The 72089-nt window shown below is 44.5% G+C and overlaps 1 long non-coding RNA gene across 1 annotated transcript; it reads left to right on the top strand.

Annotated features, from left to right (window-relative positions):
- Positions 1-22784: 22784 nt before the first annotated feature.
- On the top strand, positions 22785-46094 carry LOC309524427. Its single transcript, XR_014215913.1, has 4 exons — positions 22785-22963; positions 24449-24620; positions 43496-43698; positions 45749-46094. It is a non-coding gene; the product is annotated as an uncharacterized lncRNA (long non-coding RNA).
- The last annotated feature ends 25995 nt before the right edge of the window (positions 46095-72089 follow it).

The raw sequence follows: 72089 nt of genomic DNA, 5'->3' as shown, positions 1-72089 counted from the left end.
ACAAGAGCTGTTTGAAGAATCGCTGTGTCGTCTGATATGTTCACCCACAACTTAACAACACCCACCTTCCCTGTTCCATCTGCTCCCAAGTGCTTTTGCCTGGCTGGAATGTGCCCTTGAACTGGGATAATGCCTCTTACTTGCCCAGATGGAAAGAGGTATGTATAGAAACCTCTATTTTTTTTTATAATATTTTTTATTGCATTTTTTCCAGATAAAGATATGCAGTCAGATATACAAAAAAACAAAAACAACAAGAAAAGAAAAAAAGAAAATGGATCATTTCAAGACTTATTTCAATCTTCTATCGGACCTCCCCACATCTCCCACACAATGCATTCTTGACAATAAAATTATCAGCAAATTATAACCTTGTTTCATGTATTTCTTTTGACTTTCTTTTGCATTTTAAGTTTAAATTACTTGTTATCCATTTACTCTAAAAGCAAATATAATATCATTTTAAACATTTAAACATTAGTCCTTTCATTGGTTTGCTTGGTTTCATATATCATTCACTCTCGTTGCTGGAGCTAGCCTTTCCAAATCATGCGAATTCTTATGATTCATATAACTTATAAAGTTTTTGCAAATAGTCCTTAAATTTTTTCCAATCCTCCTCCATTGCTTCTTCTCCCAAATCTCGGTGTATAGAAACCTCTAGAGTGTACCATTTGTGTACAGCCCCAGAAGGTTTTCCATATAGGAATGTGGCCCCTGGGCTAAATAAGGTTTCTCACTCTTGGTTTAAGTAAAATCAGAAGAACATAAGAACAGCCCTTCTGGAAAGGAACAAAGGTCCATTTAGTTCAGCATCCTGCTTTCAACAGCCATTAGTGAAATCTTTCAAAGAAGCCCTGAGGCTTAAGCACAGCAATCAGACTGGCCCCACCATTAGGCAGAGTGAAGCAATTGCCTCAGGTAGCAGATGCTGAGGGCACATTGGCAGCTCCTTCCCAGCCATTATTCTTGAGTCTCCTATGACCAATCTCTTCTGTTGAAGAGTAGGGTTACAGTCCTTCAGGCCCCTCTACTCAGCCCTCAGACCCTCTAAGTGTTCCTGTTTTCCAGGGATGCCCCTGATTTAGAGCAGCTATCCCGGTTTCTGATTTGATCCCAGAATGTCTCGCTTTTCCTTGGGTTGTCCCTATTTTCATCGGAGAAATGTTGGAGGGTATGGAGTTATCAGACTCCTGAGCCGTCTGAAGGCAATCTTATATAAGGAAGTTATTTTTAATGTTTAATGTTTTACGTTTTTATATATGTTGGAAGCTGCCCAGAGTGGCTGAGGCAATGCTGCCAGATGGGTGGGGTATAAATAGTAAACTTCTCATAATGGAATGGGATGTCTCTATTTTCATCGGAGAAATGTTGGAGGGCATGGGCCCTTGGGATCACTATCCCCACCTCACTCCCCAAGTGCTTTTGCGTGGCTGGAATGTTTTATCTCTGGGGCTGAAAGGTCTTCCCTCCCTCTCCTAGGCCTTTTTGTTATAGGAACAGTGTTCTAATCCCCTGAGCCTTTTGTCTGCCATATTATTTATTTATTTATTTATACATACATACATACATACATACATACATACATACCACACATTTTTTCTCTTATGAGACTCAAGTTTTCAATGCTGCTAAGCAACACCAAGCACAGGTCAATAGCAGTGCAAGGATGTGTTGCTTTTTCCCAACCAGAAGCAAAGCTTCTCTCCTTTTTTTTTTTTTTTGGCAGATCCAGCTGCTGACTCTGCCCCATCCCTGCTCTGCCAGCGCCATTACATGACCTAATAATGTCATCCCCAACTTCAGAGATTCATTCACCTGCTCACCTTCCAATTTGATACCTATATGTGTGTGTGTGTGCCATCACCAAATGTCAAAAAGGTGCTCCTGCAGGGCAAACTGGCCAGTCTTTATAATAATAATAATAATAAAAAATTTTATTTATATCCCGCCCTCCCCAGCCGAAGCCGGGCTCAGGGCGGTTAATAACAATAAAACAGTACAAAAGTACAACATAAACAACATTCTAAAATCATTCATTATAAAAATTAATTAATTCAAGCCACTAGCAACCATTGGGCCAGAGCTCTGCGAAAATTGCCGAGGGAGGGAGTCAGGCTGTGCCCTGGCCAAAGGCCTGGTGGAACAGCTCTGTCTTGCAGGCCCTGCGGAAGGATGTCAAGTCCCGCAGGGCCCTGGTCTCTTGTGACAGAGTGTTCCACCAGATCGGAGCCACAGCCGAAAAAGCCCTGGCTCTAGTTGAGGCCAGCCTAACTTCTCTGTGGCCTGGGACCTTCAAGAGGTTTTTATTTGAAGACCGTAGGTTTTTCTGTGGGACATACCAGGAGAGGCGGTCCCGTAGGTACGAGGGTCCTAGGCCGTATAGGGCTTTAAAGGTTAAAACCAGCACCTTAAACCTGATCCTGTACTCCACCGGGAGCCAGTGCAGCTGGTATAGCACCGGGTGAATGTGATCTCGCAGCGAAGACCTCGTAAGGAGTCTCGCTGCAGCATTCTGCACCCGCTGGGTGCAAAATAATAAATTGACATAAATCTGATATCTGAAATGGCAATAGAGAAAAAGCCAGAGGCCTCCCAGGACACTCAGCAACTGACTTTAAAGTGGTCGTACTGGACCAAAGGAACTTCAGGTGGGGACTGCAATGGGAAACCATTTAATTGCAATACATCCATGCCATCACTTGGGGACTAAATCGGCACAGCAGGTATTTATCACACTATATGTGATTGTTTCATTGTAAATATTCATTCTTATTAAGGTAATTGCCACCATCAGTAGCTTTCTGCATTTCATTTCATTTTGACCTCACTGTTTACAGGCCCTGCCTCCATTTTTAGATAACAACAACAACAACAACAATAAACTTTTATTTATATCCCACCCTCCCTGGCTGAAGTCGGGCTCAGGGCTGCTAACATCAGATATATAACATTAGTATAAAATCAAGCAATAATTAAATTACCTCCTAAAACAGGTCAAAATCAAATTAAAGTCTAAGTAGATGGCTTTCCGCAGGGTTAGGGTTGGGAACACTAAGTGCACCTGTGAACCTTCAGGTTTCTAGGCCGTAATAGATTTGTTACTCCTTAAACAGCCACGTGGGTGGTGCTGTGTGTTAAACCACTGTGCCGCTTGGGCTTGCAGATTGAAAGGTCGGCAGTTCAAATCTCCGCGGCAGGGTGAGCTCCCATTGCTCGGTCCCTGCTCCTCCCAATCTAGCAGTTTTGAAAGCATGTCAAAGTGCAAGTAGATAAATAGGTACCGCTCTGGCGGGAAGATAAACGGTGTTTCCGTGTGCGGCTCTGGTTCGCCAGAAGTGGCTTAGTCATGCTGGCCACATGACCTGGAAAGCTGTCTGTGGACAAACGCCGGCTCCCTTAGCCACTAAAGCTAGATGAGTGCCGCAACCCCAGAGTCGTTCGTGCCTGGACCTAATTGTCAGATGTCCCTTTACCTTTAAACAGCCACAAGACGCTGTTGTTTTTGCTGCAATAGACTAAGATGGCTACCCATCTTGGGGGTTGGGATTTTTTCTTTTGTTGATTACAAAGCTTCTTTTATTTGTCTGTTTGCATGGGACTTCCTGGTGGCTTCTGCGTTTTCATTTCATAAATATAATTTGTTTGTGACCTTGCCTATCAGGGCAGATCCCTGCCCACAGCACTGGCTCCTGCCGCGTTCTTTCATTTGGTGTTTAAAAATTGCACGGCGTTGTTGTTGATTCTTCTTCCTCTTTGTGATGTTGACGTGTCAGTGCAGAGTTTATTATCACCTGCAGATCCAGCATCTGGAACAGCAGCCATGTGTATGTGGATAAATAGACAGACAGATAGGTAATGTGACACAGGTAGGAAGAATTTCAGGCAAAGTATTGAAAGGCGGTTGTTTCTGTTAATCAGAAACATTTTACCCTTAGCACACAATTCACAACAAGCCCCAGTTCAGATCAGTGTATTCCCCCCTTTTTGACTGGGGGGTGGGGAGAAAAGGGAGTAGAAACAGTGTGGAATGCTGAATACAATTGCAAAAGTATTGGGGAAGGTCATTTGCCCAACATAACAGGCAGAAGAAACAGGAGGCTTTTGAGCCCCACTGGGTAGACAGTCATGCTTGCTTTCACAAGATGTCAGGACTGCCCTAAATGCAGGTGAAAGCCCAGCTAGGCGAATGCTTTCTTAGTATTGTTAGAAGAGGCGATGCTATGTTCAAAAACAGGTGCGATTTTATTATAATAGTGCATCAGGACACTGTTTATAATCTAAGATGCATTTACGGTATGCCCTTGTTGGCAAGGAAGTAGCTAAGGGAATACCATGTTGGACAGATGCAAAAATCACCAGCAATTTCCACAATATGTCATTTTCTGCAAAGCTTAAGATTCACAAAAGGCTTGCGGGATTGACTCCTTGAATTCACCACACAGCCCTTCTGTATTTGATGAAGGTGATACTAAAAGCAGTATATAAACTATTTACATAAGAACATAAGAAACTGTCTTATGTCAAGCCATCTATCAAGCTCAGCAATGCCTACACTGACTGGCAGCAGTTCTCCAGAGTTCCAGAGAGATCTTTCTCAGCCCTGTCTGGAGATGTCAGTGATTGAACCTGGGACCTTCTGCAAGCAATGCAAATCCTCTACCGCTGAGCTATAGCCTGCTCCTAAGTAGTTAAGAAAGAAGAAGCAGTATTCTCGACAAGCTGCACTGCAGTCAATAAGATCAAAAGCAAGTTCAATTCTGAGTCAATCTAACACTACCTTCTTTGAAAGTATCAGTTCATTATTATTTTTTCAATTAAAGACTCTGGGTTGTATCCAACTTACTCAGAGTAGACCCACTGAAATGAATGGCCCTAGGTTATCCATGTTCGTTCATTTCAGTGGGCCCTAACATTTGTTGAAAACTCACAAAAATTAAGAAAAAATGAATGCATTTCAAAACAAGAAGAACAATATTGTCCACCTAACCCTTCGATTGGAAAATCACTGTTCAGTAATTTCCAGGTAAGAGTTTAAGAATGTAAAACAGCCCAGTTGTACCACCAAATCCAACATTGTCTTCAGTAGGAAAGACAGTAGCTCAGTGGTAGAGCACTTGCTTTGCATTCAGAAGGTCGCAAGTTCAATCCCTGACATCCCAGGCAGGGTTGGAAGAGAACCCTGCCTAAAATCCTGGAGAGCTCCTGCCAGTTAGATGGACCAATGGTCTCATTAAGTATGAGGCAGTTTGCTACCTTCCTAAACTCACAGTAGCCACCTAGACACCTATGGGAAATAGACAAGCAGGACATGAGTGCAATAGCACTGTTCTGCATGCATGTCCCCAAAAGCAGTGCCTGTCCAAGTCACTTTGCTGCATGAGGCAAAGCGCAAGGTGGTGTCTACCTATACAATGTATGATCAGAATTACACGCATGTCATTAGGGATTGTAGGAAAAGACCTGCCAAGGAAATTGAAGAACATATTCATGTATGCGACAACGGTGGCAAGAGTCTTAATAGCACAAGGATGGAAGAATGAAGAAATCCCGACAAGAGAACTGTGGCAAGGGAAATTGATGGACTATGTGGAACTGGCTAAAGTGACACACAAACTCCGTGATAAGGACAACTGTGACTTTAAAGAAGAATGGGAACCTTTTACAAAGTACTTAAAGAAACAACAAAATGAACTGGACTCCTTGGCAGGTTTTGAATAAACAAACACAAATTTATTATTGGTAACATATAGACAGATAATTTAAGGATCTTTACAATTTTATAATATGCAGAGAATGACGTGTGTTGAAAAACCAGAGAGAGGAGCCGAGGTAAGTCCGGGCGGGGGTGGGAGGGTGGGTTTTTTGGGGGGAGGGAAAAATTGGGGGGGGTAAATGAGGATGATACGTCTTTGATAAATTGTTATGCTGAAATTCTTAATTATTTCAAAATTATTCAAAAAAGAAGGCCCTCCAAGGCTCACCAAAGGATCCCACCTAAGGTCTGTGCTGGTGCTTTGGCAGCACCCTGCTATGCTTTTGACTGCCTTCTCCCATACAGGAGGGGCCTGGGCTAGGGGCACTGAAGTGCCATGGACGCCTGACTCCTCCATCTTGAAATGGGGGCAGAGGGGAGCCAAGGGGGCCGCCTGGTGCAGCAGCGACCTGGCGTGCACAGCAGCAGCACCAGCTGCGGCATGAGAAGTGTGTGGCGAACAAAGGACATAGACTTGAGGCACCAAAGGGGATGGAGAGCTCCATTCCAACTCACGCTCTGTGTGTTGCTGGGCCAGGGAAGGGAGCCATCTCCCTCCCAGTCTTGTGGCACCTTTGGGACTGCTGTGGCCCAGTGGCGTAGCGTGGGTTGTGCCTCTAGGAATTTTTGTGCTTGGGGCAACAGCCTCTGTGGCTTCCCCATGCTACACCACTGCTTGGAATGGATTTTACGTGGAAGAATTGTAAGCTGACATCTAGGACTGAAAATAGTCAGGCTGGTTGGGGGCACTTAGGTTGGACTGAAAGTACAGTCATTCCTAGGTGATATAGCCCAAAATATAAATTCAGTTTCAGAGGCCCTCCTGAAGCCACCTACATAATGTGACAGTAGACTGCTGGCAACCATGGAGAAGAACTTTTCCATGGTGCAATCTCATTTACAGAATGCCATCCCCTGATGGATGAGAGGGGCAGGAATGCTTTTAGCATTCCTGTATCAGGTTCCGCCTCTCTATGGCTTTTAGTAGGTCTTAGCAGTTGTTGATGTTGCTGCTCATATTGGTTTTTATTTATTCTCAGTTTTTAAGCTCTTAAAAATGATTTTTATTCATCTTAGGCCGTGTTTGATGGCTATCTGCCTGCTATTTCATATATTGCCATGTCTTTTATTCTTAAGAGCTGCCTTGGAACATATTTGAATAGAAAAGAGGCACAGGACATTTTTTAAACCCCCCCTCCCCCCGGAAATCAATCAGATAAATAAGAAGGAAAAAATATATCTGTCCTCAAAAAGCATGATAGAAAATGTATTATATAAGGCTGGAGGAAATTTTTTTCTTCCACCCACATTTTAAAACATATCAATTAAACCTTCCAGAATTTTACATATATCTGCATACAACTTTATCAACATTAATAAAACCCACATATGTAACTGTGTATTTTAGGGGAAGTGTGCATGTTTTGTGTACTTTTTTTAAAACCTTAGAAAACAGGACTGAATGTACTCATAACTGAATGCATGTGAAACTGACATAGACAGTGGCGTAGCGTGGGTTCTCAGCACCTGGGGCAAGGCAAGTAATTTGCGCCCCCTAACCCGTGGATTTTAGCACTCGAGTCTCTTCCACGCCCCCCCCCCAAGATGTTGCGCCAGGTGCAGCAGGCCACCCTGCACCCCCCACACTACACCACTGCTCCCACCACAAGTCTTCAGAACAGCCATCCGAAGGCTGGTGCGGGGAGAAGGTCTCTCCGCCCCACCGCCAGCCTTCGGAGGAGGTCCGAGGACAGTGGGGTTCCTGCTTCCTCGAGGAGGGCCGGCCAAACGCGCCCCCCCAAATGTTGCGCCCGGTGCGGCCGGCACCCCTGGCACCCCCCACGCTACACCACTGGACATAGAACACAAACACCAGCTCATTTGCCCTTCCCTAGGGATGAGTGAATCTGTCAATTTTGGTTTCTCTCAGTTTTTAATTTTTCAAATCTCTAGTTCCACTCTCCACATGTCCACATATATATTTAGAACTCATGAAAATTCATCACTGTTTTCATGCAAATTTCTCCTTATACTGTATAGACATGGAACTCCCTTAAAAGGCTTCTGGCAATTGCTGAAGACACACCTCTTTGCCCCAGCTCTTGACACTTGAGGTATATATTTTTAGGACCCACCTAATTTCTGTCGTAGTAAGTTATTTTAAACTGCTTTTAATATTGAGTTGTAATGTTGTGTTTTAATGTTGTATTCTACCCTGAAACATTAGTGTGAAGGGCAGGAAATAAATAATAATAAGATTAATTTTGTAATATGTATACATTTTTGCTTATTATACACATTTTTACAAAGCATTTCCCCATATATAACACATTTCTGTATACTATTATCACCAATATATGCATTCATTTATTTTGGCACATAGTGCAAAATTCAAAGAAGAATTTTGAATGCCAGTATCCTAGATCGTTTTAGGAAGTGTGAATTAGCTACATTCACCTATGAATGCGAAAAGAATCATTTTTTTTTATTTCATCCCTATCTGTAACCTAGCAATGTGAGTGAATCTGAGCACTTTCTTAAAATTTAGACCCTCTTCTATAATTCAGGCACCTAAACCCAGTGTGACCCAGCAAAAACATGTTTGTTTTACAGAAAGTATATTTATTTCTTTGAAAATCTGTGGCTTCCAAGAGACAATGCATGGATCTTGCTGGGAAGAAGTGGGTGGACAATATAAACCAGCCTCACAGCAGAAGTGAACTTCATTTATAAAAGCGTTTTAAAGTCCAGGATTCCTGAAGAATGCAAAAGAAAGCTCTTTTTATTAACCTTGTAGGCACATAATGAAAAGCCCCCTCAGCACAGTTGAAGTGGGATGTAAAGAAGCGGTGCTGAACTAAAAATGTAGCCCACGGGGTGTCCTTCCTAGACAAAAAGGGAACAGCGGGGATAAGTAGAGGAAGTGGGTGTAGCTCTCCTAATTGCCTCACAAGAGACATATGCTCCAACCACCATACGGTTGTTCAGCCAGGAAGTGCAACACAGAGATGAGTTCAGCATAATACCTTTGAGCTGAAACAGGGAGGAGAGACACATTTTGCACACATCTTCACCCCATGAAAAAAACACCCCTCCGCCATTTCAGAAATGTTTTTCACTCACCGGCACTCACAAGGAGCTCAGCATCAGTACCATTTTACAAATCCATGGAGCAACCACGCTAGAAAGGTGGGTTGCATCCTTTGTTAGTCTGACTCAGAGTAGACACATTAAAATGGATGGACATGACTGATTTATGTCCAGTATTTTCCACAGGTCTTAGTTGGGTATAGTCCACTGTGTACAGATTTGGTAGATAGTGAGGAGTTGCAAAGGGCAACCAAAATGTTTGAGAGGCTGGAAAAATTCCCCTTTGATCAAAATTTACAACAATCAGGACTTTTTTAGCTTAGGAAGAAAGGGCAACATGATAGAAGTCTATAAAGTCATGCATGGCATGGAGAAAGTGGGTAGAAAAAAAGTTTTTCTCCTTCACTCACAATGCTAGAACCTAAGACCATCCAGTAAAGCTGTAATCTCCTGGTATGCCCCATGGAGGACCTTAAGGTCCATAAATAGCAACACCCTAGTGGTCCCGGGCCCTAAGGAAGTCAGATTAGCCTCAACCAGAGCTAGGGCCTTCTCAACACTGGCTCCGGCCTGGTGGAACGTTCTATCTCATGAGACCAGGGCTCTGCAGGATCTGATTTCTTCCCACAGGGCCTGTAAGACAGAGTTGTTCTGCCTGGCCTTTGGCTTGGAATCAAATTGATCCCCTCCCCCTATTCCTTTTCCCTTTCTCCTTCTGTGGTGGAACTCCTATTTGGGGACTTCCTTGGCCTTTTTCTGGCCCACGTAGGACCAGTCTGGATAGCTGGCCTTGGTGAAGATTTGACGTATTCATCCTCAAAAAAGTTTTTGATTTGAGCTCCTACTGTAATGTGGCTGCATTTTAATGTTGTATTTTAATCTTGTTTTTAAATTGTATTTCAGTCAATTGTTTTTAGTGTTAGCTGCCCTGAGCCTGGTCTTGGCTGGGGAGGGCAGGGTTTAAATAAAATATCATCATCATCATCATCATCATCATGGAAGGTTCAGGATTTCCTTATACAGTGCATAGTCAAACTGTGAAACTCATTCCCACAAGATGTAGTGATGAGTACCAACTTGGGTAGCTTTCAAGTAGCCTTTGACAATATTCATGGAGGATAAAGCAGTCAGTGGCTACTAGACACAACGGCTGTGTTCTATCTCTGCTTTCAAAGACAGTGACATCCTGGGAATCACAAGTGGGGAGAGGGCCACTAAGCTCATGCCCTTTGTTAATAGAGACATCTGGTTGGCCACTGCGAGAACAGAGTACCACACTAGATAGGCCTTTGTCATGATCCCGCAGGGATGTTCTTACATTCTTAAGAAAAGGAGATGCATCTGTGTTGCCAAGGAAACAAAGCAGATACTGGGCCTTTCGGGGCTGGGCTATGGGCATCAGTCGAAAGTGAGCCATAAATCCAGAGCCTTGAAGTAAGTCAGGATTCTCCAGTGTTCGAAATTATCCAGGTTCAGGCACATTTTGCACCTGACAATGAGCCACTTGCGACCAAATGAAGGTGTCTGGGTGCCAGGATGGCGCCTGACATCACCAGAAGATGCATGCCCGGGGATCACTGGATCTTGACTGTTTTCACACACTAATACCACATCCTGTTGAATTCTATCAGTCATATTTTATCTGCAAAATCAGAATGAATTTCAGGAACCAGAATGCTTTGTCTGTGCAGCCTGAGCAGGAACAGTGAACGACGTTATAGTTAATTGTTGTCGCTTGTCTTCACTTACCCCATTTTGGCAACTGTAACCTTGGTTTAAGGAGCCATTTAGCCCCAGTTTATGTATCTGAGTTTTTAACACGGCTCTGGACTGTAGGTAAAAACCAAGAAACTGGTTCAAGAAACAGGCAAGTGGTCTGGGAGACAGAAGAGGAAGTCAGCACTGGAGAACAAGCCATGAGGCCTGATGGGGAGCAAGCCAGGTCAGAAGAATAACCAAGTGTACAGGAACATACCAGAGGCCAGGAAAACCCTTTTGCTTAAGCAATGCTTACCTGGAAGAAGAAGTCCTCTTCTACTTTTTCATGTCTATGTCTATGAGAATCCAGTTGCCAGCCTGTGGGGTGGAGTTAATTCAGGGCACTGAAGGTATTTCACCACACAGCTTATACACCCAGCAGCCCCTGACACCTCTTCATGTATGGTCATTATATAGTTCAGTCACTAGGTGATACAGGATTAAAGTATAGAGTCGCACCTTGTTGTTGAACACCTTGGTACTTGGACGTTTTGGCTCCCGAACGCCACAAACCCATAAGTGAGAGTTCTGGTATGCAAACATTTTTCAGAAGCCAAACGTCCGACACAGCTTCCAATTGAGTGCAGGAAGCTCCTGCAGCCAATCGGAAGCCGCGCCTTGGTTTTCGAACCGTTTTGGGAGTCAAACAAACTCCTGGAACGGATTAAGTTCAACAACCAAGGTACAACTGTATCTGGATGGAGTCAGGAGTTCCCAGCCATTGTGATGTCCTTGTTTAAGTGAGCTAATAATGGTCTTGTCTAGCTTCCTGGTAGCATACCCCTCAATTGTCCTGATTAATTGGGACATCCCGTTTTGGGGGTCTGTGATCCTACGTGAGATCGTGGCCCCGAAAGATGCATGTTTTGGGGTGCCATGCTCTTGTGCAGGTCAGTGTGACCCTGACAGTCTCACATCCTGGTTTTCCTCTGGGACATGTTAGGGGGTATGTGATGGGTGTATCCTCTAAACTTTCCATGACAACTTTCAAATGTGCATCTCCTTCAAAGCAACAGCTATTTCTGGAGGGGTCAAGTGAATTTCAGGGGTGGGAAGCACACACAATCTCGCCAATCCTCCTCAAGGCAAAAAGGGTTGGTGGTCACCATCAGCCGCACCTAAATAAGCCCCAGAACTGGGATGGGTAACCCTTTTCAGCCTGTGGGCTATGTGTCCTTCTGAAAGGAAAGCCACATACCAATACCAGATTGGGGCAGAGGCAAAAGTGGGCACATTAAAGGGGGAAAAGAGTGACTTCTACCTTTGTGTAGAAAGATAGTTTCTTTGCACATCCCTCTCTCCATCCTCCATCCAGGCAAGCCAGAGGCATTATCAGAGCTAAAGGATATAACTCAGCCGTGCAAATCCTTTGTGGGGCAAAGCAGGGCTAGTGAGACGTGTGTTCTAGGGGAGAGTTACAAGGCCCAGGCAGAGAGATGTGGAGCCACATTCATCCCCTAGGACTAAGGTTCCCCAGACCTGTCCTAGAATGATGTAGCGTCATTCCAAGAGGCTTTATTTTTGGAACGGGTGGTGGGAATGGTGATGTTTCTTAGCAGCTTGGAATAACACTGCATTGCAAGGTGGTATTATTGGAAAATAAAAATGGCAGCCACCAGCTGAAGGAAGGCAGCAGGATTGCCAGACTCTGAACAAAAATCTGGGAAATGGTTATGAGAACATTCAAAAACTGGGGATAATGTCCACCTAATTTGGAAAATTACAGTTTTTAGTGGCTTCTCATTAGTATTCCTGAGTGTTTCATGCCAATCTGTATACGAATCTGCAAGGGTGTTTTCTGTTTTCCAAATGTCAGGGATACTTTGTCGTAAAACCATCCAAAGCAAACATCCAAAAGACTGAAACAAAACCCTACATCTACTCCAAAACCCTCTTCCTGAAAGAAGAAAGCAGCCTTATATCTAAGAGCATCTAAAATAATAAACAGATAAGCTTAGTACATTCTCATTTGACCTTGTCTGGTTTTGACTTCCATTTATTTAGGTTTTTTAAAAAAAAGATCTGCCTTTCTCTGCTAGATTAAAGAACCCTCCACTCTGCCATTCCCTCTCTTTCTCTATAGGTACTTATGCACTGCAATCAGGCTACCTCTTAACCTCCCTTTTGATAACCCAGCTTTCATGCTGCGGCAGTTCATATTATCTCCAAAATGGAATATGACGAGCTTGCAAATATAGTTAAATACAAATTTGCTTTTCTGAATGTAAACAAATATTTGCCAACAGGGCTTCCCTTTCCCCCCAAAGGCATTCATGTCGCTCTTGTTACAAGACAGTGATGTAGTATTAGAGCACTGAGCTCGAGGGCATGTGTGTTGCTTTGTAGGCAAAGAATAACAACACATCTTCCCACCCTGCCCCTCTAGGAATTCACTATCTGGATCACACCGCAATGCAACAGATGACAGTAATTCCAGGGAAGATACAAATAGAAAAAGGAAAAGGGGGAAAAACAAACCCACCACATACTAGGAATGAAGGAGAAAATCTTTCTTTATTTGCATTTTAATGAGAAACTACGTACTTAATTCATACAGCTCGAACCAATATGCAAACCAGAACACAGCAATGCATACAAAAACAATGTCATTTCAATGGGTGGGGCAATATAACCCCCTAGGGGCAATTATTACTGTAAAGTATTCTAATGCCATGGTCTGAGGTCTGACTTCAAATATTTCCCTTCTCAGCACGTGTTGCGGTGAGACTTGAAGACTGACCTTCTGGTTGTGGGTGGGTCTATTGGATAACGAAAACACCCAATTGGTAGGTCCCTCATTGCTAGGTTTAATCTGGCCAATGGGGTGCAGTCTAAATGGATCGAGGGACCTAGAGCTTCCCAGAGCTCTGTCCCAGAGCTTCCTCTTTCAGCTCGTGCATTGGAACACCTGCCCACCTCTCCCTAATTTTAGGGCATTTGGCACTTGACCTTGCTATGCCATCATGTGTTGTCTGTCGTTGGGACAGGGGCATGGCAGGAATTTCCCCCACTTGGCTGATGGGCTGTAGCCATTTGGGTTTTGCCTGCTGTGTAGCAATTCGTCACAACTTGTAAGGTTGCGGATAGGCACTGGTTCATGTGATAGGGATGGGAGAATGGTCTCGCCATCCCTATGTGAAGGGTATTCCATTAAAGGAATCCAGGGACTCAACTTGGTTTGGTTAACCCCCGAAAGTAGGTGTTGCCCATGCCTGAGTCCAGGGGAGCATCTGGGCAGTGAACAGAGTCTGTTCCCAGGCTTTTCACCTGCCTCAGGTGTTCAAAATGTCACAACCAAGCACAAAACTTTGGCATCAGTTTGGAGGGGATTCAGAATTACGGGGTTACAAATTAATGAACAGAACATAATGAACTGTCACTGTGAGAACAGAATCTGGACAAGAAATGCAAGCATGGATCTAGAAAATGAAAGAGAATATCTTGTTTAGTTATTATCCTTCCATGCTCACATTTGTGAGATCAGCAGAGGACCATCCTTTGCAGCTAAAACTTCGAAGCTAAGACGAAGGGGCTACCTTTGAAGGTGACCCGGAAACTACAGCTAATCCAGAATGCAGCAGCTAGACTGGTGACTGGGGGCGGCCGCCGAGACCACATAACACCGGTCTTGAAAGACCTACATTGGCTCCCAGTACATTTCCGAGCACAATTAAAAGTGTTGGTGATGACCTTTAAAGCCCTAAACAGCCTTGGTCCAGTATATCTGAAGGAGCGTCTCCATCCCCATCATTCAGCCCAAACACTGAGGTCCAGCACTGAGGGCCTTCTGGCGGTTCCCTCACTGTGAGAAGCCAAGTTACAGGGAACCAGGCAGAGGGCCTTCTCGGTAGTGGCGCCTTCCCTGTGGAACACCCTCCCACCAGATGTCAAAGAGAACAACAACTACCAGGCTTTTAGAAGACACCTGAAGGCAGCCCTGTTTCGGGAAGCTTTTAATGTTTGATGTATTATAGTATTTTAATATTCTTTTGGAAACCGCCCAGAATGGCTGGGGAGGCCCAGCCAGATGGGCGGGGTATAAATAATAAATTATTATTATTATTATTATTATTATTATTATTATTATTATTATTATTGAAACAATAATGCAGGATGCTTTAAGGCTAACTGGATTCCCCCGCCCGTTGATATTAACCCTTTTCTCCCCCTTAAAAACAATAATCACAATAATCATAAAACATTGTTTTATGAGGAAATAAGTATTTATTTACATAGTCTAGTTCTAGATACAGAAGCTTACAGGAACAAAATGAAGGCAGGTTTAAAAGTACCACGCTACAAAAGTACAAAATTTAAATTCTAAAATGGTGTTCTAAGCTGACCATGTATGCATGTCTGAGAATGCATTGTCAGCTTAGAAGCATGATGAAGAAAGTTGAGGCTGTCCAAGCAGGAAGGAAGTATGCAGTGTTACAACTTCCTGCCAAGACATACAAAGTAAGTGACCTCACAGAGTTTTCTCTAGCAAATTTACAGGAAAGCTCTTGTGAGCCTCAGCCCCTTCATGGGCCTGTCTGGCAAAGCACGGGTTGTTGGTTTGGCCACAATAATATCCCACAAATATGGCCTTCAGTATGACCTGGCAAGGCTTATCTTCTTTTCCTAAATGCAAAGCTGAACTGGACAGATTCCTCAGTCTCGAGGCAGAACCAGTCTGCTCATTCCAACCTCCCCCCACCATCTGAGGGATCAGGTTGACTGACAGGGCCGTCTTACCCATAGGTGCTAGGGGTGCAGGGCATCCGGGCACCAGGCTCTCAGGGAGCCGGGACGGGCTCTTCTGCTGTGGGCAGCTCTGCGCCGGGAGTTCAGGGGCGACCGAGCCAGCGAGACGCTGAGGTGGCTAGCCGGCTCCGCCCTCCTGTGCACCTGGGACTGGGCAACCTGGGGGGGGGGGCACACCGGGCCGATATTTGCACCCGGACGCAGCATATGCTTAAGATAGCCCTGTTGACTGAACAGGGTTACTGTTCTACTGCAGGGGAAGGGAACCTCAGGCCTTGGGGCCAATGTAGCCATCAAGGTCTATCTGCCCCTTGGAAATCTTACCCTTACGCACACTACCTCCCTCACTGACCCTCTTTTGCACCCTGGAGTGTTTTTGCCTGGCTGAGATGTGCCCTTAGACTCTGATTATGCTTCCGGCGCATCTGGAAGGATATTTGTGTGAAGGGTTCCAGTTACAGATAGGTAGCCGTGTTGGTCTGCCATAGTCAAAATAAAAAAATTCCTTCCAATAGCACCTTAAAGACCAACTAAGTTAGTTCTTGGTATGAGCTTTCGTGTGTATCTGAAGAAGTGTGCATGCACACGAAAGCTCATACCAAGAACTAACTTAGTTGGTCTTTAAGGTGCTACTGGAAGGAATTTTTTTATTTTGTGTGAAGGGTGTGAGCCTGCCCTGCAAAGGTAAGATTTACATTCCCCACCCCTGCCCTGTCCCCATTCAGTCCCCCTATCAGAACAGTTGTGCACCCAAGAAAAAACACTCATTAAAAGCTGCTCAGATTGTTGCAGCCTTTCAATGGGAAATGCTAAATATTTTACAGAATCCTGCCTGGTCAACTGACAGAGTTCATATGTCAAATTAACTTCTGGGGTGGGATGGGAAACAGAAAACAACATCAACAATATGACCTATATTTAGATCACCTCAAAGTGATTTGCAGTGAGCAATCCCTCTTCTTAAAATAGCGTGAGGCTCATAGCAAGCCGTTCCCAAACATCTTCTGAAGAGGAAAGGCTAGTAACTTCATTAGTTCCATTATTTATTATGAATCCCATCCCTCATCCGCCCCAATTCCATTGTAATATCCTACCTGGTGGGAAGTCGCAAGCAAATAAAGAGACAATGCCATCAGGAGGTTTCTCTGCCCACCCACCCCTTCCTCAATTTCTGCCTGCAATCATCCAAACACACAAAATATCTTATTGCATTTGATATTAATAGCAGCATGGTGTTTGGCTATTGAAAATCCATATGGCTGTAATATTTACAGTTATGACAGTGTAATAAGTCACAAAGGCAACCTGCTGTTGGGGACTCTGCAGCCAGTGCTTTGCTTGCAAGCAAAGCTACTGCGGGCTGGGAAAGCAGAGCATGGAAAAGGGGAGTTGGAAACAGCTCTGATTTGTGAATTCTTTGTCAATTGACCTGTTTAAAAATGCATGGCCTGCCCCATTCTGAAGACACAGAGCAAGGAGCGTCTTTCAGTTCTCTTGTGCCTGTCCAATCACTAAACAATACCCAAGTGTATAGTTAGAATACCCCTCAAAAGTGATCACTGTGGGAACGATAGCTGTCAACTTTCCCTTTTTTTGTGGGAAATTCCCTTATTCCAGCACCATTTTCCGCAGCTTCCCGCTGCTTTCCCGGATTGTTAGATATCCCGTAGACTGTCCCCGGGACAGGTGAGGCTGCTGGTCCCCTATTTTCAAATCTGAAAGTTGACAGCTATGGTGGGAACCAGTGGAGGTTGACCTATTAAGGCAAACCGAGTACTGTCCTACCAGCATCGCTCTGCGCTCACCTGTCTGCCTTTCTTCCTTACAACCAGCCCAGAGCCCGACTGTCCATGAGGCAGGGTGAGGCAGTCACTTCAGGTGTCAGAAGCCCAAGAGGCAGCACCTCTGCAGCTACGCTGTCTGCCCCACTGCCTCCGCTGCTAGTGGAAAAGCAGCACCATTGGCAGCAGTAGCGTCTGGTGAGATCTCATGAGATTTCGGGGAGATATTGAGAGATCTCATTGGAACCCAATGCTGCTGTTGCTTTGCATGCACCACTACACAACCCATGTAAGGTACACAGTGGCAGTGCAGCAGTGTGGCACGTTCCTGTGTTGCCCCAGGCAGTGGAATGGAATGTGCCACCCTGCAGCTTCCTCCTCAGTTTCAGGGTTGCCTCAGCAGCGAGGAAGAGGATAGTTGCAAAATTTGAATGAGTTGGTTCTGCCTGTTCTTGGGTCTGGTGCCACCTACTGTTGGCCTCCCTGCCTTTTGCTCCACCAGTCCCAATGGACACCATCCTCCACTAGATGCAACTGTGTTGTTATCAAAATACCTTTGGTGTGGTGTGTTACCAATTGCAGCAGCACATATGCACCAATGGACTTTGGAGGAGGAAGTTCTTATTCTAAATAGAGCCCCAACTCTTCAGTTCTATGATTCTATTACAGTGGTATCTCGGTTTAAGAACTTAATAAATTCTGGAGGTCTTTTCTTAACCTGAAACTGTTCTTAACCTGAAGCACCACTTTAGCTAATGGGGTCTCCCGCTGCTGCCACACCGCCAAAGCACGATTTCTGTTCTCATCCTGAAGCAAAGTTCTTAACCCGAGGTACTATTTCTGGGTTAGTGGAGTCTGTAACCTGAATCATATGTAACCTGAAGCGTATGTAACCCGAGGTACCACTGTACATTTATTCAGCCTATAATCTGTGTAGTAGTGTATGCAGATAGCTGAGTAGTGTACATGTACAGTTATTGACATGTAAGATTCAATGAGTGTACAGTTGGTGTATACAATAGCTGAGTACATATCATCAAGTGTACACTCTCTCACACAAATGCTTGTACATGTTCAGAGACAGCTTGTACCTGTCTTCAGTGTAACGGTGGTGTATCCAGTGTTAGTCAAAACTCAAAACCCCAAATGTTCCTATGGACCAAAGAAATTTGATGAGCCTTATCAGCATGGCTCTTAACAGTTGTTACTTCCCAGCATTTTGGAGCTTGAGTGACATATAGCATGTGGATCAAGGGAGGTAATAATAGTGGTCTATTCTGCACTGGTCTGACCCACCTAGGGTACTGTATCCAGTTCTGGGAATCACAGTATGAAAAGGATATTGACAAGTTGAAACCTGTGCAGAGAGTGACAACCAAGAAGATTAAGAGTCTGGAACCCAAGTTTTATGAGAAACCATTGTTGGCAATATTTAGCCTAGAGAAGAGAAGTCTGAGAGGTGCATACCCCCCAACATTTCTCAGATGAAAATAGGTACATTTTTCACTCCTCGGACCAACTGACACTCTTCGACCCCCCCCCCATTTTTTGGTCCCAGCTCCTGCCAACCTAGTAGTTTGAAAGCACATCAAAGTGCAAGTAGATAAGTAGGTACCGCTCCAGCGGAAAGGTAAACGGTGTTTCCGTGCGCTGCTCTGGTTTGCCAGAAGCGGCTTAGTCATGCTGGCCACATGACCTGGAAGTTGTCTGCAGACAAATGCCGGCTCCCTCGGCCTATAGAGCGAGATGAGCGTGCAACCCCAGAGTCGTCTGCGACTTGACCTAACGGTCAGGGGTACCTTAACCTTTACCTATCACACGGTAAACCTTGCAGCCCTCCTGCCTGTGCCCACAGAGACCTGAACAGAACATCTCCAGTGTTTATCACTCACATCCTCCTGCGCTCTGCAAGCAGAACTACTGGGGCTTATCAACCTGCAAAAGTTTCCCCAGAACACACGTGGGTCTTTTCTTGGAGTGGGGAGGAAAGGAGAAGAGAAAGCAAGTTGAAACAGGATTGGTTCCTCCTCTAGGGCGCGGTGGCCTTTTCCGGAGGACAGTTTAATCTTTTTAGAAACAGATGAGTATAAGACTCAATAATCCGGTAATGCCAACGGTGGATGAGAAGAGAGGGAGAGAATTTCAATAAGGAAGGAATACAGGAGAAGAGCCCCAATTGCTGCAGTTTCTTCTGCATGTCTCCAGAATTTCATGCTGACAGATTTAGGCCTATGTTCCTTGACCTATATTTCTCAGTGAATGCCCATACTGGGCAACATCTGAAAATTCTCGAAACAAGGACCCTTCACACCTGCAATGGGCGGTGGGATTGTTCCCATAAGCTCTGCCTGCATGTTCAAAAGTTCCCAGCACATCCTGGAAGAAGACTCAAGCATACCTGATAATAATAATAATAATAATAATAATAATAATAATAATAATAATAATTTATTTATACCCCGCCCATCTGGCTGAGTTTCCCCAGCCACTCTGGGCGGCTCCCAATCAGTGTTAAAAACAGTACAGCGTTACATATTAAAAACCTCCCTTAAGATGTCTTCTGAATGTCAGGTAATTATTTATCTCTTTGACATCTGATGGGAGGGCGTTCCACAGGGCGGGGGCCACTACCGAGAAGGCCCTCTGTTTGGCTCCCTGTAGCCTCACTTCTCGCAATGAGGGAACCGCCAGAAGGCCCTCGGCGCTGGATCTCAGTGTCCAGGCTGAACGATGGGGGTGGAGACGCTCCTATTATTATTATAATAATATTAGACGCTCCAATAATAATAATAATAATAATAATAATAATAATTTTTATTATTTAAATTTTACCCATCTGACTGGGTTGCCCCAGCCACTCTGGGTGGCTTCCAACATATATAAAAACACAATAAAACATTGTTATATAGAGGTTGTATAGTTACTTATCTTAACTCCATACTGTCCAACATTTATCCAATAAAAAAGGGACAGCGAAATGAGCGTCGCAACCCCAGAGTTGGCCATGACTGGACCTAATGGTCAGGGGTCCCTTTACCTTTACCATACCCTCCAACATTTCTCTGGTGAAAATAGGGATATCCTAAGGGAAAGTGGGACATTCTGGGATCAAATCAGAAACTAGGACGGCTTCTTTAAATCCAGGACTGCCCCTGGAAAATAGGGGCACTTGCAGGGTCTGCTTAAGGGTCAAGTAATGGGAGTAAGTTCATTTTTATTGATCTACGCATAGAAGATCTGACAATTAATAACCAAATTGTATAAGTATAAGCAGGTGGGATTGAATTAACATCTATGCGGGAAGTATCATTCAAATTACCCAGGTGTGTAAACCGCCTCATTCTGTTACTCCCCAGCCAAGAACTGGGAGGAAATGTTCCCTCCTTGCTGAGTGAACCCAACCTGTCCAGCATTCGCCAAGGTCTGCCCACTAGGCCTAAAGGACACCCTTTCAATCCCCTGCAGGCTGAAGCCTGTGCAAGGTAACTCAAATGTGCCCCATATCTCATAAGGCCTCGGGGGGCTTGCCAATTAGCTTCTGAAATTTTCGTATGTGACTGAACCAAAGATACCAAAAAGAAATGCAACAAGGTGTTCAAATGAACCCTATAGTAGTGAGCAGGTGAAAAAGAGGAGTCCCTGGGGCCAAAAGGGGATTCCTCCCACATCCTACAGTCCCAGAAAAGTGCAACTAAAACAACAAAATACCTGCCTGATCACACTCATCCACTGGACACTGGGCTCCAATGGCTGCCAGTCTCCCTCCCTTTGTCTTATCCCAAAGGTGTGGGAGAGGGGGAGAGAGAGAGAAAGAGAAATTTGCCCCCATTGAAAAGTGGGAGCAGCAAAGTGATTTGTTTATTTCATTTATGAATCACTTCCCATGAAGCATTCTAAGAGATTAACTATGAAAACATAAACGCCTCACGAATAAAGCGTATATAAAAACAATATCAAATTCAATACTGATACAGAATTGCTTATAACTTATTAAACAGCCTGTGCATGTAAAAGCAGATGAATTATGTCAAACATTCAAGGCAGGGGGCGGGATGGAGTGTTTGACAGAATCTGCATCTCCTGTTAATGGGGAGGTTGTGGGGGGAATCTTTTTGATTCCACAGGCTGGATTCTTACTATATCCTGGCTTTGCAGGCCAAATTTGATAGGTGGGGAGGGCTAGTTACCTGTCAATGTGACCTCGTCATGTGGTTTGGGTGCTTTGAAGTCACACAGTCAGGACTTCAAAGCACCACATAGCTCTTGCAGAGAGTCATGCATGGTGCTTTAAAGCTCCTGAGACTGATAGGTGGTAGAGCTAAAGCTTACTTTTGGCAGGTGTCACCTGAACCATTGAGTTATCACTGGAACCAAACTGTCACACTTCAACTCTACTACCCAACAGCTGATAGGTGACACAGCTGAAATATTCCCTTTGCACTGGCAGATGTGTCTCTACCTGTCCCACACATGACACCACAGGTGTCATGGTTTCGGGAAATGGGGAACTTGCTAGTGCAGCTGATTCAAAGGGTATTGGCTGTGAAAAGAGTCTTCATATGGTGACTTCACTTGCTCACCCAATTCATCAGATTGCAGCTTTACCATCCATAGAACCAAAGTCTGCTTTCCCTTGCCATTGTCTTCTCAGTGCATATAACATCAGGTGTTGGTCAGATGGATGTGTTTTGGGTGAAAACCACCCGTTGGTCCAAATCTGAACCCATGGTGTGTCAATTTTGACTCACAGGTTGTAGATTTCCCATGCCAGTCCTGTAAGAACATGGGTTACTGGTGATTCAATGGACTCCATGGGTAAGAACTGTCCAATGAACTTCAAGTCATGTGCTACCTTGTAAAGAAATCATTGGACACCATTTTGAATCACATGTCACTGGTGGGTAAAGCCAGAGGAAAAAGTTGGTGGAGCAATGAATGTAAATTTTACCATGATGCCGTAGGCTAGTTTCTACACACATCTACACACTCCTCTCTGTCCTCTATCAAGGAATGGAAGATGCTTTACTGGAGTTCAAGGACACAGCCCAGGCAGGCAAAAGCCATTGGGATGTGAAGCAGGACTAGCAAGAAGTGTGGCTTAAGAAGAGGGTTTCTGGCCTGGGGACAGCCCTAAGGGCCAGTTAGACAGGTCTAGAGGGTCACATTTGGTCCCCAAGCCTGAGCTTCCCTCCTCTGGATGGAGAGCGACAAAATGAATGGATCACTCTGGCAGAGAAAGTTCAGTCACTGCAAAGTAGTGCTTAGATGTGTTATGACCTCCACATTGGAGTTGGCTGATTTTATTCCAGTAGAGAAATATCAAGTCTGGCAGTTTTCCATCATCCCTACGATTAAGTCCAGCAATCATTTCAAGCATTCTTAAATGTGATGTGTGTGTGTGTGTGTGTGTGAACTGTGGCTGATTAACAAAATGCTCTTTGCCCTCAGGTTAATAACAGATTTCTCAGTCCTGCAATGGAGTAATTATTAGTTAAAGAGTTCTCAGCATGAGTTTTTGATACGCTCAAGCCAGCTGGCATCAGTATGAATTAACACTAAGATGTAGCTGCTGTGTGTGTGTGTGTGTGTGTGTGTGTGCGCATGTGTGCATCATTTTCAAATCTAACTCTGTCTGTTCAACATTCAAAGCACAGATTCCGTGACCCACCCCAGTACAAATTCAGAATTTGAGAAGAAGAAATTATCTACTTGCACCCAAATCCACTTTACTTCTGCTGATGGGGATATTTGGCAGCAGTTTAAAGTTGGAGAACCTACAAACCCCTGAATCTACAAAGTTTCATTCTGAACAGCCTCACAACTGCTGCCAGAGGTATGTTGCAAGTGTTTGCATTTCATAGATGGATAACAGAGAAACAACTGCTGCACTTTAGTGCCCATAGCATGGCCCAGAGGCTGTAAAGGGATAGCTCCGTTGGTAGAACATGAGACTCGTAACCTCAGAGTCGAGAGTTGGGCAGAAGATTCCTGCATCACAGGAGGTTGGTCTAGATGACGATTGTGGTCCCTTCCAGCTCTCTGATTCTATGATTCTGTTACTATAGCGCTGTGGTTGAGCATCTGTCTTGCATGCATAAGGCAGGTGGCAGGGGCCCAGTCTCCAACATCTCCTGGTAGGGCTGGGAAGGAGCTTAGCCCAAGACCCTGCTGTCCATTGTTGTGGACAATACTGAGCAAATGGACCAGTGGTCTGACTCAGTATGATGTAGCATCCTATGTTCCCAAGGCAGCTACATGACTTATTATAACCGCATTTGCTTTGTGTTACAACTGTAGGCTTTATTCAGTTAGGGAAGGACTATGGCATCTAGGAGTAGGGCTGTAGGTCAGTGGCAGAGCAACAAACTTGCATGCAGAAGCTCCCAGGTTCAACCTCTGGGTAGGGCTTGACACTGGAGAGCCACTGCCAGTAAGCATAAACAAGCTAGATAGACCAGTTATAAGGTGGCTTCCTGTGTCCCTGTCGTCCTACCCCCCTCCCTCCTTCCCTCTCTCCCTGGGGCAGCCCATCCTGTTTGGCCATCCAAAGTGGAATGGGAAGATGGGAAGACCTTGCTGTGAAAAAGTGAGGAGAACCTGCAGCTTCAGGTGAGATCTTAGGGAACTCTTGTGAGGTCTTCTAGAGCTCTGTGAGATCATGCCAGAAGCTACTGCTGTCGCTTCTCCTCACTTCTCCAGTAGTGGTGGCAGGGTTGGGTGGGGCACTGATGGAGGTGCCACCCCATGGGTTTCTGCTGCCTGAGGCAGCTGCCTCAGTCTTGTGGGTGGACCGGTCCTGATCCCACCTTCAGATTTTTTATTTTAAAAGTGTTCATTAATCTGAAAAAGGAACTGAGAAACTGAGAAACAAGCAACAAGACTGACATAACGAGATAGAGGCAGACCGACTTGCTCAAGGCCAGTCATCAAGTCCCCCCCTACCACACTCCCATTCAATATTTTAGTTAATTTTTCTTTTTTTAGCCTCCAAGTGAAGATATTTCTATTCCACCCAGGTTTTTAATTGCTCCTCTGCAAATTGTTTTTAACTGCTGGAGTCTTGGAGCACTCGTAAAGGGTCTTGTGTCCCTTGGCATGGCTTTTATCGTTGCTCTTTTTAGCTTTGTTTAATGTACTGCTGCTTTATTGACTTATTTTTATGTTGCTTTGAATGTACCATTGTGTTTTGCAAATTGTGTGTGTGTGCATGTTTGTGTGTCTTATCACAGAAAAAGCAACATGCACATGAAGAAGAAGGAAAGCCCAGCTAGTGCAAAATGCTGTTTACTTCCTTTTTTTATATTGAATTTGTATACAGATCTCCCTCCTGAAGGAGCCAGATTCTTACCAGTTCTCACCAGTTCACACAGTGGCCAACCAGATGACCCAGTAGGAAGCCCAAAGGCAGGACCTGGGCACAACAGCACTCTCCCCACATGTGATTCTCAGCCACTGGTACCCAGCAACTGGTATTGCCTGCATCAATGGAGGTAGAATATAGCCAGTGTGGTTTTCAGCCATTGATAGTCTTGTTCTCCGTGAATTTGTCTAATCCTCTTTTGAAGTCATCTGCATTGGGCCATCACAACTTGTGTAGTGCCACTGAAAGCACAACAAAGCACCCCAGTACTTAGTACAGCGGTACCTCGGGTTAAGAACTTAATTTGTTCTAGAGGTCTGCTCTTGACCTGAAACTGTTCTTAACCTGAGGTACCACTTTAGCTAATGGGGCCTCCCGCTGCCGCCGCACCCTCTTGTCTCTGCCCAGATCCCTCAAGGCCCCAGACCTCTCCAAAGCCCCGTGAGCTATCAACCACAGTTTGGAGGCCTAAAGCATCTTATCAACCCCACCATTACTCAGACCATTTTCCTAGTTGCTGGTTGAGCTGATCACGAGCAAGAGGCCGGCTCAACTGCTTCTTTCATACTCTTGTTTTTGTCCAAAAAATGAATTCCCCTTGGTTCTAAGGCGCTGGCTAGCTCATGGGGCTCCTGCTACTGTGTGTATGGAAAGAGTGAAAATGTAGCCATAAAGTCCCTCATTATGTTTTGCAAGTCTCAAGAGGACAAACAACCCCCCCCCCACTCCACTGCTAAAAGTTATTTTTTCAAACAGTACCCCAATTCAACTAAGGACATCACAGAATTGTAGAGTTGGAGGGTATCCCAACGGTCATTTAGTCCAACCCCCTGCAAAGCAGGACATGTTTCAAAACAACACCTGAAATCTGAGGCAGAGACTTTTCACCCATTTGGGGGGGGGGAATGCCTTCCATTGTTCCTGGAAAGTACACAAATGAAAGTGATTTGTAAAAATGTTACATGGGGGGGGAAAATACGAGAGAGAGACATTGCACACACTTTTGTAAATTAAGAAAATATTTAATAAAATAAATAATAATAATAATATTATAGTGGGCCCCTGTCGTATTTCACTGGAGATGCTGCTCCAAAAAAGAAGGGCCGTTGTGCTGAAAGCCTTGCTCTGAGTTACATATCTGGGTGGGCATGTAGCTGTTGATGAAGCTGAGTCCATTCTGTGGGGCTGGTTCAGTGTTTAGGCCTTGTAACATGTGCTTTTAAAACAAAACAAAACAAAAAAAAGCAACCTAAGAAGAATCTCTCCCTGTAACATTTATCATCATTTCTGCCTCCTGGCTAATGAACACCTAAAGCGATTTTCTATTGCTCGTAATTCATCCAAAATTGTTCTAAATGATAGGAAGAAGCAAATTGACAGGTTAATATCGCCTCTTGCTTTCTAGGGGAGAGGGGAGCTGATTGGGGCTTCAGTGGCTATCCAGGGGTCCTTCGGAATTCAGATAATATCATTGCTGGATTAAATCAACGACCTGAAGGTTGAAAACAAAAGAGGGGGAAGGGGAGGAGGGAAGCAATCAGCAGGCCTGAGTGTAAAATACGTCAGTGCTTCATTGTGAATTGGACATGGCAAAATGGCCTCTTTCTGCTTATACAGTAAGGGCCCAGTACTGTTAATAGCTGAAGATCAAGCAGATATTTCCTCTCTCACAGCTTCATGTGCTTACTTACTTATCTACTTATCCATTATGAGACACTCTGAGCACAAACTAGATTGGTGGCAAATAGGGAATGGAAAGGAATTTGGTTTGGTTTGTATTTTAATGCAAAACCACTTGATTAGTGCTTCCTGAAACAATAGTGAAACAAGATGCAGCTACCCTTTGAAATCCACACTCCTCTGAATTTCACAGAAGCAGTTCTCCCTCCTAAAAACGTACAAAATGAACATACTAGGGGAAAGTATGTATAAAGATGTGTAAGTTAGTGAAGCTACATACAAAAAATGCTTTATATTAGGGGCATTGGGAAGAACTGCATATAACAAGGTGCCTATTTAGGAGAAATGCAAACTAAAAGGCTGAAGAATCTTCATTGGGACTTAAAAAAAAACCCGAAACCAAGAATATATATACCCTCCTCTTGTCAGGGCACAGTGGGAGTGTCTCTCACAGAGTTCTCTCTAGAAAATTTATAGGAAAACTGAGCTTCAGCTCCTATCATGTGCCTTTCTAGCAAAACATGAATTGTTGGTTTTGACTGCAGTTTAAATATCCAACACCAAGGTTTCATAGCTAAGTGGGGATTTGAAGCCTGGTCTCCCAAGTTCTAGGGACACGGGTGGCGCTGTGGGTTAAACCACAGAGCCTGAGACTTGCCGATCAGAAGGTAGGCGGTTCGAATCCCTGTGACGGAGTGAACTTCCGTTGCTCGATCCCTGCTCCTGCCAACCTAGCAGTTCGAAAGCACCTCAAAGTGCAAGTAGATAAATAGGTACCACTGCAGCAGGAAGGTAAATGGCATTTCCATGCGTTGCTCTGGTTCGCCAGAAGCGGCTTTGTCATGCTGGCCACATGACCCGAAAGCTGTACGCCGGCTCCCTCAGCCAATAAAGCGAGATGAGCACCGCAACCCCAGAGTTGGCCACGACTGCACCTAATGGTCAGGGGTCCTTTACCTCCCAAGTCCTAGTCCTGCACTTTAACCATTACACCATATTGGCTCTATGCTACACAAGTTGGTCAATGGTTTAAGTGACATGGAATCATACAGAGTTCATCATATATCCCACTGGTCATGTGATTGCTCCATCTGCTTGAAACTCAGTGCATGTTGACCCTACCGCCATCAATCCTTTTATAGCTCCTTCATTTCCATCTGGTTGTAGTCTGAGAGAACAAGATGCTGGACTGGTTGAGTCATTCTTTTGACCCAATACGATCTTTTTTTTGTCAGACAACAAACACCGACTGCCATCACTGGCTAAACTGTCACCATGGTTAGAGGAGTGGAATCCACACGGTGAGAAGACAAAGGTCCATGGAGGGATAGCAATCTGTGCTGTCTGGTGTACAAATTTCCACAGGTGCCTTCTGCATACAAGCATACTGATCTGCCTCATACTGATTCAGGCCACTGGTCTATCTAGCTTAGTTTGTCTACACTGACTGGCAGTGGCTCTCCAGCTTTGGAGTGGGGGTCTCTCCCAGACCAATCTGTAAATTGATCATGGGAACTTCTGCATGCAAAACAGTTGCTCTGTCACCAAGCCAGAGTCCTTCACAGCCTTTTGAGGTATGGCAAGTATGCAAATACCACCAGAAAGCATGACAGCAAGGCATTGGTGGTAATAGGGTTCAACTTGTTCAGCTGGTTCAGGTGAGGTCACAACCATAAAGAAAATGCACAATTTTCACAGATACCTAGATATGTCCCAAACTCCCATGAAATAACCACTACAAAAGTCATGGAAGGGCCATAGCCTGAGATGTCAACTTGAACGGAAGATTGGGGGGTTGATGACATTCAGGCTGGAGCCGAGCACAACACTGGAGAGCTGTTGCGAGTCAGTGTAGATAACACAGAGCTAGGTGTACCAGTGGTTTGACTTAGCATAAGGCATCTTCCTTTGCTTCTAAAGGTAAAGGTAAAGGGACCCCTGACCGTTAGGTCCAGTCATGGACGACTCTGGGGTTGCAGCGCTCATCTCGCTTTATTGGCTGAGGGAGCCAGCGTACAGCTTCCGGGTCATGTGGCCAGCATGACTAAGCCTCTTCTGGCGAACCAGAGCAGCACATGGAAACATCATTTACCTTCCTGCCAGAGAGGTACCTATTTATCTACTTGCACTTTGACGTGCTTTTGAACTGCTAGGTTGGCAGGAGCAGGGACCGAACAACGGGAGCTCACCCCGTCGTGGGGATTCGAACCAACAATCAAATAAAGAAAAGCAGTCAAAATCAGTATTTGGAAAACCAACCATAAAATTCAGCAAAACAGATGATAAAACCTATAGCCAGCTTGCAGATACCAGGTTGAGACAAAATTTAAAAGGTATTCATCTGCTGCTAAGTGACATCAGAGTCGGTGCTGCCCTCTGGAACAGCACCCCACTATGACTAAAAAGACTAAAAAGACCACCTCTGAAGTGAACACCTGCCTAACTGCAGGTGGGGAGAGGCAAATCTGAGAAGGGTCCCTCAAGGTTCAGGCAGTGTCAGGAATTGCGGACACATTTATGTGAGGCTGCCCTTTTGTGGTGATTCATCAAACTGCAAGTGGCAGTCTTCACAGTTAAAAACCTTTGGGACTGACACTGTTCACCTAGGTCAGGGGTCTGCAACCTTTAAGACAAAAAGAGCCACTTGGACCTGTTTCCGAAGAGAGAAAAAACAGGGAGCCGCAAAACCATTGCGACATTTAAAACAAATATAACACTGCATATATTGTTTCTTACCTTAATGTCTGATCTGACAGCGGGCGGGAAGGTGACGTTGGGACGGTGCGTGACTAACGCACACACCGCCCCCATTTGACGTCACAGCCAGTACAGCGCCCACCACAGTGGGGAGTGTCGGGGTGCACAATGCGCCTCCTCCCCTCGCTAGTATCCGCCCTGGAGCCGTGGCAAATGTGTAAAAGAGCCACATGCGGCTCCGGAGCCGCGGGTTGCAGACCCTTGACCTAGGTCCTGGGGTTTTTTTTGGGGGGGGGGTGGTGGTTAGGATGGAGCAGAAATGGCTTCCTTTTCAAGCTCAGACTTGCTTGAGCAAAATGATCCTTCCAGTGTTTTTCTTCTAGAAAGCTGCTTCTGGTACTTACCATGAAGTTCTTACAGTTAAGTGCCACACTTTTAACCAGCGCCGTTCTTCTAGGAATAAAAGGTGCCAGTACTTCGTACCCTTGAGTACCCCCAGGAGGAAAAAGTACTGATCCTTCTGAGCTCTGGAGTGTTTCTGTATTCTGATTGATTTCTCCTGTCTTATTCTCACAATCCAAGGGAGAAGTCGTTGATTTCATCCCCTAAGAAGAAGAATCTGATTGCAGGAGCATGACTCTGAGGCTGATGGGAGTAGGAGTCAAGGGTGCAGTTTCCCTGACATACATTCACATCGAAGAAAATCTTTAATAATATATATACATATATTTTAAAATACTGCTTTATTGCAATGCAGTGTTTAATCAGTGCACATTAGCAAGGTGGAGAGAGCCCTGGTGAATCAGATTAGCTAGTCCAGCATCCGCTTTCCAACAATAGCCAATCAGATGCATCTGGAGAGTCCATAAGCCGGGCGGCCTTTCTCTGTGTCCTGAATTGTGATGTGGAGAAAAGTGGAAAGAGAAAAGTTTTCCTCCCCTTCTCTAATACTAGAAAATGAGATCACCTAGCAAGGCTGAAGGGTGGGAGGCTCAGAATCAGCAAATGGAAGGACTTCTTCACATAACATGTAGATACGCTATGGAACTCATGGCCACCATATATAGTGATGAAATAAAATAAAAATATGGTCTTAGATATATAATAAATGTTCATAAATGTACCAAGCAAACACATAAATAAATAAATAAATACCGTATTTTTCGCTCTATAAGACGCACCAGACCACAAGACGCACCTAGTTTTTGGAGGAGAAGAACAAGAAAAAAAAAATTCTGAATCTCAGAAGCCAGAACAGCAAGAGGGATCGCTGCGCAGTGAAACAGCAATCCCTCTTGCTGTTGTGGCTTCTGGGATAGCTGCGCAGCCTGCATTCGCTCCATAAGACGCACACACATTTCCCCTTACTTTTTAGGAGGGAAAAAGTGAGTCTTATAGAGCAAAAAGTATGGTATATAAACCACATGTCTGAAGCAGCACAGGAAAACAGTCCTGAAACCATTTTGACTCCCAAGCTGACCAAGTGTTTGTCTGCGAGGAGGGAGGGGGTGAGGGAACCTTCCCATTGTCTCAGGAATTAAGTAATTACCATCTCAAAGGAATGGCCAGACTACCAGGAAAGGCAATCAGATAAGGCATTATCAGATAACCTGGCAGACAGGAAAAACAACAACATTCAAATTTCTGCTGTAGATCACCTTTTCTGTGATGTAGGTATGATGTTTGTGGGGGGTGGTCTTGGATTACACTCCTTCTGTGATGTATGTATGCTGTTTCTGGGGGGTGGTCTTGGACTCCAGGGAGGGAATTTAAAATGTCTATATAAGGGCAGGCACACCTTGGTTCTGGGTTCTCCTCCTTTCCTGCGTGAGAGGGGAGCACCCTGTTGCAACCGTCCAATAGAGATCAGGCTTACTAGCTGCTTTGCTTCTCAATATTCTCTGGTTGGCCTCTGTTATTTTCTCCGACCGATGGAGAACCTACAAAGGACACTGTAAGGGCTCTTGTGTCCCCCATAATGGAATCAGGGCAGATTTTTGTTTATTACAGTGATGATCAGACAGGCAGCTCAACAGTGTCAGACAAATTCAGGGAGGGCAAACCTGTCCTCAGCTAGTAGGCATGATGGCTATGTTCTAGTCCCACTGTCAGAGCCTTTGCTATGAATCATGGGTGGTGAGAGTTGCTGTTGAACTCAGAGCCTTCTTGTGGGTATTTCATGGGCACTGGATTGCCACTCTGCAAACAGGATGCTGGACTATATGGGTCCTTAGTGTGATCCACCAGGGCTCTTATTTTATGATCTTAATATTGAGATGGAATGTGGAGAGGGGAGAGGCACAAACAGTGGTGTAGCGTGGGTTGTCAGCACCCGGGGCAAGGCAAGTAATTTGCGCCCCCTAACCCGTGGATTTGCGCCCCCTAACCCGTGGATTTGTGCCCCCTAACCCTAACCCCCAGATGTTGCGGCCGGTGCGGCCGGCCCCCCCTGCACCCCCCACGCTACGCCACTGGGCACAAAATGTACACAATGAGTTGAAAGCTGAGGCCAATGATTTGCTCACAATGATTTGTATAAAATTCAATTCTATCTTATTAAAATGAATCAGTGGAGGATCCCTAGTGATCAAATTTACTTTGGAAAGATGCTCCCATAATCTGGAAAACTGGGGCAAAGATCAGAATGAGGGAGCGCTGAAGAAGTCTCCTTGTTTGAGAATGCTGACTACGGTTGGAAAAAAACCCCTATCCGCTGCAAAAAAAACAGAGAGGGAAGTTAAAACTTCCCCCATAGCTTGTCCCTCTAAGGATGGTTAGCATTACAGACTTGTCCCTTAACCCAGCAGTGACACATTAAATCACTAAAGTTTCAATAACTCTTACTGTATCTCCATGGAGACGTGCACCATATGGAGTTAATTAGCAGCGCAACAAAACAATCAATTAGTTCCTTAATTAGTTTTCCTGGGGAAATGATAACAAACGCAAACAATGTATTCAAACAAATGTCCAATCCTCATTGATGGTTTAGTGGCCCCATGGAAGAGGCTTCACGCTGGGTCCTCTTCGTGGGCTTCGATTTATTCCAGACGTATTGAGAGCCAACTTCAGCAGCTCGAACAGCCGCGCCTTTAATCTTGAAGATCAATTATTTACAATACCTGAATACAATGGAGGAGAGGAAGGTGGGGAACCTCTCATTAAAACGGGGAGGGAAAAAATGAAAGAACAGAGAATACAAAATCCCTTTGGCAAGATGATTGCGGGAAGCTGGGAAGCTGTGGTGCAGCAATTTGTGTCGCGGAAAACACTCCTGCAGTGCTGGAATTGACAAGATTTTTCTACACATTATCTCAACGTTAAGGATCAGGTGGGATAACTGGACCTTCATTATTCAAACAGATTAAGAAGATCAATAGAGATTGTCTCAGCCATTAATTTAAGAACTAACAGCCGAGTGTTAGGGCATCAAGTCTCCTGTTTGAGGGATTAGGGATGGGTTGCTCCTTCCTCCTCCTCATAATAATAAATAATAAATTTTTATGTATACCCCGCCCTTCCCGGTTCAAAAAACAGGCTCAGGGTGGCTAACAACAAATTTAAAACACTTAATTGTAAAAGCAGCATAAAATACAGTATAAAAACATGAATAACAATAAAATTCTAAGTTCAGAAATCAATTTAGGGGAAATCCATCTAATCACCAGGGCTAGCTGGCTGAATTAGTCCTACTTGGGCCAGCGAGGAGGCCAGGGGAGAATTAGCTGTGGGGTCTCAGAGCAGGTAATCTTCATAAAAGGGCAGGGGGAGGGAAGAGAAGGGAAATAAAAGATCAGGCTGAATTCAAATTAAAGGCCAGGCAGAAAAGCTCTGTTTTACAGGACCGACGGAAGGAGGTTAAATCCTGAAGGGCCCTAGTCTCCTGGGACAGAGCATTCCACCAGGTCGGAGCCATCACTGAGAAGGCCTTGGCCCTGGTGGAGGATAGTCTGACCTCCTTAGGGCCCAGGACCTCTAAACTATGGTCCTATGCGGGGCATACCAGGAGAGGCGGTCCCGTAAATACAAGGGCCCTAAGCCCTCGTATCATAGAGTTGGAAGGGACACCAAGGGCCATGTAGTCCAACCCTCTGCAATGTAGGAATCACAACTGAGAATCCCTGGCAGATGGCCATCCAAACTAAGAACATCCATGGAAGTAGAACCCACCACCTTCCAAGGTAATCTGTTCCAAATGTCAAAACAGCTCTTATTGTCAGAAAGTTATTTATAATGTTTACTTCGAATCTCCTTTCTTGACATTTGAACAAGATGCTTTGGTACCTCCCTTCTGGAGCAGCAGAAAACATGCTTGTTCCTTGTCCATCTGAAAACCCTTAATATATTTGGCTATCATATCACCTATCATTTATGGATCATGAAAACCATCACTGACAAGGCAAACCATCATTGGCAAGGAAGGAGGGTAATTACATCAAGTCTTCTCCTGTGAGACTTGTTCTAACTTCTATCAGCTGCCTGAGAAAAGAACTGGCTCCCAGGTTCGGTCCCTGGTGTCTCCAAGTAGATTGGAAATGGAGAGTCTCCTGCTTGGATAGCCACTGCTAGTCAATTTAGACAATACTGATCAAGATGGACCCAATGTTCTGGGTTGCCACATGTCCCCTTTTTCTAGGACAAGTCCTCTTTTTCATGGATAGAGTCACCATGGTGATCCATAGCTAAAAGTAGAAGTCGGCAAATATGTCCTCTTTTTTTGCTCTTCAAAATATGGCAACCCTAAATATATTCCTGTGTTCCAAATTAGGTGTAAGTTTTAAAGGGCATTAGACAGATTCATGGAGGATATCAATGGCTACTGCTGTTAATCTTGATGGCTACATTCTACCTCCAGGATCAGAAGCACCCATACCTTTGAATACTATTTCCAGGAAACAGCAGCCTTCATGCCCTAATTGTTAGACATCTTAATGGCCACTGTAGGCAACAGTGTGTTGTATTGGGTAGGCATCTGGTCTAATCTGGTCTCTTCTTATGATTTTGTATTATAATCTCTAGTCTGATAGTCTGCAGGCAAACCCAAAACCACCCACAATAGTATATGTTTTGGGGGCTACATGACCATGATTTGCACCTTCCTTGTTTTGCCTCTCTTCTGGGATGGGAAAGAACCATGTCAACATTAGCAGATTTGGAAGCTCGTTGGATTGCTCATAGGACTTTACACAGTCATGTTTCACATTCTACCCATTGTGGTTGACCGAAGACATTTGGCTCCTTGAGGCAAAGGAGAAGCTGGCATCTCTTCCCTTCCATGTACAGAAGCTGACTAGGCTTCAGCATTGGCAATGGAATAGCATCTTCCAGTGTGCCCAGGGATAGTAGGACAGTTTGGGGGATGCATGATAGGTGTGTATATATCTCTGATGTCCCAGATGACTCAAGACAAATGGCCAGTGCCAGCTGCTGCCTGGGATGATTATCTCACTCTGCTAACAGCAGGGAATGACCCTAGTATTTATGCAGGACATGAAACCCAACCTAGATCAAGTGAATCCCACCCACAATTTCAAGGTGGTTTCTGCTACATCTAAATTCTTCTGGTTTTCTCCTTCCACAATACTTTTGTAATATTCCTAGCAAATTATAACGGGCAAGACTCCTCTATTATGCCTGCACAAACACCAGGGCTGCGCAGTAGGTTCATTTGAGGTTCAAATTCCAAGCCAAACAGGGCCCATTTGGAGTAATCGAGGGCTGTCTCATTCGAATTGAGACACCCCTGGATTACCACAGGTTGGGTTGATGGGGCAGAGACATCCAGAGCTGTCGGGAGACAGGGCATTAGGCAGAAACAAGAGGCAACTTTGACTGAGGAGAAGGTTAGGTAAAGGTAAAGGGATCCCTGACCATTAGGTCCAGTCGTGGCCGACTCTGGGGTTGCGGTGCTCATCTCGCTTTATTGGCCGAGGGAGCCAGTGTACAGCTTCCGGGTCATGTGGCCAGCATGACTAAGCCGCTTCTGGCGAACCAGAGCAGCGCATGGAAATGCGGTTTACCTTCCCACCAGAGCAGTTCCTATTTATCTACTTGAACTTTGAGGTGCTTTTGAACTGCTAGGTTGGCAGGAGCAGGGACCGAGCAACGGGAGCTCACCCCGTCGCAGGGATTCGAACCGCTGATCTTCTGATCAGCAAGTCCTAGGCTCTGTGGTTTAACCCACAGCGCCACCTGCATCTCTGAGGAGAAGGTTGAGAAACTCCAAAAAGGAGAGCTCTACCAGGCAGCTGCATCTTCACTGGAGAAGGTAGAAAGCTGTCAGGGATTGGAATGAATAGGTAGAGCCATGGTGGGGATCTGACCCCCACCCACTTCTCCTGTAGCTGACAGGAAGGAAGGAGGCAGTATTGAATTGTAGCCAAGCTATGAGGGAGATAATGAGACAGAGACGGGTGAACAGCCAAGCTATGCTGAGTTAGGAGAATTAAGGGAAGGGAGAGAGCAGCCAGCGAACACTTCAATAGACAGCGTAGAAGATCCTCCATCCCCTAGGATACGACGGTTGTTGAGGGTACAAGATAAATGCATGCAGCAACGTTTGGCAATGGGAGGCTTCCGTAGGGGCCGGTGCTGTTGGAGAACCATCGGGAGGGGAGGGAGAGAATTCCTCAGGCCTGACAGAAGCTATCTTCCCACCAGCTCTCTGCTTCTTCCTACCATGAACCATGTTTTCAAAAAGGGTTTTCTTGTGTGTGTGTGTGTGTGTGTGTGTGTGTTTCTTTGTGGCTCATTAGCTGTTTTCCCTGTGTAAAGGTCAGAGGGGGCAGGGTTTCTGTTGAGGCAGGGGATTAGCTGTGGGAGGAGCTTATCAGAGTTTGCACACATGAGCCTAGTGATTTTCCAGTTCTAAAACACACACACACACACACACACACACACACACACACACACTGACTAAATTCTTATGTTTACTGAACCCAAGCCTTTGCACCCACAAACCTATAACAATATTTTCCCCCCAAGAAACCAATTTTCTTTTAACTTCCAACTTTCATCCAAAATTTTAATGGATATTTCATATTTGATGGGTTCAATCCAGTGCTAGCCCTACTCAGAGCAGATCCTTGAAAACAATGGCCATCACTAAATTAGATCCATTGATTTCAAAGAGACTACTCGTGTAGAACTTAGTTGGATACAACCCTATGTAAACTACTTTTTTTGAGAGCCAGTTTGGCATAGTGGCTAGTGACTTGGATTAGGCCCTAGGAGACCTGGGTTCAAATCCCTACTAGGCCATGAAGTTCACTGGGTGTCCCTGGGCCACTCACTGTGTTTTCTCAGCCTTAGCTACTTCACAGGGTTGTTGTGGAGATTAAATCAGGAGGAGGAGGACCTTTGAGTACTTTGGAGTGAAAGGTAAGATATAAATGCAGTAAATAAAATAATAAACATTTTTAAGACGAAGCAGTATATAAATTTGATTTCATAAAATAAAATAAAGTTCACCCAGGGAAGGGGTGGGGAAGACGGAGACTCTTCAGAACAAGGAAGAGAGAAGAAGGAGGGTAGAAGTCACTTCATGGTAACTTTGCAATGTCAAAAATAACTGTGTGATTTGCACCTGAAAGCTGCTTTAAATCTTGGGAGCGTATTCTGAAATGCAGCTTCTCTGACAGCCTCCTGGTTAGAATGCAAATATATGAGCTTTGCTGAAGTGACCTGTGCTAAGTGGTTTAATGCGAGAGGCAGTGAACGACTCATGAATTCTGTATTAGACACCATAGTTCCATGATGTTGCAAGTGGCTTCCCAATAATGAAACCTTAACGTATTTATCACCATCGCTCAGGCAAAGAGCATCAATATTTTCAAACTGCCAAGAGAGAGAGGGGGGAGGGGGAGGAGGAGGAGGAGGAAAGAAAATTAACTGGTTACTCTAAAGGCATCTATCTGATTTGTCTCCTCCTGCATTTCAGGCAGCCTAGGTCATCTTTACACACGTATGAGTTGCATCTTTAAATATATACATTACCGGAGGGTAGTAAGCGGCCATAATTTACATGGCGTATGTATTTTTCTTCATTTGCAAGGGAAAGAACTCCCAGTACTTACAGATCTGTCCTGGCTCTGCAGGTTTTTATATGCCGCAAAATCATCTTGTCAGCTACTCAATAGCTGTTCGCTCAGGGCCAAACTATAGGCTGCGTTGGAGCTCTATAGGTGGAATCTCAATACTCCAACATCTATGGACCTATGCCAGAGGTGGTTACTAGGGAATGGGGGTGGGGATACAACTCACATCACGTTTAAATTGAACTAACCCAATTCCCACTTTCCAAAAAAACAGCCATCCTTCAAAATTTGAACTCTGAAATTTGTAGTGTGGGTCTCCAACCAAGTAATGTGTTCAAAAATGCCCACGCTGTGGTAAAGTATGTGCATAAATGGCTATATAGTGAAAATAAAATGCAAACATTCAGGTTTGTATTTAGCGAGCTTCTACTTGGAGAAGACCCATAGAAAATAATGGGTCTAAGTGAGGACTTATCCACAACTTAAAGGTCCATGCCCAAGTGCTCCCCCCCCTCTTTTACCCCCAGAGCTTTCCCCTGTGCAAACTTGCTCTTTAGCGCTCAGTTGGAGCAAATGGCAAATTGGGTTTTCTGCAGATTGCGGGTTTTCATGGGGAAAGCTCTGGGGCAAAGTGTAAGTGTGGATAAGCTCTTAATCGTGGTAATTAATTTCTATGGGTCTAAGTAAAACCTAAATGAAGATGAAAGCTTTGGGGGGCCTTTTAATCACAATCTGTCTAGCGTTTCAATTTTCTTTCCCCAAATTCCCCATTCCTGGGTGCTTTGTTGTGTTTAAATTGCTTTAGATCCTGTGCTGTGTGCTGATTTTACCTATATATTTTTTTGTTAGTTTGTTTTTGCTGTGCTCCTGTGTGTGTGTGTGCATTCTGTGTGTGTGTTCTTTCTTTTTTTCCTTACAACAGCTGGATGCACAGCGTGCAAATATTGATAAGATCAACACCATATTTTTTCTTTTGTAAAAGCATTGAAAGAAGGTAACATGGGGGTGTACGGTGGGTCTCTAACTATTTCCCCTTGTGCCAGAGCCTTAATCCAGCAGCCCCCAACCCCACTGAGAAACCCAAAAGTCCGTAATCCTGTAACAGACAATAATCATTATGGTCTTGCAATAAATGGTCATGGTTGTTAATTCACAGATGTTGTCAATCAGAAATGACTAGGGAAAGGGGTGGAGAAGAAACCCATTTGGTCAGCATTTTAAGTCTTTTAAGTGTCAGGATTCCAGCTGCGGTCAGAGGTACACCGGCCTCACTCCAGGCATTTGGCTGGGATCCTTGTTGACCTTCCGTCTGTGTCTCCCGGCAGGTAAGGTCGTAAATCGGCGATCCTCCTCAGACGTGAGCAGGACACACCCTCCTCCTTTCCCTCCCTGCACTCCCCCAGGGAGGGGAAGAAAGGACAGACAGGAGTTCTATTTACATGTTTTATTCCTGTCATTCAGCAGTACAGAGAAAACGTGTCTGTACCTTCCAGACTCCGGCAGTAGAGTCTCAGCTCCACCCCTGCACTTCCAGTACTGGTCAGATGACACTCCGAGTAGAGAAAGGACTGCCCCTTTTTCCCACCAGTACAGTTGCAGACATCAACATTCTGTTTTGCTTTCCGGCTGCCTGCAGCTGGCTTTTGCATTGCTGCTTTTTCCTTTTTTGGTGTTTTTATCCCATTATGTATCTCTATTGCATTTGAAATCATTTCAAAATTTGAAATTCTTTTAATCATTTTTTTTATATTATAAATTGCTTTGTATATGTTTTTATTGTTAGAATAATAGAACTGTAGAACTGTAGAGCTGTAGAGGATTATCCCAAGGGTAATCTAGTTGCAACCTCTGTAGCACAGGAATCATACCTAAAGGATCCATGACAGTTGGCCCTCCAACATCTACTTAAAAACATCCAATGTAAGAGAGCCCACTAACTTCTGAGGTAGTTTGTTCTACTGTCAAACAGCTCTTACAGTCAGAAAGTTATTTCTAATGTTTAGTTGGAATTTTTATTTTTGGGGGTTTTTCCTTGGCAATTTGAATCCATCTGTTCATGTTCTCCCCTCCGGAGCAGCAGAAAACTAGCTTGCTCCATCTTCCAAGAGACAGCCCTTCGGATATTTGACGATGGCTATCGTATTGTAAAGATATGTACAGAAACTAGGGGAGGATATATTAGTTAGATGTTATCCTTCCTTACGTTTCTGAGTTTAGCAGAGTACACCCCTTGCAGCAAAAATAAGGAAGCTGGTGATAAGCTAGTTTTAGCCTTTTGTTTAAGTAATCCAGGATGCTTTAACACTATTTCCCCCTTTCTCCCTTTTAAAACAATAAATCACACAAAACAGTCTTCTTATGAGTGAAGAAAAAATTACAGTTTCACAGTAGCTGTCTTGAGGCAGGCTTAAAATGTAGTTACAGACATATAGTTTAGATTAGAATTGGAGTCTGAGCTGTGACTCAGACTTAGTATGTGGGCCAACATCCCTAGCCACGGATGAGGCACTGAAGAGATGAGAGTATCAGGAATTTTATAAGAGTATCAGTATTTTATAAGGAATAGTTTATAAACAAAACTAAATACCTAATGAAATATAGATTATTTTGAAGTGAACTAACTTAAACCCACTGGTCACAGACTCACATGTGGACTGGAACACACACACATATCAATTGGATGATGCACACCGAAATTTTGTGATGAAATTTCAGTTCAGAAAAACATGCACAGAGAAATGTATTAATAAACTTACAAAAATGCATACTTAAGGCAAGTGTTCACAGGATATAAAAATGTATTTGTATGATTTGTGTGTGGGGTGATTGGTGCATTTAAAAAAGGGACCAAATGTTTCTTCAACGGAGCACATTTGGAACTCATATGGAACAGAAATAAGCCGATCCAGCTAGGGATGTGGTTTCATGTTCCATTTTTTAATCTGTAAATTCGCTTTACCCTGTGTTGCACAGCTCACAAGTTACAGTTTAACTAGGAATTTTTCTAAGATTTCATTCCAGAATTGGAGAGCTGCCACCAGTCATTGTCAACAATGCTTAGCTAGATAGGCCAACAGTTTCAATTCTTATAAAGCAGCTTATTATGTTTTCCTGTTTGAAAGCGCTGGTTCTGGATGTAATAGAATACTTGGAAGTAAGAAATGAAAAACAGGCAGCATTGATGTTTATAGATGCTGAAAAAGCCTTTGATAATGTCTCTTGGGAATTTATGAAAAAAAGTGCTGGAAAAAAAGGGCTTTGGAGAAAACTTTAGGAAAGGGATTCAAGCAATATATTCGGATCAAAAAGCAAAATTAATTGTAAATCAGGTGGTAACAGATGAAAGGAACAAGACAGGGATGTCCTTTATCACCTTTATTATTCATTTTGGTTCAATAAGTCCTGGCGAGAAATATTAGGGCAGATGAAAGTATCAGAGAAATTATGGTAGGGAAAAAGACATATAAATTAAAAGCATATGCTGATGACCTTGTAATTACAGTGGAAGATCCTAAGAATTCTTCCGAAAGTCTTAGAAAAAATACAGGAATTTGGGCAAGTGGCAGGCTTCAAATTAAATAAAAAGAAGGCAAAGATGTTAGTAAATTTTTTATCAGAAATGGATAAAAAAGAATTACATCAGAGTATAAAAATAGAGATTTATAAAAAGTTAAATATTAGGAATCTGGCTTACAACCAAGAATATCAATATCTTTAAAGACAATTATGAAAAAAAATGGAATTAAAAAAAAAAAGGAATTTAGAAATATGGGGAAGAATGAACCTATCATTATTAGGGAGAATTGCAGCAATTAAGATGAATACATTGCCAAAAATGTTATTTTTGTTTCAGTGAGTGCCAGTAATAAGTGACCTAGCATGTTTCAAAAAATGGCAAAAAGATATTTCAAAATTTATATGGAAAGGGAAGAAGCCAAGAATAAAATACAAATTACTTACAGATATCAGAGACAGAGGAGGCTTCGCCCTTCTGGATCTTAAACTATACTATGAAGCTGCATGTGTCACTTGGATCTGGGACTGAATCAAATTAGACAATATGGATATGTTAGATTTGAAGGACATTATAACAGATTTGGATGGCATGTGTATTTGTGGTATGATAAAGGAAAAGTACATAAAGGATTTTATAACCATATAATTAGGAGATCATTTTTAAAAGTTTGGGAAAGATATAAAGATTTATTGGAACAAAAAACTCCATGGTGGTTGTCACCACTGGAAGCAATATCAATAAAATCAATAAATAGGAAAGAAAAATGGTTTACATATAGAGACATTTTAATAGAAACAGAAGAAGGGAAATTAAAATTGAAAGCGCTCAAAGAGATTTGAGAACATGTAAATGAGTGGCTGCAGTATTATCAATTAAATGAGAGATTTAAAGAAGATAATAAGAAAGGATTCAGTTATACTTTATCCAGATTTCAAAGAGAAATTATATATGATAACACTAAAACATTGAAGAAGATGTACAGTTTACTGTTAAGAGTGGGAAACCAAAGATGAAGAGGTTAAATGTTTAATAATTAATTGGGCACAAGATTTAGGACATAATATAAAAATGGAAGATTGGGGAAAATTATAGAATGGGAATTTAAAATTTACTGATTGTATATGGTAATTTTGAAAGAAAATTATATGAAAATGATATATCGAGGGTATATTACTTCAGTTAAATTGGCAAAAATGTATAGAAAAGTTCCAAAAATTGTTGGAAGTATAAAGAGAAAGAAGGCACATTTTATCACATGTGGTGGAACTGTAAAGTAACCAAAAGCTATTGGGAAATGATTTATAATGAAATGAAAAAAAATGTTTAGGATAACCTTTGTTAAAAGACCAGAAGCCTTTTTGCTAGGTATTATAGGCCAAGACCTGCCAAAAGAGTGGAAGAAACTATTTATGTACGCTACAACATAGACTCTATAAAGTCTATGATTGCAAATTATAGTTTGCCAGATCCAGACTAATTTGCAAACTAGGTTTGATTAGGAGACACTTCTTATCCCATCCCTTTATACACAAAAGATTTATCCTCAAGAATAAATCATGTTTCAGAGCAGCCTTTGGAGAAGTGCCAAAGCTCAGTGATAGAACATATGCTTTGCATGCAGAAGACCTCTGGTTCAGACCTGCCATCTCTAGGTAGGCTTGAGAGAGACCCCTAGCTGAACAGAGAACCACTGCCAGTAAGTGCAGGTAATGCTGGTTGGTCTAGATGGACTGGCTCAAAATAAGGCAACTTCCTATACTCTGACCTGACGAGCTTTTACAGGAGTCCTCAATAATATTTCCAGAAGCAAATTTCTCCCGCTTTAATGGTCCTTGCTTTGGAAACATGCAGCATGCTGCTGCATGCAGAAGGTCAAGGTGTCAGAAGCTAAGACAGGAGAGCGGGGGGAGAAGAAATGTCAGGGCTGATTTTATTGTTTTTATGATGCTACTTAGACCCAATTAAAAAGTGTCATTTTTAGTTATAAACAATTGGACGGCTGTCCAGTAGATCGCAATGGCCTTACTGAAATGTGAAGCTCCCTGCCGGCTTACGTTTCTAGCTGGTATTTTAACTTGCTGATGGGTCTAAAGACCTCCTTGGGAATCCTCTGGCAGAATTCTCAGGGAGCACCTTATGCGAGGAGGCAGAAAATCCAAGAGGCTTGCAAGAAAAACTACATGAAAGGGAAATGGATAGGGATGGAGGAGGAAATAAGCAGACAGTTCTTAGAAACAAGTTTATTTAGTGAATTTAGTGAACTCATCCTATTCCCCTTTTCTGGCATGCAGCTCCTGTTCCCACTTCTAGTGTGCCTTCTCTGCCCAGTCAGGGAAAAAGAGTTCTCTGATAACACTCCTTGAAGTGCACAAGACCTTCAGCTCCATTTAAGAGCCTGGGGTAGTGCCTCCATTCTACAAATTTATGGAAAGGCTACCCTTGGAATATTGTACATAATTCTGGTCACCTTATCTCAGAATGGATATTGTAAAGCTTCCCCCCTCACACTTTCCTGAATTTTCCAGTAAAATCATATATACAAAAATGCATATACTGGGTTAAAGTCTGCCTATAAATGTATATATTAGTGAAAATGACATAAAAATGCATTGTATTATGAATAATGCTTTGCAAAAATGTGATTTGCCTATCCATAGTAGTGCTGGCCACCAGCTTGGATGGCTTTAAAAGGGGGTTAGACAATTTAATAAAGCTATCAGTCACTGTAAGAGGCCTCTGAATATCACTTGCTAGGAATTATATGTGCAGAGAGTGCAGTTGCACTCATGTCCTGCTTCCAAGATTCCCATTGGGGCATCTAGTTGGCCATGGAGACAACAGAATGTTGGACTAGATGTGCCTTTGGCCAGATCCAGCAACATACTCTGCTTTTGTTCCTCTCTTCTTACAAAGGAAGATTCTCTGTGTGGGGAGGCAGGTCCCCACCCCACCCCACCCCACCCCATGATCCTTCTGTGTGCGGCTGCTGCAGCCAGAAGTAAACTGAACTTAACCCAAACTTTTTTGTTTTGTTTTCCCCCCGTTAAAGCATTCTGGTCTCTTCTGTTTCTCCAGGGACTTTGGGGGCTGTGTGACGATATTCCTCCCCATTGAGGAAGATTGATTTCTTGTCACATAAGTTCAGCAGTTAAGAAAAAAGGTGCTTGTCCTGTTTCCCACACCTGTCACATTGACTTCTATAATGAACCCGTTACACAGACCTCGGAAACGGATGGAAACCTCTTCTGACAGCACTTGTCAAATGAATAGGCAGGAAGGTGAGGACAATGTATTCAATGCGGTGAACTTTCAGCACTTTTGTGGACACTGACAGGGGACTCAGGCTCAGTCGTCAGATTGGGGCAATGGATTGGGGTGGCATGGGGTGGAGAGGAAGGAAGGGAGATGTGGAATATATTTGTTATTTATTTCTATCAGTCCCATTCAGAAATCCGTCTTCTCAACTTCTTAAAAGTTTCCTCGCTTCTATGAAAGAGGCCTTCCATTTTCCTGCATCAGACACAAGCAAGGTCTAGGATATGATTTGGGTGGTTGCCGGATGGCCAAGGTGGCATAAAGTATGTGTGTGTTGTTCTAACTAAGCATTTATCCCACCCCCTATGTCCTTGACAGCTGCACCCACTTTCTGATCCAAAGAAGGACCGTGAGAAGAGTTACTTCACACACACACACACACACACACACACACACACACAGCATCTTCCTCTCCCCCTGCTGCTGTTGGTGGGGTGCCACTTCCACTCTAGACTGGAGGTGAATTGCCATGCACAAACTGTTTTGGAACAAGAAGCCTCATTTGGTTTATCCCTGCAAAGGACGTACCAGACTCACACGTACAATAGGGGTTGGCAGGTCGCCAGGCTTTTTAACCTAGTTTCACCTCAACTTCTTCCTCTTTCTTCTGCCTTAGGTTTGGCACGTACACCTTCACAAATGCTGTACAGCAGGGCCAGGGTGCACCGTTCAGGTTCATATACCCAAAGTTATGTGGATTCACATACCCAAAGTTAGCATGGAGGGAGAATCTACTTCTAATTATTTGCTGCATGGCCACAGACCGCAGCTGTACCTAGGAGAGAAGAGGGAAAGGAATTAAGCTTTCCTCATCACTTAACCACACCTGACCAGAATCCTGCAATTCGGTTAATTTTTTTAATAGGTTGCAGATCTTCTAAATGGTTATATTTACTAAATACAGTGGTACCTCGGGTTACATACGCTTCAGGTTACGTACGCTTCAGGTTACAGACTCCGCTAACCCAGAAATAGTACCTTAGGTTAAGAACTTTGCTTCAGGATGAGAACAGAAATCGTGCTCTGGTGACGCGGCAGCAGGAGGCCCCATTAGCTGAAGTGGTGCTTCAGGTGAAGAACAGTTTCAGGTTAAGTACGGACCTCTGGAATGAATTAGGTACTTAACCCGAGGTACCACTGTATAAGCATTTATGATGCATAAGTTGGTGCACGTGTGTTGGCAATGCTGGTTTTACCTGTGCTTGTTTTATTTATTGGTGGGCTTGCTTTGAACGTTGTTGTTGGTTTTATTTTTATACCGCTTTATATTCGGGGGGGGGGGGCTGGAATCTCGAAGCAGTTTACAACTTACATTAAAACATCAAGTGAAGCAATCTGTAATAAAACATTACTAAAGTACACATTCAAAGCAAAGTAATTAACAGGGAACTGTATTATTATTTTAAAGAATTTGAAACGAAACATTACAAAGAAGGTCAGCTGCAGAATGCACATTTAATGCAGCAAGGTTAACCAAAATTATCTCAAACTTTTCAAAAGAAATAATTACTACGGGAAGTCAAATATAAAATGCACATTTGAAACAAGATAATTAGCAAGAGAATAAAATAGTATCATATGCATATATTAACTTTGTTATGATGTCTATCTGTAGCTATATCTATATATTTTATAGTTATTCTCATTGAAAGACGGGATATAAATGTGCAAGTAAACAAAAGTAAAGCATATAAAGTTCCATTTAGTTGCCATGGTGCTGTGTCACACAGGTTACATGCGCCATAAGCTCATGATTTGTACAGGAACATAAAAAGAAGCCTGCTGAATCAGGCAACCGACCCATCTAGTCTAGTATCCCAATGGCCAATCGGATGCCTCTGGGAAGCTCACAAGCAGAGCATGAGCTCAATGGCCCTTCCACAACTCTATGTCTTCCCTACAGCTGGTAAGACAAAGATGGGCTGCCTCTTAACATGGCAGTCCCACCTAGCAATCGTTCCTACCTTTTCTGATGTTGGGGCTCTGAGTGTCATTTTCTCTTTCCCTGGCCAGGAGGTGGAAGGAGAAATGAATGAAAAGGTGGAGAAAGATTTGAGTTTTGTTGAGGTTGCCGTTGGGAATTCGGGACACTTCATGACAAAGTGAGAAGCTGTGGTGGCTTAAGTGGTTTGGTGAAGGTCCTGGCAGTTTCGTGGCAATTGGAGAATATGTGAGTGACTTTAACAATTCCGGATTCTCCCAGTTTCTCATTTTTCCAGTCTTAAGTTCGGATCTCCATATTTCTTCATCAGTTTGTGAAAATTTATATATGAAAATGTATCAGCATTTCAGCGCGATTTCCCTCGCTCTGCACATTTGTACGTGTGCAATCTTTGTCTAGCTCCTCCCTTCTGACCTTACAGCCTTGGGTGACCCTGCTTGGAGTACGAGACTCCCGGCGGCTTCGCTCACAAGGGTCATAGGAATGTGCAAGCCCACTCACCACAACAAGGTGATGATCCAGCGAGTGAGAAACCACGAGTAGCTGAGTGTCTTATGTAGTTTGTCCCTGAAAGGAAACCATAACTTTGGTATAGAGCTAACACATAAAGGCCAAAGTGGATTTTGGTTCTATTTTAAAGAGTCTTGAATATATATTTTTCCTTTCCCTCCGTAGAAACCTCCAAAAATTCTTAAGAGTGAGGGCTTGGTTGGGTAAATTATGAATATCTTTCTGCAGAACATTTGGGAGCATAATTATTATTATTAAAAAACCCCAGCTACTTTGTATTGTTTTCCTTTTGCTTTCTTGGTTAGCTCTGCCAAGATTTACATTGTACAATTTAAAGAGCTCTGGAACAGCAGTAAAGAGGTGTTACCCTCCCCTACCCCAGTGTGCTGCTGTTTTTAAATTAAGGGCAGTGAAGAGGGGAGTCTGAAAGGGCTGACCTTGAAAGTGATGTTAAGAAGACAAGGAAAAGGATAGGTGATTGGTAAATTTGGTTGGACTTGCTGTGTGGCAATTTAAAGAGACCTAGTCCCGCTCAAAAGAACAAAATCTATATAGAGTCTGGTCAAAGCTTTCAACTGTGCAAGGTTGAAATCATGCAAGTTAATTGCATGTAATATGTGATTGTACTTGTCAGGGAACTGACATCAGAGGGAAAGGAGGTGATAGGGCTCCCAGAGACTGGGAGAGACTCAACAGCCAAAGCAGGGACCAGCAGGGGGAGCGCGGGGTCTCTGGAGGAGGATCTCAGGGATACTGAGAGAGATGCAGCAGCGCAGGCAGGAAGCAGGGGGGAGAAAGGGGTGAGAGACACGTCCAGTGAAAATAGTGGGGAGGTGTCAGAAGCAATTGCAGGGAGACCCATGCTTCGTCGGAAGCTGTCACGTCGTGAGTCCAGGAGACGTGTTTCCGTTAAGGAACTTCTTTGTTGGAGGCGTTTCCGCAAACAGCCACTGTCGGACTCTAACAGTGACTAGAGCAGACATGTCTGAGGAGCTCTGTCACACACAGAGGTTTGTGGGGCCGCACAAACTCTGAAGGGGCACCATTTTAAGCACAAGCAGCTAATCATCCCCTAATAGCAGTCCGACAGTCTCTGTACGCTGCCTGTGCAGGAGAAAGCATCATGAGCGACCCAGCCGGAGCCGGAGGAGCAGGTAAAAGCCAACGCCTGGTTGCCATCAGGGCACTGCAGCCAGGCCAAAGAGCAGTGAAAGTGCCCCTTCCCCAAGTGCCAGTGCCAGAAGCTCCTCGACCGGCTCTAGTGATTGAAGTGTCGCTAGAGCTGCAAAATGGACACCCCCTAAAAATAAAGGCACTGTTGGACTCAGGCAGCTCCTGCAATTTTATGAGCAAGGAGTTTGCTGCTGAACACCAGATACAGACTATCCCTTTAAGCAACCCCCTGCAGGTGACCACGATCGATGGCAGGGAACTGTTGGGAGGAGGAGTCAGCTTGCAGACCATCCCAATGATAATGAGGGTGGCAAGGCACACAGAACTGATAGCGTTTAATGTGGCCACCTTGGGAGGTGCTCCCATTATTTTGGGAATGAGCTGGCTAGCCCTACATGATCCGCTGGTGGGCTGGCATCAAAGAGTGGTTTCCTTCGGTTCCGCACATTGCTTAGAACACTGCAGGGGGGAAAAGGGGTCAGCAGGGGCCCAAGCCACCCTGGCAGGGACTGAAGTAGTGGAGAAGGGGAAGGTGCCACCACAGTATGCTGATCTCAGCGACGTGTTCAGCGAGAAGGAAGCTGACCAACTACCTCCGCATAGACCCTTTGATTGCCAGATCAATTTACTCCCTGGAGCACAGCTTCCTGTAGGCAAGTTGTATGCCATGTCAGACAGGGAAATGCAGGAGTTGCGAGCGTTCATTGACAAGAACCTGAAGAGGGGCTTCATCAGAGAGTCCAAGGCAGCGGGGGGTAGCCCAGTGTTTTTTGTGGACAAAAAAAACACGGACAAGCCGAGGCTGGTATGTGACTTTCGGGCCCTAAATGCAGTGACAGAGCCGGCGGCTTTTCCTATGCCCAGGATTGATGATATTTTGACCAGGGTGCGGAAGGGAAAGATTTTTACAAAGCTGGACCTAAGGGGGGCGTACAACCTGATACGTATAAGGAAAGGGGATGAATGGAAGACCACCATGTTCACCCCTTTGGGGGCATTTGAATACTTAGTTATGCCTTTTGGATTACAAACAGGCTCCGCGTGTTTTCAAGCTTTCATGAACCACGTACTGGGGCCTTTGCTCTACAAGAATTGCGTGGCCTTCTTAGATGACGTGTTGGTGTATTCGGAGAATGAGGAGCAACATGTGAGAGACGTCAGAGAAGTGTTGAGCAGGCTGCAAGCCAACCGACTGTGGGTGAAACTGGAGAAGTGTCAGTTTCATACCAAGGAGGTGGAATTCCTGGGGTACCGCTTGTCAGACAAAGGGTTGGCCATGGACCCCGGCAAGGTTCAAGCGGTGCTGGAATGGAAAACACCCAAGACCAAGAAGGATGTGCAGAGGTTCCTAGGGTTTGGAAACTTTTATCGTAAGTTCATCCGCAACTTCGCCCACCTGACGGCGCCCATCACGGACTGTCTCAGCAGCAAAAAGAAGTTTGTTTGGACGGGGGAGGCGGAGCGAGCGTTTGAGGAACTGAAAAGGGCCTTCGCCTCTGGCGAACAACTTCTACATGTGGATTTACAAAAAAAGCTGAGGGTCGAAACAGACGCGTCGGACCGAGCCATAGGGGCGGTGCTTCTTCTGCAGCCGGGGAAGGAGGGGTCGGAGTGGCGACCGTGTGCCTTCTTTTCGCGGAAGCTGAACAAGTCTGAGAGGAACTACACGGTGTACGACCGGGAACTTCTTGCAATTTATGAGGCCTTCCGGAGATGGAGGCACCTACTAATTGGTGCACAACAGAAGGTGCAAGTGTGCACGGACCATAAGAATCTAGAGTATTGGAGAACTGCGCGAGTGCTCAACCAACGGCAGTTGAGATGGGCCCAGGAGTTCTCCAAATTTAACTTTGAGATTTGTTACGTACCAGGCCCGGAGAACGTTAGGGCGGACGCTCTCTCACGCAAACCTGAATATTTGGAGGGAGAGGGTGTACCCGAAGAGACCCATGTCATTCCCGAGGACCGCTGGGTGTGTGGGGCGGCATTGGTGGGGCAAAGGGAACTGGTAGAGGGAACGGGGCAGGATGTATACGCCCAGGACAAACTCAGGAGTCTTAGGAGGGAGGGAGACAAACCCGGGGGTTTTGAGGAGAGAAATGGGGCGTTGTACTACAAGGGAGCGTTATACATACCTGAAGGGGAATTGAGGGAAAAGGTACTCAAGCAACTGCACGATAACCCCACAGCAGGGCATTTTGGGCAACACAAAACCATGTGGCTGGTTACCAGGGAATTCTGGTGGCCCAAGGTCAGGGAAGATGTGCGTGAATATGTGAGAGGGTGTGACCGTTGCCAACGAGCCAAGGGGGAGAGGCGGGCACCGGCAGGTTTATTAGAACCACTACCCACGCCGGAAAGACCGTGGGAGGCAGTGGCAATAGATTTTATGACTGATCTGCCCAGGTCCAAAGGGAAAACAGCCATTATGGTGGTGGTAGATCTGTTAACCAAGATGGCACACTTTATAGCCTGCTCACATGCGGTCACAGCAGAAGAAACCGCCAAATTGTTTGTGGAAAATGTGTTTAGGTTGCATGGCGCCCCCTTGAGGGTGGTTTCGGACCGAGGGAAACAATTTACTTCCAGGTTCTGGAGGAAGCTCATGAGCTTACTGCATGTAGAGGTTAATTTCTCTACTGCCCGTCATCCAGAAACCAACGGGCAGGCGGAAAGAGCTAATGGTGTCCTCCAGCAATATTTGAGGTGTTATGTTAATGACAGAGAGAATGATTGGGTGGAGAAGCTGGCGTTGGCAGAATTTGCTTACAACAATGCAGAGAACGTGTCCACGGGAATGAGCCCTTTTTTGGCCAATCACGGGTGTCATCCCCGAGCCTTCCCAGGGGGGGAGGGGGAGAACTGGAGCGTTCCAGCAGCAGAACAGTTCGTTGAAGAAATGGAAGCGATCCATCGCCAACTCCAACTTAATTTAAACCGGGCGAAGGAGGAATATAAGAGGCAGGCAGACAAAACCAGAAGGGAAGGGGAAAGCCTTAGGGTGGGAGACCAGGTGTGGCTGTCCACCCAAGGGTTACCATTTAAAGGAGGTTGTAAGAAGTTAAGACCCAAAAGACTGGGCCCATTTGAAGTCACGCAACAGGTCAACCCAGTGGCTTTCAGACTCCGGTTACCGAACCACATGAAGTTGCACCCAGTGTTCCACAGATCGTTGCTGTCACCGTATATAGGGGACAGAGAGGGGAGGGTCAATAGGGGACCAGCGATGGAGGAAAAAGAACACAGCTACCATGCAGCGGAGATCCTAGATTCCAGGTGGAAAGGAGAGCAAGTAGAGTATTTGGTAATGTGGGAAGGGGAACCGGAGTCGGAAAACACCTGGGTCAGGGCAGAGGATGTAGATGACGAGGTTCTAATTGAAACTTTTCATCAGAGATTCCCTCGAAAACCCCAGCCAGTGGCGAGGTTCCGGAGGGAATACTTCGCCACCACAGACGAAGAAGAGGAGTTGGAGGGGTTCTCTGATTCCGAGGTGGAGGAGGATTCAGCGAGTCGGAACAAAGACCGATGGAGGGAGATGTTCGAGACGTCGGAAGATGAAGAGGATTCGTTTCGGGGTTTCAGCTCCTCACCGCCCAGAGGAGAGGGAGGGGGCGGGGGGGAAGGGGGCCCTGGAGGGGAGGTGGATGTCAGGGAACTGACATCAGAGGGAAAGGAGGTGATAGGGCTCCCAGAGACTGGGAGAGACTCAACAGCCAAAGCAGGGACCAGCAGGGGGAGCGCGGGGTCTCTGGAGGAGGATCTCAGGGATACTGAGAGAGATGCAGCAGCGCAGGCAGGAAGCAGGGGGGAGAAAGGGGTGAGAGACACGTCCAGTGAAAATAGTGGGGAGGTGTCAGAAGCAATTGCAGGGAGACCCATGCTTCGTCGGAAGCTGTCACGTCGTGAGTCCAGGAGACGTGTTTCCGTTAAGGAACTTCTTTGTTGGAGGCGTTTCCGCAAACAGCCACTGTCGGACTCTAACAGTGACTAGAGCAGACATGTCTGAGGAGCTCTGTCACACACAGAGGTTTGTGGGGCCGCACAAACTCTGAAGGGGCACCATTTTAAGCACAAGCAGCTAATCATCCCCTAATAGTACTGTACAGTGGAAAATTTGAGGGCCAGCCAAGGAAGTGGAATCCTGATAAGACAGAGGTGTTGTGTCCAAGAGGTGGAGAAATAGCCCAGTGGCATAGCGTGGGGGGTGCAGGGGGTCCGGCCGCACCGGGCGCAACATCTGGGGGTTAGGGTTAGGGGGCGCAAATCCATGGGTTAGGGGGCGCAAATTACTTGCCTTGCCCCGGGTGCTGACAACCCACGCTACGCCACTGAAATAGCCTGTTCTGGATGCACTCCACTGGAAGAAGCAGGTTTGTAGCTTGAAATCCTACATTGTCACTGGAGACCTCAGCGGTTAGAAGTGTCCATTTCCATATATGGCTGGTTCACCAGCTATGACACGCTTTGAACAGTGATAACTAGGTGATGGTGCTCCATGCTCTGCTAACTGGATTACCGTGATACAACTCTACATGGGGATGCCTTTGAATAAGACTCAGAATTCTCAACTGATCCAAAATACAGCAGCTGGATTACTTTGCTGGGGTTCCCTTTAGAATCCATTTTGAAACAGCTGTACTGATCACCAGCTCATTTCCACACCCAATTCAAAGCGCTCTCAAGACAACTTGGGGACCAAGGATGCTTCCTTCCATACAGTTAAGATCTCAAGTTAAGATCAGTAGAGGGGACCCTCTTGTGAGTTCTACCACTCACAGAATTTGGGAGGGTGGTGGTCCAGGAAAGGGTATTCTGGGAACTGTAGGTGGTGTGAACTATAGCTCTGAAAGGTCAGCCCCTTCAACAAATTGCAGTTACTGGGTTTCTCCATGACTGCTAAAGTGGTATAATAGTGGTTCAAGTGTATGGTGTGGATTGGACATATGTCTCAAAATTTGGAGAGAGATCTGAAGGTTAATTACCATCTGATTTGCACATTAATCTAATTAATCATAGTGGGATGCTTTTCCAGAGGAGAGAACCAACTGTGATTCTACTTTATGATGAATACTTTTAAAAATTTATTTGCTTGGCCCTTGCACCTGCAAACTGGCTATAGGTTTTATCTGTTCCTCTGAATTTTATGGTTTGTTTTCCAACAGCTGATTTTGGCTGTTTTCTCTTTATTTGATCGAGTCAGATAATTGGTTCATCTCGCCTGGTATTGTCTACACTGGCTGGTGATGACTCTGCAGGATTTTAGACAGGGGACATTACCAGCCCTACAGGAAGACGTCAAGGATTGAACCTGGACCTTTTTGCATGCAAAGAAAATGCTCTACCACAGAGTTATGGCTTTTCTACCTCTGTATCAGCTGTTCCTGCATAAGGGTGCAGGTGGAGTGCATTTTATATGGATTTATGCATGTAATCTGGCAGTTCTGAGCCTGTACTGGACTGCATCTTGCACTGAGCACCTGCTCATGACTGAACTGCTTGCCCATTCTCACTTTTTTTTTTAAAAAGCTTAATAATTAAATGCAAAATTATATGCCAGGAATACATATCATGCTTATAATATGTATGAAATGAATAACGCCCCATATTTCTGCAACATGATTTTATAAGAATTAACCTAAGTGTTTTTATACAGCTTTATGCATTGTTTTATGAACCTGTTTATGTCCTGGTTATTTGAGGAAACCTGGAGTGCACCACACATAAAATAATGCATATAATATTATATGTACTGAAATGTGTATGGCATTACACATAATACATGAGAACCATTAGCATTTTTAGAGACACTTGGTAAAAAGCAACAAAAAATAAATAAGAAATAATGTCCTTTATGCTTCCCATGAAGCACCCAAAAGTGATTTATAATGAATATATAAAAGTTAACTATATAAAAACTGTTAAAACATTTGCATATATAAAAAGTTTAAAACAAAAGCAGCATATCAATCAATTAATAAATCATCCTAGATGCATCCCTACTTTTCCTTGTTGCTGCTTGATATTACATATTTATCTCTAATTCACCTTTCATTCCTTATATTCAATTTACAAATTAATTTTTTCCTTACTCCTTATCCACCAGCTGTTGATTTATCAATTCCCGCTCGTATATTTACATAACAATATCATATTCCCTTAGAAGACAAGAGATTATACATACCCCTGCCTATCCACTTTAAATCATGACTTATTATTTCTATATTAATTTTTTCTTTCTTTTCATCTTACATGTGCTTCCATCTGTATCTATCATCTCCACCATCTTTAACTTTTCAGTAGTTGCCCATCTTCACTTTTCCAGTCTACACTCCTCACAGCCAGTGTCCATCTCCTGTCTAGCGCCATATTATTTTGCAATTCAAGTTGTCTCCACAACATTTACACTCTATTATCTGTTGTAAGGTTCTTTCTCAAGGACAGCTGCCTGGCATTAACTCTAAACAAGAAGGGCTCTCTTTGTGCATTCTAACAAACATTGTCGCAGAGACCAACCCACAAAGTCCATTGGCAAGGAAGACCATCATTCCTCAAAGACTTTTAAATACTAAGAAGGTCCCTCCCCTCTGCCATTGCTCTGCCAGATTTGCATCCACCATGTTTCCAAACAGAATTACAAGTCTCTCTTGTTTCTTTTAAAAAATATATATGCTATCATCTCCAACAACTCGACCTGTGGTCTTTATTTCCAGTTTCTGTTTTTCCCCCTCAGTCTGGGAGAGGCTGGGTAATATCTCTTGATTATATATATATAAATATATATGTATAAACAGTGTCCCTTTTCCTCTCCCCTTGCTTTAACAGTTTCACACACACCTTTCCAACACAGTTCCAAATTTATTCTGTCTCTGGGAGTGCAGAATTCTAGCATTCCAAACTCAATTACACGAAGAGAAAAATAAACAAAGTCTCTCCCTTTCCTCCTTCACTTCACAAGTTTCTCTTTTATTTAAATACAGCCAGTTATATCAAGCTAAGGTTAGTTTAAACTCTAGGGTCCTCTTCTGTAAGCATTTATTCCATTAAGGCCGGAGGATAACCACAAAAACAAGGAACCTTAAAAACATAGAGAGCTACCCTTCTCCTCTTCCAATTCTCTATGGCAGGAATGAACTTCATCACCAACCTTGGTTCCAGCAGCCAAATTTGTCAGCAGCTTCTTCTCCACATCTTTAACTTAGTTCTAGTTAACCAAACTGAGAAGGGAATCTGCACCTGCCATGGCAGATATGGAGGCTGGCTCACTGGCAGAGAGCTTGAAGACCCAGTGCCATTCTCTTCCAGCCCACTTCGGAGCCTTCTTGCTTCAGCAGCAGCAGGATTGGGATCCACGGTGACTACGGGTTCTCAAGTCCCCCTGAATTGTCTCAGGGAGTTTCAGGGGACATCTCAGTCCTAGTTGCCCCCCTCCTGTCTGTCAGCCTATCCTGATCATAGGAAATCAGCCGCCATGGCTGCAGCAGAAGCAGAAGCCCTGCTGGCCATCATTGTTGACAATGCTCAGCTAGATGAACCAACAGACTGACTTGAAACAGGGTAAGTTTCTGTTTTCTATATTCCTAAGGAGGACAATAGGCTTCAGATTAGCCCCAAGTCTCATAAGATCTAATGAGGTTCTGTTATGCCATGCTTGGCTCCAGCACATAACCAGGATAGAACAATACATTTATGGGCACGGTGAAGAGTGCAAAGGAACATTTGGGTGGGTGGGTGGAATTGTATCATGAGATATGAAAAATCATTAGATTCAGAGATGTTGCTCTATTGTCAGAGAGAGAGAGAGAGATGTATGTAAATGCATTTGATAATACTTCAGGGTTCTCTCTCCTTTCAAGACTATTTCCAGCACAAGAGATTTGACAGGACTTTCCCCCTTGGAAACAGATGCTTGCATAATTTTTCTTTCCCTCTCTCAGATTCAAAGCCCACAAGGTAAACCAGGAAATGTGACTAAGTAACCAGCTTGGAAATCACTTTGTTTTCTTGGGATTCCAAAGCCTTTAATTCCCTTCCATCCATATTAAACATCTGGAAGTGAACAGTTTCTGTTTGGTCAGAGAAAAATTGCAGACACAACCTGGTTGGCCTTCTCAGAAAATAATATGGAGTTGGGATTACGGAATGACAGGGTGGGGTAGAAAGCAGGAAATCGAGCTGTGATTCGAATGTAAAACAGCACTGCAGACACCACACAGAGGAATGGGGAACTGTTACAATAATTTCAACAGAGCATCCTTCTCTAACCTGGTGCCCTAACTTTCTGAGATGAATTGCAACTCCCACAGGTCATAGTTAAGCAATGACATTTGCTACAAGGTGTAGAGATGGCAGCTAGCTTGAGTGGCTTCAAAGGGGGATTAAATACATTGCCCGAGAAGGATAAGGCTGGATGACTGTATGCTGCCTCCTGTATTAGTATGCCTCTGAATACCAGGTTGTAGGGATCTTGAGTGGGAGAGTGCTACTGCACTCATGGCCTGCTTGTGGGTTCCCCAGAGGTATCTGGTTGGCTGCTGTGGGAACAGAATGCTGAATACGTAGGCATTCATGTTTAAGCCCCAGCCAGCATGGTTAATGGTCAGAGACAATGGGAGTTGTAATGCAAAAGGACACCAGGTTAGGGAAGGTTGCTAGGGAGCGTCATGGCACCTAAGAGCTGCTAGGAAGCATCATGGCACCTTCCTCAAACTAGTAAATGATGAACAGCACCCCAGATTTAGATTTACTCTTACTGAATTCAATTTAGTATACTTCCAAGCTGTTTTGTGTGGAATCACTGTCTGAGATGAAAAGGATAGTCTTGCACCAGAGCCTCCTTATGTCTCTTCTCTGTAGCCTTAGAAGATGAGAAGGGAAGAGAGGAAGGGAAATGGGTCTCTAATTTGGAAGTGAAATTGCCCCCCTCAGCACCCACACAATTGCTTTGCCCACAAATGCTTTTAACAGGTCATGTGTACATAGCAGTACCCCACATACAATGTTTTCAGTTTGGGTCAAGCTTGGCTCTCTCTTTCCATTCTTTAATTCAGGGATGGAGACTCATAGGCCTATGGGCCAGTGCAGTCCTCTGGGCCGCTCTAGTCTCTGTGTCTCTTCCCAGGCCGGTCCTGCTCTTCCCAAGCAGCACCAGTCAATACTAGATGCTTTTCATATGTACTACTGTCAAGCCAGGTGTCCTCCACCCTATAGTTGTGCATCCTACTGGAACAGCAATATTTGCAAGCAATGACAAACCTAGATAGCATCTTAAAAAGCAGAGACATCACCTTGCCAACAAAGGTCCGTATAGTTCAAGCTATGGTTTTCCCAGTAGTGATGTATGGAAGTGAGAACTGGACCATAAAGAAGGCTGATTGCCGAAGAATGGATGCTTTTGAATTATGGTGCTGGAGGAGACTCTTGAGAGTCTCATGGACTGCAAGAAGATCACACCTCTCCATTCTGAAGGAAATCAGCCCTGAGTGCTCACTGGAAGGACAGATCCTGAAGCTGAGGCTCCAATACTTTGGCCACCTCATGCGAAGAGAAGACTCCCTGGAAAAGACCCTGATGTTGGGAAAGATGGAGGGCACAAGGAGAAGGGGAGGACAGAGGACGAGATGGCTGAACAGTGTTCTTGAAGCTACGAACATGAGTTTGACCAAACTGCGGGAGGTAGTGGAAGACAGGCGTGCCTGGCGTGCTCTGGTCCAGGGGGTCACGAAGAGTCGGACACGACTAAACAACAACAACAGCACATTTGCAAAGCTGAGCAGGGTCCAGTATGGTTTCAAATTGAATGGGAGACTGCATTGGAGGGGGCTGGACTAGATGCCTCTCAGTGTCACTCTTATTTCTACAATTCTATCTGGTTATTCCTGCCTACATGTAGAACCTTGCATTTGTTCCTATTGAAATTCATTTCATTTCAACACAGTGCTTGCAGATGCATATTTAGGGGAGTGTGACTGGTTCAGTCGCACTGGGTACCGAGCCTTGGGGTGCTGTGAGGGACGCCACAACTATGATTTAGAATGGAGAGTGAGAAGTGGGTGTCAGGGGTACCAAATTCTGGCATTGCACAGGGTGCCACTGAAATTTGAGACCCTGCAATATGACAGTGGTTCTTGTGTGTACGTGGGAAAGAAATATATTAAGGAACTTATAGCTGATTCTGATTATTGAGTGACATATGAATGTGTGAAATAAAAATGAATAAAATATTTTTTCTGAAAAAATTAAATGCCACACTTTCTCGTACTTATCCAGCTATATTACATATTATCTTTTTCTAATTCTAGTCTTTCTCCTTGATCTGGTCAAGTTGAGAAGTGAGTGGTTTTTGTTTTTTACTAGCTCTGCTAGTAGAAAGGTTGGCGGTTCGAATCCCCGCAATGGGGTGAGTTCTCGTTGTTCAGTCCCTGCTCCTGCCAACCTAGCAGTTCGAAAGCACGTCAAAGTGCAAGTAGATAAATAGGTACCGCTCCGGCGGGAAGGTAAACGGCGTTTCCTTGCGCTGCTCTGGTTTGCCAGAAGCAGCTTAGTCATGCTGGCCACATGACCCGGAAGCTGTATGCCGGCTCCCTCGGCCAATAAAGCGAGATGAGTGCCACAACCCCAGAGTTGGCCACGACTGGACCTAGTGGTCAGAGGTCCCTTTACCTTTACCTAAGATCTGGAAATAAGGAACAAAATGGGCTGTTTCCAATGCTTGTTAAAGTAGACCTGCTGAAAATAATGAGCGTGACTAACTTAAATCTATTAATTTCAGTGGGTCCTACTCTGAATAGAATTTAGCTGGATACAACCTGGTGTATTCCCAATATTTTCCAATAACCTGGACAGAAACATGATCAGGTAATCTAGAATTCTGGGGTGCAGGTCATAAGTGAATCTATAAGTCACACATTCAGCTACAAGATGTTGAATGCTGAGAGAAATCAAATGCTGTACAAGGTTGTGTGATTCAGCCCTTAATGATGGGCCTGTAGAAGCACCTTAGGGATCAAAAAGATCTCTCTACATCCATCCTCTTTGCCTTTTGATTTCCTCCATTCTCTGTTCTTATAATCTTACTGTATTTTGTGTGTGTTTTTTTAAGATGGAAAGTATGTTTTCTTTTACCCAGTGAACAGCCTTAGGCTATGAGCAAAGGAGCTGAGATTTCACAGAGATAAAAAGTCAAACAGATAAAACTGTGTGTATGTGTATGTGTGTCAACACCAGTTGACAAGATTTCTGGCTGGTAGCACAGGATATTGAGAAACTAAATCCCAGGTCAATGTGTGTCTGGCTCCAAAGACCGTACTCACAGGGAATGTTTGAGTGACAGCCACAAGCTATGCAATGCAACTGGCTTACTATTTCTAAAATAGAGCAGAAAGACCATAGCTCGACAGAAGAGCACACACTTTGCTTGCAACTGGTTTATCTAGCTCAATATTGTCAACCACCTCCTTCCCTTTAAACCCTCTTGAGTGTTGAGATCAGTAAAGGGGCCTGCGCCACCTCTGGACGTTCAGAGGGTGGTGGGCTAGGAAAGGGCCTTCTCAGTGGCAGCCCCCAAGTTGTGGAATTCCCTTTCCACAAAGGTCTGCCTGGAACCTTCATTGTACAGATTTCATCATATCCTAAAGACCCGCCTCTTTATCCTTCCCTTTGACCATTGAGACATAATATATTTTAGAACCCACCCAGTTATTTTGCTTATAAAATATTTTAACCGATGTTAATATTGTGTTTCTACTACATGGCTTTTACTTGCCCTGAGACCTTTTGGTGAAGGCAGGTAATAAATCAACATCAGCCTTGAGTCATAATCCTTTGCACACAGCATTTATTATTATATTTATTTATATCCTGCCTTTCCCCCAGACCGGAAAACAAGGCAGCTTACACAAATTAAGACAACTTGGATAAAATGCAACAGGCTCAAAACATTTTTTAAAAAATCTTTAGAGAGTAATGAATATGTAATAGAATTAAAAACAAATCTATCAAAATACATATAATAAAGTTTTCCTTAAAAAAATAGTTTCCAAAGGCCTGCCAGAGGAAGGACAAGGAGGGAGCCAGTCCAGTTTCTTTGGGAAAGGAGTTCCAAAGTATGAGAGCTGCTGCCACTGAGAAGATTTTATTGTTGTTTCAAGCAAGGTTTGAGGTGTTATATTGATGTTGTGGTTGTTGTTGCATTTATACAGAAATGACGAATAATTAAATGCTGCCTTTTCCTATTGTGTGTTAAGACTGATGAAAATGTTTGTTATTATGTTTTACCTTTATTTGAACCTGTTGATTTTATATTTTTATTGATTTATGAGACCCTAGGGCCTTATCTGTGAAGTGTTGTATACAGTTGTTGTTGTTGTTGTTGTTGTTATTTAATTAAAGTTATATATCACCCTTCATCCAAAGATCACAGGGTGGTTTAAACATAACAATACAAAATGGAAACACAAAATACACAACACAATAACAAAACAAGCAAACTAAAACCTTCAATAATCCTGCTCTCACAAACACATTGAAAAGGCAATTGATTGTTTAATCAGTCAAAGGCATGGGAAAAGAAGAATGTTTTTGCCTGGCACCCAAAGGTATAAAATGATGCTGCCAGCCTCCCTGGATAGAACACCTCACAAGTAGGAAGCCACTGCAGAAAAGGCCTGTTCTCCTGTTGCCTTCAGAGGGGGGCACAGAAAGATGATGGTCACAGGGTCTGGGGTCAGTTCATATGGGGACAGGCAGTCCTTGAAGTATGCACTCCTGAGCTGTTTATGTCAGATGAATAAGAAGATAATTCCTTCTCTAGCAAATTTCAGCAGTTCAGGAGTATAGTCTGTATAGCCCTCCAAATCGTTGGAGCCCTCCTCTGGTGGGATGGGGCAGAGCAGGTTTCTGGGGTCTGTGGCCATAGCAGTGGTACAGCAAGCAATGTGTTGACACAGTAAATGGCTCACTCTGCCTCTTACAAATGGGCTGCTATGTCGCTGAATTATTTAAGTCCCAGCAGCGGCCAATTATGCAGATCCAATTATCTGTTTAGGGAAGCTTAGCTGGAACAGCTTGTAGTTGTAATGCTTTATATTTCCACCATCACCACTGCAACCCCCACTACCAGCAAATGCTGGTTGAAAGGGGCTTTCAGATCATGAATGCATCCATGTCACTTAGCATATGGATTTAAAAGAAGCCTCAGTATCATTTAACAATGCCATTTTTATCCTCATTGCATCAACACATACAATGGAGGAAGTGGTGGGGTGTCAGGAGCTGTGAAGGGAGAGAGAGAGGGAGCAAGTACAGGAAAAGAGATGGGTGTAGATGAGGTGGGGAACTTCAGGCCCTGGGGAACCAAATGTGGCCCTCCAGTCTTCTCTGTCTGACTATCTGGGTTCTCCACAGGCCACACACCATCCCTGGCCACCTTCCCTCTCCCCAGGAAGCACCACTAGTCAGCCCTGCTTTGTACCTTCATTCAGCATTTTTGCCTGGTTGCAACGTGTCCATGAACTCTTTTAAGACCTCTTAAGGTAAAGGGACCCTGGCCATTAGGTCCAGTCGCGGACGACTGTTGTTGCGGCGCTCATCTCGCTTTACTGGCCAAGGGAGCCGGCATACAGCTTCTGGGTCATGTGGTCAGCATGACTAAGCCGCTTCTGGCGAACCAGAGCAGCGCATGGAAATGCTGTTTACCTACCTGCCAGAGTGGTACCTATTTATCTACTTGCACTTTGATGTGCTTTCGAACTGCTAGTTTGGCAGGAGCAGGGACCGAGCAATGGGAACTCACCCCGTTGCAGGGATTCGAACCGCTGACCTTCTGATCGGCAAGTCATAGGCTCTGTGGTTTAAACCACAGCACCACCTGCGTCCCAAGCTTAAGACCTCTTGCTTGTGTGTAGAAACACACCTAATGTGCAAAAAGGGAAACTTACATTTGTTGCTCTGCCCACTTTTGCCTCTGAGCCCACCCACCATTTCGATGCAGCCTTCAGGCTGAAAAAGAGAGACCGTCTGGAAATAGGGCTCTGAGGGGTGAAATCAGAGGGGCTGTAAGCATTTCATATCCTTTAGCTGCATGGTGCTGGGGACTCCAACTCTCACCAGCCACCCAGCAAGCCTGGCCAGTGGTCAGGGATAATGTGCAGAGGCACCAGGTTGCACCAATGATTGAGGGGGCCCAGCGTGTGGGGCGTTTGTGTGACAACATGCGCATGACGCATGGCATCAAACGTGCATCTCCCCGCATTGCACAGACTAGGGCAGCTTTCCGCTAGGCCACGTGGGTCCCAGCAGTGTCTCCCAACTAGAGCTGCACGGTATATTGATAAATTGTCTGAAAACGGTATGGCGTTCAGATCACGATACTGGTTTCAGACAATTTCAAACCCTTCAAGTGCCCCTATTTTAGCAGGACATCACACATTTCAGAAGCCCACCCTGATTTCTGATTGGATCCGTGAATGTCTTGCTTTCCCTTCCTGAGCCGACTGCGGCAGCTATCGGCACAATTTTTATTTTTTTTTGCAAACAGAGCAAGGAAGTGTGTGTGTGAGTATCATAGTTTACTTTTCCTATCTCTATGTGCCTACATGTTGGATGTTGGGACTGGGCTCATGATTGAGCAGCCAATCCAAGACTCCTACCTAGACTTATCCAAGCTTATCCACATAACACTGGTCTTGAAAGATCTACATTGGCTCCCAGTACGTTTCTGAGCACAATTCAAAGTCTTGGTGCTGACCTTTAAAGCCCTAAACGGCCTTGGCCCAGTATACCTGAAGGAGCATCTCCACCCCCATCGTTCTACCCAGACACTGAGGTCCAGCGCCGAGGGCCTTCTGGTGGTTCCCTCACTGCGAGAAGCCAAGTTACAGGGAACCAGGCAGAGGGCCTTCTCGGTAGTGGCACCCACCCTGTGGAACGCCCTCCCACCAGATGTCAAAGAGAACAACAACTACCAGACTTTTAGAAGACCTCTGAAGGCAGCCCTGTTTAAGGAAACTTTTAATGTTTAACAGACCACTGTATTTTAATATTTTGTTGGAAGCCGCCCAGAGTGGCTGGGGAAACCCAGCCAGATGGGCAGGGTATAAATAATAAATTATTATTATTATTATTATTATTATTATTATTATTATTATTATTATCATCATCATCATCATCTCTTGGCTATGCTGGTGCCCAGCAAGCTGCCCATGAGCAGGTGGGAAAGACTTCCTGAGGGGGTCTCTGCTAGCACCTCCCTTTGTGGGCCTCTCTCTTTGTCTCTCCTTCCCCACTTTCCCCCTTTAGGGTCTCCCATTTACGCTGCATGCCTCAATGTCAGGATCCCCACCCCAACCTAGTGCATTATCCATTGATTGCAATTAAGCTGACTCTATTTTACAATATTAGAAAGATCTAAGAGAAGAAAGAGAGAGCTTGCTAGCAAAAAGGATTCCCCAAGCTCTCTCAGTCCTAATTAAAAGTTATTCGTCTAAGGCCAATGGGCAGTTGGATAACTGGTGTGGAGATTAACCAAATCACCTTGGGTACCTCTAAACACAACTTTAGAATGTAAGTTAAAATACACAGCTCTCATGTAAGGTCAGGAAAGCTTCCCTCCCCCCCACCCCTTTGTGGGGTGTCTGTGTCCTGATTTATACATCTTGAAATCTTAGCAACTGAAAAACCTAGCAAAGAAAGTGCTGGGGGGGGAAGTGTGGAGGGAATGGCTGAAGCACTTGGCACCCCAATTTACCCCTAAAAGTTTGCTTCTTTCCTTTGATTATGTGATCCCCAAACCAAGGAGATAAGTGACTATACAACCTTTAGAAGACATCTGAAGGCAGCCCTATGGTTTATTATGTTTTTATGTATGTTGGAAGCTGTCCAGAGTGTGGGTATTATTTTTATTGAATAGGATGTACCTATTTTCATTGGAGAAAGGTTGGAGGGTATGCAGTTTGAGCTGGCAATGTCATGCCAGCTGAAATTGCCCGCAGACAGCAAAGGCTCTGTCTACCTGCCTGCCTGCACCTTTGAGAAGCCCCCTGCCCTTCTGGCTCATGCGAGCCAGAGGGGTATGGGGGTGGGGCTGAGCAGTTTAAGAAAGCTCCAATGCCCCTTTGGCTTGCATGAGTCTGAATGGTACAGGGGTTCACTCACCCCCCCCCCGGAGAAGTTCAACAAAGCCCCGATGCCTCTTTACCTCATGCAAACTGGAGCTGTATGGTGCTTGCTCAGTAGGGCTAGGCAAATTGTGGTATTTAGCTGCTGATATATCACGTTGTTGAAAACCAGGTATCGCCCAGTTCTTCCACCAATGCTGCACAAACTGGTACAACCTCATGTGATGCTGCATCCTCTGGAGAATGCAGTGACGCATGACATCGCACATGCATAAAGTGTGTTGGGGCCACTTGACATTGAGGGGGGCAGGCTGATGACTTGATCTCCTTGAGTTGGTGCACTTGACGATGGGAGTTGCAGTGCAACAACATCTGAAGGGTCACAGGTTCCCTACCCCTGCACTAAACTAAGAGGTCTGGCAGTGTTGTGGACTGCCCTGGGTCCTGGGTTTCATCACCTCTTCTGTAGCTGAACTGAGTTGGTGGGCAAGTCAGATGCTACCATTCCATTTTCCATTGTGCTTTGACAAGAATGCCAAGCAGCACAATGCAAACTCACTTTCCCCACCTATCCTTCATCTCTCAGTACCTACTTAGTAATGGTGGCAAGAAGCAGCCTCTGCTGGCAACAGCTGCCAGACCCTTCCTCCAACCACCAGAGTCCCCTCCTCCCTGGGCCCAGAGTGAGTGGGAGAGAAGGTAGCATGATTGTATCAGATCTCAGTGATTCTGTGGTGCCTGGAAGCTCACATAATTCCAGAGCCAGTCCTGGGCAATGACCTTCTTTCATGGGGAACATAAAGGTCCAGACATCTTGTCAGAACTTGGTAGACTTCTCCAGCTGAGCAACCAAGGAAGTGGCAACGAACTACTTGGCTAATACTCCATGGTGCCACTGAGAGCATAAATGCATTCTTCTCAGTGTGCTTTGAAACTACATGCCGTTACTCCCTAACGAATGAGGAGGATCCCATTGAGAACAGGAAGATGACAAATGCATGAGCATCAATGGAGCTTCTAATTGCTCTCCTTTTTTCAGCTTTGGGTTTCAGTCTCTGTGAAACATGCTAAGTTACTTAAGAGTTCCTGCTTCATGGGTCTGCTGTTATCTCTTCCCCCTTGTTACATGTTTAATTGATCATTCTTTTCCCTGGCTCAAATGACTGCTTTTAGAAACTAGTCAGCAAGGAGTTGCTTCTGTTCCTTCATCTGCCATCCCTTCTGGGGCTGTAAAAAACACTGATGAAGCTCTCATCACAGCAAATTAATGGACAAATCTGTCCTAGCTTGACATTGCTGTAGTCGAGTCTGAAGGTATGTTAACAACATATATATGAGTAGATTTCTTTCTCAACCTGGTAACCTCCAAATGTTATTGGACTACAACTTCCAGAAACCCATATCCTTCAAGTGTCCTGATTTTTCTGGGATATCCTGGAATTACAGAAGCCACCCCAGCTTCTGATTTTATCCCAGAATGTCCCATTTTCCCCATCCAGCGCCGCCACCATCGAGTTTGCAGAGGAGCATGATCCAGCACTTGCAGTGGTGATGCACGCTTGCACAAGTCAGCTGGCTTCTATGAGAGCACAGCACCAAAAGATGTGCATCACGATTTTCAACAGCAGAATATTGGAGGCAGTAGTGCCAACTTGAGTAAAATATTGCAAGGGCCCAGGTAAATCCTGCCCTATATGCTTTATCTCTGCCACATATTCTTTGAATGCCCAAATATGGGTTAGATCAGGCTTCCTCAACCTCAGCCCCCCAGATATTTTTGGCCTACAACTCCCATGATCTCTAGCTAGCAAGACCAGTGGTCAGGGATGATGGGAACTGTAGTCTCAAAACATCTGGAGGGCCGAGGTTGAGGAAGCCTAGGTTAGATGATCCATTAGAAATTGGCCAATGTGGTCCTCTAGTGGACCACATTTATTTCCTGACCACTACTAACTCAGATGACATGGCTACTAATGTTAAAGGCAATCTCCTTGCTACTACATTTACTGTTTTCAATCCTGCCTTCCACCTCAGGTTACACACTGGAGTCTGAAAGTCATGTTTGCAATGGAAGGGTTTGAAGTTACAGTCATATCTCGGGTTACAGCCACTTCAGGTTGCATTTTTTAGGTTGCGGACCGCCGAAACCCGGAAGTACCGGAAAGGGTTACTTCCAGGTTTCAGCTGTCGCGCATGCACAGAAGCGCTGAATCGCAACCCGCAGACGCAGGTTGCGAACACTGCGGGTTGCATCCCGCACGGATCATGTTTGCAACCTGAGCATCCACTGTACAGTGTGGTACCTCAGGTTACATATGCTTCAGGTTACAGACTCCGCTAACCCAGAAATAGTACCTTGGGTTAAGAACTTTGCTTCAGGATGAGAACAAAAATCGTGCTCTGGCGGCACGGCAGCAGCAGGAGGCCCCATTATCTAAAGTGGTGCTTCAGGTTAAGAACAGTTTCAGGTTAAGAACGGGCCTCTGGAACGAATTAAGTACTTAATCCGAGGTTTCACTGTACTTGTGATTGAACCATGGAGATGAACAATTGAAGACCCATGCGGTCTAATTATGTGGTTTAATTTAACAAAAGCTAACAAAAACTTTACCCTAACAAAGGCTGTTTTGGTGATGCTTTTAAAAGTTTTCTCATCTGTCTATCTCCCTAGATAGAGTGAATTATGGAAACAAAGTTCTCTGAGGAACAGGGGAAGGAGCTGGATATGTTTAGCCTGGAAAAGAGGAGATTGAGGGAAGAAATTATTGTGGTCTTCAAATATATGAAGAGCTCATTTGAGATAGAGAGGTATTGTTCTCTGTTTCTCCCTAGGCAGGACTAGAACCAATAAAAGGGAATGGCCAGGAAGTAGATTTCAGTTAAACTTCAGGAGAAATGTCCTAAAGGTATTACTGTAGCTGCTTGACCACAATGACTGCTAGACTGTAATGGGAGGTGGTGGACTCTCTTATGGTGGAGCTACTTAAAGAGAGGCTGGGAAGCCATTTGTTGGAGATGCTGTAGTTGCATCCTGAGTCCTGCATTGAGCAGGGGGTTTAAATTAGAGCAGGTGTGGGAAAGCTTTGTATCCAGATGCTGCTAAACTACTACTCACATCTTCCCTGGCAATTGAGCATGCTTGATGAGGACTGATGGGAGTTGTACTTCAGCAACTTCTGGAAACCCATTGGGTCCCCACACCTGGATTAAAGCATCCTTCCCCAAATTGGAGCCTTTCACCCACCTGATGTTTTTGGATTCCAAGCCCATCACCCTGACCATTGGTTGTGCTGACTGGAGTTGGTGGGAGTTGGAGTACAGCTTGGGGAAGAATGGATTAGAGAGAACTCCCAAGTCCCTTCCATGTTTGTTGCCTTGGACTTCTTTGTGAAGTGGAATCCTCTCTTTTTATATTTCTAAATGTTGTACAGAATTTCATAAACCCGATGCAAGTTTTAATTGTTGTGTGTTGTTTTAATGTTAACAGGGATATCCTTTAGATCCTTAAGATTTCATAGCTGGAACGTGCCAGGTCTTCGATTCTTTGTGGAAATACTTTGTGTTCATTTCCATAGTACTGCATAGCTGTACCAAATGTTCCCTGCTGTGCTGGGAGTAGTGGTGGAGGATATCCCCTAGAAACAATTCCTTAAAACTCATTTATCTCACTTTTCATGGCTTGCAATCAAAAGCAGTACTTCTTTCACCGCCTCCCCAATGTGCTGCTGATGCTCGAGCAGATATTTTAACCCCCTTTTGTTCATTTCACAGCCAGTTAGGGATTGTGTAGTTTATTTAGTCTATGTTTGTTTCGTAGGATTTCTTACCATCCTGCACCCTAACATCCACGGCAGGTTACAACACAGAATGATGCAATATTACAATCAAGCGAAGCAATTTACATCACAGTATAAAAATATCCCAATCAGTAAAGACAACTTACATTAGAAAAACATGTGTGTCAGGGAGTCAACCGTCAGGATAAAGAAGTGTATATTCCATGAACTATGAAAGCTGTACAATGAAGATGCCCAACTGTGAGGTGTGATGTGATGATCCCTGATACTGTAAAATAGCATGATGAGCTGCATCGCAGTATGTGTCCAATGAGATTTGGCTATTTCTTGATGTCATTAAGGCATAGCTGTCAACCGTCCCTTATTTGGTGGGAAACTCCCATATCACAGAGCCGTGTCCCTCTGCTGTCCCTTATTGATGATGTCCCTTAAACTTCCTGGGTTTCAAAGGAAGCAGCTCCTCTCCCTCCCTCCCTGCCAGCCAGGGAGGAGGGAGCCTCCAACTGTGTTGCTTGGCTGCATTGCTCACCCAATAAGGAGTCTAAGAATGACTGGGGGGTGGAGCTTGCATGCCTTGTGCCAATCAAATCGGCTGCGTTGCCTGGGGACTCGCCTTTGCTCAGCACTTCCCAGCAGAGAGGTAACAGTGGTTTTCCTTGCTGCATCCCCTTTGCCGGGTTGCTGCGCTGTGGGAACCACCGCTTGAGGCTTCGTTTGGCTGCTGGCTGGGCTTTCTGCCTTTGGCTCAGAGGGGCTCAGAAGTTTACCATACCTGTGCCCGGAAAATCCCTTATTTTGGCTGCTGATCCCTTATTTTCAAATCTGTAAGCTGACAGCTATGCATTAAGGGTTAATGAAGCCCATTCAGAATAAAGGCAGAGCTTCCTTTACAAAAAGAATCACCTAGTCAACTAGGGATGACAAAATGAACACATTTGCAGCCTCTTTGCCCTGATCTAAAGAATGTTTGAAACAGGCCCTTCTCCCTTTGCTTCACATCTTGCCCAGGGTCTGACAGCAGAGCTGATCTGCACCAATAAGAGTTCCTTGTTCTATATTTGCCATATCAAATCATGTTTCCCTAACTGTAATCTCTTGCTTAGCTGTGCCTGTCCGCTGCCATAAAAACTGATACACAAACAATGGGTTTGAATTCAACATCATAAATACTAATTGCATTATGGCAAGGAATTTAGGGATACTCTCATTTTTACTCAAGAAAATCACCATTTTATAGTTCAAATCAGGGAAAATGAATGCAGTAAATGGGAAAAAAGCACTGCCTTTAGCTCAGCATCCCACCGCTCCCCCCAAAAAAGAGGGTGGGAGACTGCGGTCCCTCAGTGGCTCGGTGTTAAAAAGAAACCACCTTCATCCAAACAGCTGCAGCTGTAGTTGTAGTAGTGCCAAGCTGTGCAGGGGACTTCGTGTCCTGGGGGGGGGGGGAGAGGAGAGACAGCAGGTCGCCCTCTTAAGTCAAATGTGCACAGGCACCGCCACACATCTCTCGTGCCCTCTCAGAGCCTCTGCTCAACATCTCCTGAGAGGCCGCCAAGCCTCCAGGCTGCTTCCATTCAGCCTTAGGCTCGCTGCTGGCTAGGGAAAAGCTGTGTATGTGTGTGGAGAGGACACTGCTGGCAGTGTCGCATCACTCACTCCACTCGGAGCTACTGAGGAAAAGGAGGTGGGGATGGTGCGCCCGTTCCTCTCGGTTCAAGTGCGCCCCTGCACCCCTCTCCCAAAGCCCAGCCAGAATCCTCAACTAAATACAGTGTGCTAAGGGGGGGGGGGAAGGAACCCACCCACAAAGAGGATACTTCACGCTCTTTCTGCAGGGCACCTAAACTATCCAAAACCCTGCTGCTGCTGCTGTTGCTGTTGCTGCTCCAAATGTTTAGGGGTATGCGTACCCCTGTGTCTCCCCAGAAAAAAAGTACTGACAGCAAGGATAGAAAACTTGGAAACTCCAAATGTTGTTGGACTCCAGTTCCCATCAGCCCCAGTCAGTATAGCCAGTGGTCAGAGATGATGAGTGTTGGAATCCAGAAACATCTGAAGGGAACTCCTGCATTACATGAACATTTCCAAATAACTGGTTAGAGATAGAGAAGGTTTCCCCATGGAAATCTAGTGTACAAGATGAAGCCTAGATTTTTTTACTGTATTGCAGATCAGCTCTGCCAGGGATGAAAAAATCTGTCTAAAGGATTCTTAGCACACTGGCAGTGGTGGAGCTTCAAGCTCCGGCACCGGGGGATGGGGGGAGAGCAGACAGGCGCAGGGTGGGGCTGGCAAGCATCCCAGGGACATGGCGCACCGCCCGCAGGGGCGTGGAATGCTTCCTTGTGGCATGGCATGCATCCTGGGGGCATGGCGCACCATCCACTGGGGCGTGATGCACATATCCACAGTTCACGAGAGACTCTTTGCTCTTCCTGCTCAGTCACCTGTTTTGCACTGGCTTAGCTTCTACAATGAACATGCCCCCTAAAAGATGCTCACATTTCATTGGATGCTAGGAACAGATGCTTGCCCCCTTCTGTTCTAGAAAGAGGAGAGGTGCAAAGAGCTTCTCAGGGAACAAACATGGTGGTGCCTGATGCTGGTGTCTCCTCCCTTATTTTCTTATTTTCTTTTTTAACTTTTTAAAAAAGTTTTTTAAAGTTACATATTAATAAACAAGACTCATAAGCACAACTATGAATTAAGTTCCAGTCCTTCTTGTAAATGCACGGGGGGGGGGGGAGAGAAAAGAAAACCTATACAATAATTAAGAAATATACAGACAGCAATACGGAAAGCCAACAAAGATAATGTATAGAATTTAAGCTAAGGACCAAAGCTGTTTAGGTATAATACCTGTCCATAATGGGTGATGAAGCTCTGAGGGAGGAGTACTCCCTTTTGTCACAAAACAAATTCAGCAACGGAGACCAAGTAACTGAGAATGATGTTTTAGATTTAATCCCTAGCTGTCTTTTACACTCTGTAACTTTTTCTACAACTGCTATAACTGCCATACCCTTTTCCGCCAGCCTTTTAAGGTGCAGCGGGAATGGTATGTCCACTGCTCGGTGTATTCCAACTTAGCTGCTGTTACTAGGTGGGTAATTAAGTCTCTATATAACGACAGAGGACGAGATGGTTGGACAGTGTTCTCGAAGTGGCCAACATGAGTCTGACCAAACTGCGGGAGGCAGTGGAAGACAGGAGTGGCTGGCGTCCATGGGGTCTCGAAGAGTCGGACACGACTAAACGACTAAACAACAACAACAACAACACATTTTGCAGGATTTCTGGAAAGAGTGATAGCAATGCTAAACCTGGGTCTGGAGGGATAATTTGTTGCCCCTGCCATTTTGTGGTTCTGTCTCTTCTTCTGATGTCTTGGATGTGACATCTATTTTGTGTTATGACAGAGCCCCATGGCAGATGTTTTGTGATTGGCCCCCACCTCACTTTCTCAAAATCCTAGTATATCTGGGTGAATGCTAGGTTAGAATCCTTACTGACATCTACTTTTCTATGTTGGAGTATGAAGGAATTTGGGGGGGGGGAGGGTATACAAGCTCCCACCTGTTGTCTAAAAGCAATATATTCCAGACACAGGTATACTATCTCACTGATAACCTGCTGAGGTTGTGGTATTAGACAGCAGTCAGCCACAAACCGGAAGCCTGGAACTGAGCCTGGGAACCGGAACACGGGGGAAAATGTTAAGGACCACCTGATTCCATATTCTCCACCATTTTAATGATGTGGCACTTTTGACACCATTAGCAATCGGGAGGAAAAAAAACCCTCTTGCAACTCAGAGCTTTGTCAAAATTTGAAAGCAGCAAATCTCAATTGTGGGATGGAGATTGGGCCCTCACACATGCAGAATCACTGGTTGTCAAGGATGTGATCCAGCCCATAGCTGAAATCATTTCCTACCAATGATGGTTAGATAAATATGGAGTTATAGTAAAATCACCTGGGTTATATTGTGTATTTCTCTTTAAAATTTATCCAAGTCTTCATTTCACTGGTGTCAATGTAATGGTGCTAATAGCAATATAAACTAAATGAATAGACAAGGAATTGGCTAATAGCAATGCAAACAAAAGAGGAAAGAACGAACTGACATAATAAAATGTCAGCCAAACTACCAGTAAAATAAAAGCATTGATGTCTGGCAAATTCTTGAGAGATGATTTCTTGTTCCACCAGGCTGTTTTAAAGTGATGTGTGAATGAATTAATTGATCTAAATGTTATAGGGGATGAAAATGGAATCTTTTCTTTTAAAAGAAGCCTATAATGTTTAAAAGAGAGATGGGGATCCTGTGGCCCTCCAGACGCTGTTGGAATCCACCAGAAATTTCTTCCCAATGTTTAGTTGGAATCTCCTTTCTTGACATTTGAATCCATTAGTTCAGGTCATAGCAGCAAAAGTAGCAAAAGACAAGCTTGCTCTCTCTTCCATGTCAGATCCCTTCAGATGTTTAAATATGACTACCTTGCCACCTCTCATTCTCTTCTTCTCAAGACTAAACATGCTCAGCCAATCCCTCAGCCAATTCTAGCTAGCCTCATATTGGAAGCCTTAAAAGAGGACACAGACAAGAATTGGAAAAGCTGAATGACGCTGTAAGGTTTTTTAAAATGTACATGGAAAAATACACAGCACTCTTGGGTTGCCATACATCCGGATTTACCCAGACATGACCTCTTTTTCAGGGATGAAATCACTGTGGGCAGATTTTTTTAATTTTGTAAAATGTCTGGGTTTGGAGGGGGGCGTTGCGTGTGAGGGAACTGGCCGAATGGCAGCGC

This window comes from Podarcis vaucheri (genome assembly GCF_965113315.1).
Source record: "Podarcis vaucheri genome assembly, chromosome: Z".
NCBI lineage: Eukaryota > Metazoa > Chordata > Lepidosauria > Squamata > Lacertidae > Podarcis > Podarcis vaucheri.
Note: the sequence above shows the minus strand (reverse complement) of the source record. Positions and strands in the feature narration are given on the sequence as shown.